The sequence below is a fragment of the Rosa rugosa genome, chromosome 2, assembly GCF_958449725.1.
Source record: "Rosa rugosa chromosome 2, drRosRugo1.1, whole genome shotgun sequence".
NCBI classification, from domain to species: Eukaryota; Viridiplantae; Streptophyta; class Magnoliopsida; order Rosales; family Rosaceae; genus Rosa; species Rosa rugosa.
This window is the reverse complement of record NC_084821.1, coordinates 34313311-34378258: the sequence shown is the minus strand read 5'-3', so window position 1 is coordinate 34378258 and position 64948 is coordinate 34313311. Positions and strand designations below refer to the sequence as shown.

Sequence of the window (64948 nt, the reverse complement as noted above, 5' to 3'; positions counted from 1 at the left end):
TCCGCCAACACCCTCTGATCCTCGCTACGCGGCACTGCTCCCCGCGCGTCAACGTAAAGCGCAGGCCCACTGCACAGACATAAGCGATGTCAGATAATAAAACAAAAAAGAAAGGGGGGTGTAATGTGGATCAGCGGGGACTACTGACAACCTCGGATAGGCTGGAACTCCGACTTATTCCTAAATGAGAGCGCCCCCTCGTTCGCCCGCGCGTCATACTCCCATCCCGCGGTGGCAATACAGAAGGTCGACCGCTAAGGGGACATCGAATCCTTCAAATTCTCGATCAACTTGGGCGCCCCCTGGCGGCGAGTGAGATTCACTTGTCCACTACAGCCCTGGCGCCTCACGTAAACCAGCTCGTAGAAGTGCAACACCTCCGCCACGGTCGGACCTTCGCAGCCAGATAGCCGCCAGAGTGAGTTGAGCGCCATCAGTAATCTCCACATATTAGGGCAAATCTGCCCAAAGGCAAGGTCAAATTTGCAAACCAAAATCTAGAGGTTTGGCAGTAGCGGAAATGTTACTCCCTGGTGGAAAATGGCCTCGTGAACGGCGGCGAACCCCGCCGGCAGAATTAACGCCTTCTCGTCACTCGTCGGCGGACGCATCTTTACTACCCCAGGAAGACGAAACATCCGCTTCAGCCGATTCACGGCCGACACAGTCATTGGACCCCCCGCTTCATCAACAAGGGTACCGTCACGGAGAACCCAAGCTGACTCAATCACTTCGCCAACAGCCTCCCCACCGTCAGCGGAACCGCTAGCCGCACTATTGCTAGCTAGCCTCTCCTCGCGCCGCTTGCGGGCTGCAGTTTCCTCCCTAGCAGTCGAACTCTCTGGACGCCCACCGCGAGCCATGGCTACTTCCCAGGGTATGGTTTGTAATGGCTCGATATCTAGCGGTTTGAGCAGTGAGGTTCCTGCAGGGGCAGACGGACGCAACGAGTCAATAAATATATCCTATCGGAACTACTGAGCGACACGTCAGACCCAGAATCCTCACTGCTCGAGATCTCTATGACGCTAGCCATCGCAAACACCCTAAAACCCAAGTCAGTCAGTTCCAAAACGATCTAAACTATCCCTATATCAGATTTTAGCCAAGAGCACCAAGAACAACTATACCCAGAAAATACCAAAACAAGAACACAATATATACACACTCAAAAACCCAGATTCGACCATCTAGCAAATTCATACACATCAACTCTCTGCCACAAACACCCAAACCCACCCCCAAACCCTTCTAGACCCTCAGACACACCACAACTTGGCAACAATTACTTCGAATAACAAAAGCATCAACTGACAAACAAGAGGCAACCAAATAAACGCAGGGCTCAGATAACCAACCTGAAATATGGGAACCCTGGTGCGCTTGAGAATGCTGTCTTCGCCTCAAGAGGTCTCCGTCCTCCAAGATCAATAACCTCACACGATTTGCAGAACCTTCTCCTCAACTCTCAGAGCAAAAGCTTGAAGACGACGATAATGGTTCAAAATGTAGAAAGTGTCAAACCTCTCGGTTTCCCTCTCTTTTATGTCAACATCAACCAGATCTAGGCCATCCGCTAAAAAATGACATCACACGATAGCCGTAAACGTGCCCCACGATCGCACCTACTCTTCGGATTAACCGAGGTGACGCCTCGGTTACAAAATCGATAATTACTCGCATTAATGGCGAAGATACGGGCGTGCTGAGGAGACGTTATCCCACACGCTAACCCAATGCATGATGACCACGTGTCAGGAACTGTCAGACGAAGCGTCCATCCGAAGTAACCGTCAATAACGGGCATACCAATCGATAAGCGAGACAGTCTCCGCTAAGCGCAACATCGCTAGCGGAATTTCTCCCTTTCATCTTGAAAGCGAGACAGTCTCCGCTTAACGCAAAACAGCTAGTGGAACTTCTCCCTTTCATCTTGCAATCGGCATTCTCCGCTAAGCGCAACACTGCTAGCGGAACTTCTCCATCTAACCAGCAAGAAGGTCCCCGCTGCACTTCTTACTGCTTAATATCAGCGGAGGGACTTCCGCCATTGATGATTCCGGAGGCAACGCCCCATACTGACAACGACCGCCACGCGGCGTTGTAGTCAAGCTATGCTCCTCCGGGACAAGTAAGGGGACATGTCAACAACCTTCGGCAGCCCTGATCAGGCACGTTGACCCCCGCCACTCGGGAATCAAAGATTGGGTTCGCTACCCAACACCCTCTGCTCAGCACAACTCCCCTCAACAACCAATATACCGGCCAAACGGAGGTCTATCTTAGCCGGAGAGTGGGGGACTCCCTGGAGGGCCTAGCAGGGGCCCACTCGAAAGGGTATAAAGCATTTTCTTAGAACAAATCCATGGTTGACAAAGTACAGACGCTAATTATGCCTGTGCAAGACTAGCAGAAGTAACGCTTCGAAACCGCTAGGCAACTCCCCAACCAAGATTGACCTCCTTGACTGGGGACTTGGGGGACTTGTAATTACATGAGCATTTTCCAAGAATAATTAGCTATAATGAGCCACGCTCATGCTACCGCCAACGGTACCAACAATCACCAACGGTGTGACCTACGGAAACACAGCCAAGCAGGCTATCACCTGAGCCCCTGCTCACCCCCAGATCACAGCTGACGCGGAGCACCATGATTGCCTCGCTGAAGCATCAGAAGCTGGGAACTGAAGCATATCAGTCCCACATCGAAAACGAGGAAGAGGTCAGCTTCTTCCCCACCTATAAAAGGTTCACTCCTCTCTCCTCATTAATTACGCATTTACTACTTACCTACTGCTATTCTGTCAACACAAATACATTGACTAACTTAGGCATCAGAGAAGAGAAGACCGCCAATCGCGGTCTCCCTCTGACGCCCTTTGTATTTCATTTGACAGATAGTGGGAGACACTAGAGCATCACCAGTAGCGGTCCGCCCATCGGACTAGCGTTAACCAAGATTTAGCTACCGCTGAATGTTAGGCATTAACAATGATATTGTAGGATATGAACTTGATGTTTTTGTTATGATAATTGTATATCGATTTTGTTAGGTTGAGATGGTTTAAGCATGTGTTATGTTGGTTGTTTGGAGTTTGGAGTTTGGAGTTTACTCACACGAGCTTTCATGAGCTTACCGGGTTTGTTGTTAGTAACCCCGTGGACTATTATGGTGTAGGTGTTTATCCTGCAGGTTAGGGTGAACGTGATTGGAGCTGAAAGACATCTTTATGTTGTAGTTATAGGTTTAGAAACTTGTTAGTCTTCCGCTGTGTAGTGAGTGTGGTGAGTTTGGTTACTTATTGAATTGTAGATTCATTTTAATTTGTAAACTTAGTGTAATGTAATATATGACTCTAAAGAATGAGTATGTATTAACATTGTGGGTTCAGGGCATCTTTGTTTACTCGTTCTTTAACCAAAAATTTTCAAATATTTTGTATTGATATTTGAACCATCACGCCCGGAGTATTTATGTTTGTTTATTTGTTTATTAATTGTGCTTGAAAATCGGGGCATGACAGATTATTTGTAAACCTAATGTCGTAGAGATTATGAGAATGGGTGGGGTGGGATAATTCTAAGACAATAAAATAAAATATCTTTAAGTTGGTTATGTAAGTCAATTTTTGAGGGAAAAAAAAATTGTTCTAAAAAAAGAATGAGAAATTTTATTTGCACATTGCTATATGTTGGATATATACCCCCAATATTTTTGTTTGTATTTTGTATGCATGCCTTGATACAAATTTACGCAAGCGTACGTATCATTGTCAAGATAGGGAAATATTATGCCCAAAGTTATCGTACCACGAGGATTAGTGGCTAACCCAAAATCTTTGGGTAATCGGAAATAAAGACACTTAGCAAACAAAAGAAAAAGAAAAAGAACATAAATAAAAAGTGCTACTCTAAGGTTTGGTGCCTCAGCAATGCTCGGCTTTGGTTTGCACCGAAGCCTAATCAAAGCTTTTAGCCTAATGATGACCATTTACAATGAAGTAGAAAGTGTCACTGAAAACGTAATTTGCATTTCTCAAAAATTAAAGTGCAAGAATTTAAATGAAAACTTTAATTAACAATTAAATTAAATAAAGGAAAGAAAAGTAAGAAATGGATATAAATATGGGATTGGTAGCTAGGGATGAATCATAACCCTAATTCAATGCTCTAGATGCTAATTTGATTTACATGCAATTTATTAAAGATGGCAGAAGCCGTACCCAAGGCTTTTCAAGACTTAAGGGCCAAAATTTTCTTTCATGGTATTCCTACTCCTGTTCAAGGGCCGTAGAAACTCACTTGACATGAATTAGACCCGGTTCAAGGGTCACTAATTCACATCAAGAGGCCTAGAGATCAAGGAATTAGGCAACCATGCTCACCATAACCGCGATCAAAATAATCATGTAGTGAACCATTGTGATACCCCAAAAATTTGTTATTAATGTTCGAGTAATTTCCGGAATTTATTAGGTTGGTTGTTTGTACGATTTGTTGTTTCGAGGGTAAAGTGAAAGTGTTTCGGACAAATAATTACTTGAAATGTTTTATTTTCGAGAGGTCAAAGGTTGACTTTTTATTCTTTGAGTTTCTCTAAAAAATTCCTTCACGAAATTCGTAGAGCGCCTCGGTAGGAGTTTGTGGATATACAACACGCAAAAATTGGAGATTGTATGAAGAAGTTATGGTCAGCAGAAGTTTTTACTATTTGGGGAAATTCCCTATAAATTGAAAGTTTCCAAAATCAGTTTTCTATTTTTAGCAAGTTTCTAGATTTTTCCGGAAACCATTCTCTCTCTCTCTCTCTCTCAAACCCTCGACCCGATCCATACTTGCAAACCCGACCCAGCTGGAACTCCTTCCAGCGACGCCACCAGCCCAGAATTGATCGCCGCTCCTTCCCGTTCCTCCCTCTGTCACTTTCCGGCGTCGATTTGCACTGAAAACGGCGAATCGAAGGCCGACAGCGAACTCGGCAGGAACTCTCACCTCCGACGACGGGTGGGCCCGATTTTGGTCTGGATTTGAAGCTCCTTGCTTCCTCTTTAGATCCTTGGTAGTCTTGTAGCTCGATTCAAAGTGTAGTGATCAGAATTGCGTGTGGAAACTAAACCGGACTTTGAGCGGAGATCTAGGCTGATCTGGCCCTAACTGCAGGTATAAATTGTTTCTCTTGGCTTGAACTTCATTTTGGACGGTTGGATTGCGTTGGAGTTGAGTTTAAGGAGGCGGCGCCTCCAGCCTCATTTGGGGCTGCTTCTTGCTCTGTTATCTTCCACTCATTGTTGCGAGCGTGTTAATATATGGGTTAAGCCTTATTTCGATCGTTTGAAGTGTGCTAGGTTTTCATAGTTTCGATTCGTGCGGTTTTTGATCCGTGAGGATCTAACCGTTGGATCGATTTGTCGTTTTGACATATCGATCCTAGAAGTGTTCTGGAGAATTTGGGTGGTCTCGGATGAAGTTTCATCTCTATTGACGTAATTTTCAGTTTTTAGATCAAATGCAGGTGCATGACAAGATTTGTTTCAGCAGAGTGTTTCAATATACTGAGTTGTGACCTTGTTACTTTGGTGCGTGACAAGATTAGTTGGAGCAGGGTGTTGTGCTATTTCTCACTTTTGTGAAGATGCACCGGGATTTCTAGGTGAGTAAATCTCAAAAGGTTCATTTATGAACGGATTTTTCTTATCGTTGGATTTATTTATTTAAATCTTCAACTATAGTTGGTATTATTGGCATTCCTAAGTGGATGACCACGACTATATATATATATATATATAATGATGGATTTATTGCGTGATGGAAACAATATTAGTGAAGTTCAATATGAACTGAGAAAATAGGGAACTTCCAAACCCACAAATCATAAATTAGTTAGACCCCTCAATATGTGGTGGGAAAGATCTCCGCTAATTGAATTGCCTTTGGGACGGGGCGGGGTCTCTATTGGAGGAAATGACCTTGTATTAAATTTTCCATTGACGCCAAAGTCTTTGAGACAGTGAAGTGTGTATTCATGCATGCATGTAGACTTCTCAATTACATTTTGGGGTCGTTGAGTAAGATCACGTTTGGCTGAAATTTCACGGAGAGTAAAGTTTATCATCAATGCAAACATTATCGGATCAGCTAAGTCCAAGTTAGCGTGCTGTGTTTGTTGATGATTTCTTGAAATGTCAATTTCTCTTAAAATGCTTGTGAGTCATGAGTTGTGGCTCGTTAAGATGTTGATTATTTGTAAACTTAATGTCGTAGAGATTATGAGTTCAAATATACAAATATATGAGAATGGGTAGGGTGGGATAAAAGTAAGAAAATAAAATAAAATTTCTTAAGGTAATTATTTTTTACAAAAAAAAAAAAAAAAGTTCTAAGAAAAAGAATTTCTAAAAAAAAAAAAAAATTCTAGACTTGTGGCCTAGTACCATTTGGTCTAATGGTATTAGATTTCCTTTCATAAATAAGAGATCGTGAGTTTGACTCACGGAAAACTAGTTGTTGTATTCTAGACTTGTGTTATAGGTTTAATTTAGATTGCTCACCTAATGGTTGTTTATATAAGTACGTGGGGGAAAAGATCTTTGCTAATTGAATTGGCTTTGGGAGGGGCGAGCCTCCATTGGAGGAAATGACCTTGTATTAAATTTTTAATTGACGCCAAAGTCATTGAAATAATGAAGCGCGTATTCATGTATGCATGTAGACTTCTCAATTACATTTTGGGGTCGTTGATTACGATCATGTTCGACTGAAATTTTGCGGAAAGTAAAGTTTATCATCAATGTAAACATTATCATATCAGCGGTTGAATTAAGTCGAAGTTGGCGTACTTAATGATTTTTTGAAATGTCAATTACTCGTAACATGCTTGTCAGTCGTGAGTTGCATGTGACTTGTTAAGATGTTGATTATTTGTAAACCTAATGTCGTAGAGATTATGAGTTTGAACACACACACATATATATATATATATATATATATATATATATATATGAGAATGGGTGGGGTGGGATAATTATAAGATAATAAAATAAAATATCTTAAGTTGGTTATGTAAGTGAATTTTTTTGGGAAAAAGAAATTGTTCTAAAAAAATGAGAAATTTTATTTGCACATTGCTATATGTTGGATACATACCCCCAATATTTTTGTTTGTATTTTGTATGCATGACTTGATACAAATTTTTGCAAGCGTACGTATCATTGTCAAGATAGGGAAATATTATGCCCAAAGTTATCGTACCACGGGGATTAGTGGCTAACCCACAATCTTTGGGTAATCGGAAATAAAGACACTTAGCAAACAAACAAATAAATAAATAAATAAATAAAAAGTGCTACTCTAAGGTTTGGTGGCTCAGCAATGCTCGGCTTTGATTTGCACCGAAGCCTAATCAAAGCTTTGGGCCTAGTGATGACTATTTACAATGATGTAGAAAGTGTCACCGAAAATGTAATTTGCATTTCTCAAAAACTAAAGTGCAAGAATTTAAATGAAAATTTAATTAACAACTAAATTAAATAAAGGAAAGAAAAGTAAGAAATGGATATAAATAAGGGATTGGTAGCTAGGGATGAATCATAACCCTAATTCAATGCTCTAGATGCTAATTTGATTTAAATGCAATTTATTAAAGATGGCAGAAGCCGTACCTAAGGCGTTTCAAGGCTCAAGGGCCGAAATTCTCTTTCATGGTATTCCTACTCCTGTTCAAGGGCCGTAGAAACTCAATTGACATGAATTAGACCCGGTTCAAGGGCAGTAATTCACATCAAGAGGCCTAGAAATCGAGGAATTAGGCAACCATGCTCACCATAACCGCGATCAAGCTAATCATGTAGTGAACCATTGTGATACCCCGAAAATTTGTTATTAATGTTCAAGTAATTTCCGGAATTTATTAGGTTGGTTGTCTGTACGATTTTTTGTTTCGAGGGTAAAATGAAAGTGTTTCGGATGAATAATTACTTGAAATGTTTTATTTTCGAGAGGTCAAGACTTGACTTTTTATTCATTGAGTTTCTCTGAAAAATTCATTCACGAAAGTCATAGAGCGCCTCGATACGAGTTCGTGGATATACGGCACGCAAAAATCGGAGATCGTATGAAGAAGTTATGGTCAGAAGAAGTTTTTACTATTTGTGGAAATTTCCTATAAACAGAAATTTTCCAAAATCAGTTTTCCATTTTTAGCAAGTTTCCAGATTTTTTCGGAAACCATTCTCTCTCTCTCTCTCAAACCCTCGATCCGACCCAAACTTGGAAACCTGACCCAGCTGGAACTCCCTCCAGCAACGCCGCCAGCCTAGAAGTGATTGTCGCTCCTACCTCTTCCTCCCTCTGTCACTCTCCAGCGTCGATTTGCACCAAAAAGGGCGAATCGAAGGCTGACAGCTTGGATGCGGCGGACCCAGCGGGAACTCTCACCTCCGAAGACGGCTGGGCAAGATTTTGGTCTTGTTTTGAAGCTCCTTGCTTCCTCTTTCGATCCTTGATAGTCTTGTAGCTCGATTCAAAGTGTGGTGATCAGAATCGCATGTGGAAACTAAACCAGACTTTCAGCTGAGATCTAGGCTGATTTGGCCCTAACTGCAGGTATAAAAGTTGTTTCCCTTGGCTTGAACTTCATTCTGGACGGTTGGATTGCATTGGAGTTGAGTTTGAGGCGGTGGCGCGTCCGGCCTCTTTTGGGGCTGCTTCTTGCTCTGTTATCTTCCACTCATTGTTGTGAGCGTATTGATATTTGGGTTGAACCTTATTTCGATCGTTTGAAGTGTGCTAGGTTTTCATAGTTTCGATTCGTGCTGTTTTTAATCCGTGAGGATCTGACTGTTGGATCGATTTGTTGTTTTGACATATCGATCCTAGAAGTGTTTTGGAGAACTTGGGTGGTCTCGGATGAAGTTTCATCTCGATTGGCGTAATTTTTGGTTTTTAGTTCAAATGCAGGTGCTTGACAAGATTTGTTTGAGCAGTATTTCGATATACTGAGTTGTGACCTTGGTACTTATGTGAGTGACAAGATTAGTTTGAGCAGAGTGTTGTGTTATTTCTCGCTTGTGGGATGACGCAGCAGGATTTCTAGGTGAGTAAATCTCATAAGGTTCCTTTATGAATGGATTTTCCTTATCGTCGGATTTATTTATTTAAATCTTGAACTAACTATAGTTTGTATTAGTGGCATTCCTGAGTGGATGACCACGAATATATATATATTGATGGATTTATTGCGTGATGGAAACAATATTAGTGAACTTCAATATGAACGGAGAAAATAGGGGAACTTCCAGACCCACAAATCATAAATTAGCTAGATCCTTCAATATGTGGTGGGAAAGATCTCCGCTAATTGAATTGCCATTGGGACGGCGCGGGGCCTCTATTGGAGGAAATGACCTTGTATTAAATTTTCCATTGACACCAAAGTCATTGAGACAATGAAGTGAATATTCATGCATGCATGTAGACTTCTCAATTACATTTTGGGATTGTTGAGTAAGATCATGTTTGGCTGAAATTTTGTAGAAAGTAAAGTTTATCATCAATGCAAACATTGTCGTATCAGCTAAGTCCAAGTTGGCGTGCTGTGTTTGTTGATGATTTCTTGAAATGTTTTAAAGTGATTATGTGAGTCAATTTTTTTACTCAAAAAAAAATATTGTAAGAAAAAATAAAAAAAGTAAAAAGTTCTTTAATCTAGACTTGTGGCCTAGTACCATTTGGGCTAGTCATATTAATTTTTTCTTTACAAATAGGAGGTCATGAGTTTAACTCACGGAAAACTAGGCTTCATTGCCTACTTTGTAAATGGGAGGTCACTTTTTCAGTTGTTTATCGGTGTTTCTACTTGAACAAAAATTGATACATTGTGAGATCTACGGTTAAGATTAGAGCGCAGGATGTACATGAGAATTATTATGATTGTTATTTTGATTATTATTTTAAATGCAAATTAGGATTTATGATGATAGAAAAAGAGAGAGGATGGTGGATGGAGGATGGAGGTTGGAGGAACTATGAAGCCTAGATTTGTGTACATATTGCAGGGTGTAAGAGCTAGGATTTGGCTGGTGTCTACGGTCAGTTACGTGGAGGTGCGACAATTCTGGGGTGGCAGTGGCAGTGATTGTTTTGTCGACAACGACATTCGGGTTCGGGACTCAATTTTTCCTTTCGCCTTAAGAAAGGTGCGAGAACAATTGATAGGGTTTCCCTTCCCATGCTGTAGATGGGGCATTTGCTTTAAGAGAGGTGCGGATCGAACGATTGATAGGGTTTCCCTACCAATGCTCTAGATGGGCTAGGTGTCGAGGTATATAACCTTAGGGGCTGAAAACACCAAGGGTCGCAAGGACTGTCAAGTTTGTCTCATCCAAGTCCCAAAAAGCTTAAGACTAATCGATCAGGCAGTTGGTAAGCCAAGAGTGGATGGTAATGCATTAGGCTTCCCGAAAGCATCTATAGAGATAGAAAGTTCAGTCCCAATGAATTGTGAGGTTGAAAGTCCTAATAAAGGGAGCGAAAAACTTTAACCCTCCAAAAATTAAAAAAGAAAAAGGAAAATGATTGTTGGCGTCAATGAGGGTTAAGATTTGTGGTCTCAATGCGATGTCACCCACATACATCACCTATTTGTTATACCATGTCATGTAATTCTTAAGAAAAAGACAATCCTATGATTCTTATCATTCTAAAATCTAATGGCTCTAAATTATTTTGACTTTCTTCTAAAAAAAAATTATCTTCATTTTTTTTCTTCAATCAAGAATAGAATAAATTTCATGTAATTCAATCAATAGATTTGCACATACATTCGATCAATAGAACTGCATAACACATGTATATATATCAGTTCGAACTTGTTGGGTTCCAGCAAATTTTGAAAATATAATGTAACAAACCAATAAATATTCATACTATTATATATATTCTTTTTGTTCATTTTTTTCTTTTTCTGTAACTAGGGGTTAATATTTCATCAATTGAATAAAATTCCTTTCGAATCAAAAAAAAAAAAAACTAGGGTTTAAACTTTAGATTTGAGTTTATTATTTTTTAATTTTTTTTCCTTATATTTAGATTGTAGATGATAAATTGATAGTTAATGGCTACTACTAATATGGAATATTTTCTTACCTCTTAATTTGAACCGTATTTTTTAAATTCAATTTATTAATGCTATTTTATCGGATGAAATTGATCAATATTTGGAAAGAAAAGTCAATACTATTCAAGTAAACCCTAATTTGTGTTTGGCCCAAACTCTAGGTTACTTGACCTAGTGGTAATAGGGTTTAATTAGAAGAATCTAGAGATTATCTTTCCTTGTATGATTGAGACTCTATGCATTGTAATCCTCTATATAAAGAGGCCCCTGTTATTAATGAGAATACACAGCAAATTTCTCTCAATTTCAGTTTCTCTACAACACGTTATCAGCACGAGCTCTAACCCTAGCCCTAAAAACCAAAAACAATAAATCCCTCGCAACTCCTACGCGCACCTGCGCTCGCTGCTCCCCGCAAGCGCACACTGCACCCTCGCGGTATCTCCTCAGTCCTTGCGGCATCTCCGCAGCGACCCCGCAGCAATCGCATCCCTGCAGCGGCCCCGCAACAGTCCTCGCGGCATCTCCGCAGCATCCTCGCGGCATCCTCGCAGCGACCCTGCAATATCCCTGCACTGCCCAGCCAACAACTTTTCCGGTTAAGATTTCCGGCTATTTTTCAAGGTAAACTTTTCTAAAAGTTCCCGTTTTTGAAGTTTTTCAATTTCTTCTTCTTTTCCTCGGGGACTTCCAACATCCCTTCTTCTACCCCCCTTTCTTCTTCATAGGGGAGACCAATAGCCGAACTGTGGGGCTTCGTGCTCACTCCAAGCTTAGAGCTTGTAGAGTCCTCCAAACTTAGAGTTTGTTGAGAAGAAAACGATCGACCACATACATCGTCGTTTCGATCTAATCCAAAACCCCTCTTGGAATCGGATTTTCTTGGAAGCGACTACGCTCAGAAAGTCCCTAATTTCTTGGAAGCGACTACGCTAAGAAATTTTATAGTTTTTCGTGGTAGCCTTTTTCGCTCCCAAACTAACCCTATTTTCTTGTTGTTTTTCAGGATGGGTAACCTGAACAAGTTGAGCTTCGCTCCACTAGAGACAACAGGCGCTGGATACCACAAGTGGGTCTGTGATGTGCGCCAGCATCTTAAGGCTGATGGGATCCTGAGTACGATCCAAGAGCCAAGTCAGGACGTGCGTACTCCTCAACAAGCTGCTGCTTTTGAAGCAAATAGAGCTACGAGAGAGGCGAATGAAGCTAAAGCCATCATTCTCATGACAAGGCACATGAATGACGCACTCCAAAATGAGTACCTCAATGAGGAAGACCCAAGAAGACTATGGGTAGAACTCGAGCAGCGTTTTGGCAACGTCCGTGATTCCCTGCTTCCAGACTTAGAAGTGAGATGGCATAGCCTCCGCTTCTGTGATTTCAAGTCTGTACTTGACTACAATTCAGAAGCACTTCGTATCAAGTCTATGATGGAATTCTGTGGACAGAACATCACTGATACGATGTTGATCGAGAAGACTCTCTCCACCTTCCCCGTCTCTGCATTGATGATAGCCAAAAACTATCGGATTGATGTCAATGCTAGACGTATCACAAAATTTCATGAGCTAATTGGTGCCTTGAACGTAGCTGAAAAGCACGACAACATACTTGTGAAGAACTATAACTCCAGACCCGTGGGAACCAAGTCAAATCCGGAGTCTAATTATAGTCGCGCCTCCAAGGGAGGACGCAAGGAGCGAAACCCTAAGAGTAGGGATAATTCTGGACGTTCTGGTCCATATTCTCGCCCTAAAGAGGAAGGAAATCGCCAAGATAGGCGTGCACGGAACCGTGGAGGTAAACGTGTGAAGAGAGAGAGAGGCCAAGCCTCCAGTTATGGTGGTAATAACCGTCTACAAAACGCTCCCAGAGCGCCTCGATCAAGGGAACCTGACCATAATGATGCTTGTCTCAGATGTGGATCAAGTGGACATTGGGCAAAGAAGTGTACTGCATCCCAGAACGTTGCAAACGCATACAAGATGTATCGTGAAGCAAGGGAGGCAAATTACATGGAACAAGAAGATCAAGATGGAGATCTCGATCTAAGGGTGGAAGACTACAAGGATCAAGACCCAGAAACTGGCGATTTTGATTAAGTCTTTTTATTTCCAAGAGATGTAGGCAATTGCCATATTATTTTTGTAGTAGATGCCAATGCTATTAGTCTTTTTTCAAAGTAGGCGTACTCAATGTGAGTGTGATGTCTAGGAAGGTTTTGAGATAAGTGGTACTTAAGTGAGCCTCACTCCACTGACATCTCTCTACTCACCTGGTCACATTTACATTGGAATTACCGAAAGGAGTTAGACGACTACCATTGTTTTGCATTAACTAGTTTATTGGATTAGATTTTCTTTGGTTAAAGAAACGATGATGTAATTCCGTTTGGCTTATTAATAAAAGTTGAGTTCTTTTCTTTATGACTCCTTTTTTAATTACGAGCTTTTCTTTTAGGAATGGATGAACTTCAATGTCTTGCGGATAGTGCGACTACGCACACCATCCTACGACATAGGCAATTATTCTTGGAGATGTTGCCTACATATTCATCTGTGACTACGATGGCTGGGCCATCAGGTTTAGTTCAAGGACATGGAATGGCCCAATTCCTTTTGCCTAATGGCACCTTGATTAAAGTCACTGAAGCTCTCTACGCTCCTAAGGCAAATCGAACCTTATTGAGCTTTAAAGATATTAGAGCCAACGGATTCCATGCGGAAACGCATAGTGAGAACGGAATAGAATTCCTTTGCATTACCTCTAATGATTGCGGAAGAAAACACATCTTAGAGAAGCTTATGTGTCAATCTAGTGGACTTTATGTCACTACAATTCGACCTATTGAATCCATTTCTTGGATTCAGACACATATTGGCTTTGGCATGACCGACTAGGACATCCTGGTCGTGATATGATGCTCCGTATACTAAAGACTTCACACGGACATCCATTCTTCAGAGTGAGAAGAAGCAAGAATCGAAAATTGATTCCAGGACTTAGCAAGACCGCAACAATTGCAGCATCTGGAGCTGCAGCCGTCTTGGGGCGCCATAGGGCCGCCCAAGTCCCATGTGATGACGCCATTAATGGCGCCAACCATGAGCATGACGCCATGGTTGTTCCTCCTAGTGGCCATGACGCCACACACACCAATTTCCATGGCTCTAACGCCATAATGGGAGATGTAGTCACACACTTTGCTTCTAATAGCGCTACAGACGCTCAGGCCCAACCAAAATCCTCATTGGTTGCTTCTAAGGCCCCTCGCTCTTTCTGCAAAGCCTGTTCCTTCGGGAAATTAGGACCGAGCCCGTTCTACGCAAAGGATCCCAAAATACTCATTCCGTTCTTACAGAGAATCCAAGGGGATATCTGTGGACCAATTCAACCATCATGCGGACCTTTTAAATACTTTATGGTATTGGTTGATGCGTCAACACGCTGGTCACATGTCGCGCTATTGTCCACTCGAAATGCTGCTTATGCTAAACTCCTCTCCCAGATTATCCGTCTACGGGCTCACTACCCTGACCATCCTATTAAGTCAATTCGACTTGATAATGCTGGGGAGTTTACATCGAAAACGTTCGATGACTATTGTATGTCACTGGGGATTGATGTAGAGCATCCAGTTCCCCATGTTCATACCCAAAATGGTCTCGCAGAAGCCGCTATCAAACGACTACAGATGATAGCACGGACATTGGTTATGCGCACCAATCTCCCTGTTTCTGCTTGGGGATATGCAATATTGCATGCAGCGACGCTATTTCGTCTACGACCCACTGCCACCCAATCTTACTCTGCGTTACAGCTAGTGACTGGGTACGAGCCTGATATCTCGCACTTACGCATTTTTGGGTGTGCCATTTATGTGCCTATTACGCCGCCACAGCGTACTAAGATGGGTCCACAACGACGAATGAGCATTTATGTTGGATATGAATCTCCAACGATCGTCCGCTACCTTGAACCCTTGACAGGCGATCTCTTTACCGCTAGATTTGCGGATTGTCACTTTGATGAGACAGTCTTCCCATCGTTAGGGGGAGATAAGAACACAGATGTTCAACAGGAACGACAGGAATTGTCGTGGTCTATCCCCACTATGTCTCATCTCGATCCCCGTACCGCACAGTCCGAACTTGAAGTGCGAAGAATAATCGAGCTCCAGAACGTAGCAGACACTCTGCCGGATGCGTTTTCTGATGTTGCCAAAGTGACGAGATCACACATACCTGCTGCAAACGTGCCTGCAAGGATCGATGTCCCAAATACTGGACACCACGCCACTCCTGTGACACCAGGAGATGGCGCCATTGCCCAACATGGCAATGATGTGGCATCTATGGCCGCAGGTCCCGCAAGAAAGCGCGGTAGACCGATTGGTTCGAAGGATACTCGCCCTAGAGAGCGAATGAGGCACAAACAAATCCTTTGATCATCGATACTCAAAATCCGTCCCATGAGAATGTTCCGGATTATGGTTATGTCCAAGAGACATCATTGGGGGACGCCTCAATGTCAGAACCTATCCCTGAGAACGTAGAGATCTCTGTTAATTACACTAGTGTACATGGGACGTGGGAAAGAAACTCCATCATCATTGATGATGTATTCGCGTATTCAGTGGCGCGTGAGATTATTGAGACCGATGACATCGAACCACGCTCCGTTGATGAATGCCAACGTAGAGCTGATTGGCCAAAGTGGAAAGATGCGATCCAGGCAGAACTTGATTCTCTAGCGAAAAGAAAGGTATTCGGACCAGTTGTGCCACTACCGCCCAACACCAAACCAGTTGGTCACAAATGGGTATTCGTTAGAAAGCGTAATGAGAAAAACGAGATTGTAAGGTACAAAGCTCGCCTTGTGGCGCAAGGTTTCTCACAACGCCCTGGAATCGACTACGAGGAGACCTATTCTCCCGTAATGGACGTCATAACGTTCCGCTACCTTGTCAGTTTGGTAGTTTCCGAAAAACTGAACATGCAGCTTATGGATGTGGTTACTGCGTATCTATATGGGGATCTAGATACATAGATATACATGAAGATTCCAGACGGAATTCAGTTACCCAAATCAAGTGGCTCTAAACCACGGAGCGCGTTTGCGATTAGATTGAAACGCTCACTATATGGATTGAAACAATCCGGACGGATGTGGTATAACCGTCTAAGTGACTACTTGATTGGAAAGGGATATGTCAACAATGAACTATGCCCATGTGTGTTCATAAAAAGGACAAGTTCTGGATTTGCAATAGTAGCGGTTTATGTCGATGACATGAACATAATTGGCACCCTTAAAGAGTTAAGGGAAACGGCTGAACACTTGAAATCCGAGTTTGAGATGAAAGAACTTGGGAAAACACGGTTTTGTCTCGGTTTAGAACTTGAGCACCGTAGAGATGGTATCCTGATTCATCAATCAGCTTATACCCAAAAGATGCTTAGGCGTTTCAACACTGACAAGATTAAGCCTTCAAGCACCCCAATGGTCGTCCGTAGTCTTGATCCCAGGAATGATCAATTTCGTCCAAAAGATGATGATGAAGAAGTGCTAGAGGCAGAAGTGCCATACCTAAGTGCAATAGGCGCATTATTGTACTTAGCACAATGCACAAGACCGGATATCTCATTCGCTGTGAACTTGCTAGCTAGATATAGCTCTGCGCCTACACGACGGCATTGGACTGGTGTTAAAGATATCTTTCGATACCTAAGTGGTACGATCGATATAGGCTTGTTCTATCCCTACAGAGAGAAGATGTATTCGGACTCATCAAGTACCAGGGACGCCACACATGGTGGACTGTGTTCCCTCTCCCCATCCCAAAACGATATAAGTGTTTTGGAAGGTTTTGCTGATGCTGGGTACCTCTCTGACCCACACAAAGGTCGCTCCCAAACTGGTTATGTTTTCACCATGGGAAAGACCGCGATATCTTGGAGGTCTACAAAACAGACCTTAGTCGCTACTTCTTCGAACCATGCAGAGATTATTGCTCTTCACGAAGCAGTTCGTGAATGTATATGGCTTCGATCCATAGTTACGCATGTTCGAAGCAATTGTGATTTGAAGTCTACCACAGATGAGCCAACAAGCATTTATGAGGATAATGCTGCATGCATTGAACAAATGAAGCAAGGCTACATCAAAGGCGACAACACCAAGCACATATCGCCTAAATTCTTCTACAATCAGCAACAACAGAAGCTCCTCAAGATCAAAGTGAACCAGGTTCGATCTGAGGACAATGTGGCAGACTTGTTTACTAAGTCATTGCCCAAATCCACGTTCGAGAAACATGTGGCAAGAATTGGCTTGCGGAAATTATCTGAACTCCCATGATCGTAGTCATCAGGGGGAGGCGCAGACATCAGGGGGAGATGTCTACATGTTCGTCTCGAAACGTGAAGGGTATGTTGTGCTCTTTTTCCCCTTCGACCGAGGTTATTTTTGTCCCACTGGGTTTTTGTTACTCGGCAAGGTTTTTAACGAGGCAACGAGAGAAGCACCGCGTTTGGGCAACACAAGGGGGAGTGTTCAAGTAAACCCTAATTTGTGTTTGGCCCAAACTCTAGGTTACTTGACCTAGTGGTAATAGGGTTTAATTAGAAGAATCTAGAGATTATCTTTCCTTGTATGATTGAGACTCTATGCATTGTAATCCTCTATATAAAGAGGCCCCTGTTATCAATGAGAATACACAGCAAATTTCTCTCAATTTCAGTTTCTCTACAACAAATACATATTTCTTGTCACCTACTTCAATATATTAATGCTATCAGGAAAGAAAAACTATAGGAAAGAATTTAATTGAATGAATAAAAATATTGGTCAAATGTCGATCCCTTAAATTAGTACATATTTAATAGCTGATATTTGTTTTGTCACCTAGTCAAATTCATCAATGTCATTGGTTCACCCCTTAATATTTAAAAGGAAATATAAAATGGTAAAATTGGTGTTGCAAGAGTATGATGTGGCAAAATATAGTATGTGAAATTGAAAATAAAATATATACAACACATGACACCTAAGATTTGAGGACACAAATCTTAGGCTCCATTGAGACCCCCTATCATTGCCAATATATAAATAGTCTGCAATACTGGGTGGGAAATCATTCTAAACTTAACGCAGAGTTTATAAGTACACATGGTGATGGCTCATGGCTGCTTTTTTCTCTTTCTGATCTTCTTCTCTTCCTTTATATCTACAAATAGTATTCTTCATGCATACGCATCCAACCAAGAACTTGGTCGTCTGTCATCTCCTCCTTCCTCAAACCGGATTTCTATTAATTGTCGCCCTAGTCGGAAGGGCATTACTAAGTGTAATCACAACGATTTGGCCGCCCTTACTGTAGTCAGTGTCAGCGGCAGGCCTACCAAAGGCACCGTAAACGGCAAAGGCCGCAACCTGATCGGCACCCCCATTGGAGGAGGTATATATTTATTTTTCCTCAATGATTGGTTCCTTTCTCACTCACAACAATTCAGGTGATATATCACATAACTAGTTGGTTGAAGTGATCCCATTCTCATTTTCAGGGGTTGAACTAAAGTGGTTCGAGTATTAAATTCACTAAACTAATACCATACCTTGTCCATTTTTTTCACTTTGCAGGGATCATCGGATCACAGCCACCACAAGCAATATCTCCATAGTACGTACCGCCAAACCATCTCCTTATTCTAAGGTGGTTTGAAACGCTATATATATATATATATATATGGGATCATCGGATCACATCCACCACAAGCAATCTCTCCATAGTACCGCCAAAACATCTCCTTATTCTAAGGTGGTTTGAAACGCTATATATATATATATATATATATATATATATAGTCAGGCTACGGTGCGGACGTCATTTCCCGTTTTCCCCCACTTTCCGATCACATTTTTACATCTTAACCGTTCAGTTTTTAGGTCCTAATGTATAGATCACCTCTGCAAAATTTCAGCCAATTTGGTGATCGTTAAGGCATCCAAAACTGCAATTTACCATTATAAATACGAACGGTTCCGGTTCGATAGATTCGGTCCATTCGTGTAAATTGCAGTTTTGGATGCCTTAACGATCACCAAATTGGCTGAAATTTTGTAGAGGTGATCTATACATTAGAACCTAAAAACTGAACGGTTAAGATGTAAAAATGTGGCCGGAAAGTGGTTGAAAACAGGAAATCCGTACCGAAATTTCGGTACGGACGTCCGCACCTGAGAAAAATCCTATATATATATAAATGTGTGTGTTTGTGTGTGTGTGGAGTCTAATGAATTTGCACAAAATTTATAGTTTGTAGAATGAACTAGGAAGATGCGATAATTTCCCATCTTCTTAATTGCAGAGAAAAGGTTCCTTAATGATTTTTGTGTAAACTCCTAGTCTCCACATGTCATAGAATTATTGGTGCATCAAATTTTTAAGATGAAACCTACGGTACCATGAAAAAAGATCTCTTCGAATTTAGGATTATTACATAATGCGTGCATGACTCACTTGACAGCTTATCTATCAAGAGTTGATTTGAATTATATTTTCGAAAGCTTTGATTGACCTCAAGAGTGTTCATGCATGGTATATCAACCTGGTACAACTCTTTACGGAATAAATAAAATCATTTATAGATTGGGTTCTACATAGTTTATGTAAGTTAAACATATTTGTCAAAGTACTTTATGTAATCTTCGATCTCAACAATGACTAGTAGCATGTAACATTTGTTTGCCTTGGAGATCCTCTTTCCTTAGTTTAACTTGTTTGTACAATGGTTTGTTTTTTAGAAGAAAAAAAAAAAAGAGAGAGGCATAATTCGATTTCACTATGGCCAGAACATTGATGATTGATCTATGCTTGATATCAAAATCTCTAGTCCAGGTACCATAAAAACAAAGATGAGCAAAGTTTGTTATACACCAATAATACTCGACTTATTAAAGCGAGTTTTTTTTTTTTTTTTGACTTTGTCAAGGAGAACCCAAAGGCTTCCTAGGCCCAAGATAAACCCTTTCGGCGCATGTGAAATGCTCCAACTGTGCATTGCAGCACAGTGTCTGGCCACTTTGACAGCTTCGGGGTTCGAACCTAGATTGGGGAGCACACCCAACTAGGCAAGAACCACTAGGCCACTTGCAGTGGTTTTATTAAAGCGAGCCTATAAATGAAGTAAATTTCTAACTATCTAGAATAAATAAATGACAATCTCATCACTTCAACACTCAAGTGGCACGACAAAATAATCTTTTCTATCAGATACACTGATACACTAAATCGATCCGACAATAATTAGAACAAAAATAAGGTGACATTTCGCAAACGGATCACACATGCAAAAAGGCCAGTATGCTACTAATATGAATATTCAGTATAAAATGTTACCAAATAACCTCAGCGGAGTTTCTATTAGAGCTATATTGTCCAGTACTGTAGTTGCATTGCCACCAGTCCCAACTCCCGACTATGCATGGTCGCATCTTATCATCTAAATCCATCACAATACAGAGATCATACAAACTCACAGAAAACAATAAGCAAGAAAATCCACGAATTTCCTGAACCTGAATATCTTCGGATAAACAAATACGTGAACAAAATAAACATATTTCACTTTCCTTTCCCTTTCCTTTCCTTCTTCAGTTTTTGGTTCTGGTGGTTTGGCTGGTAAAGAAGTGTAAAGACTATGGCCCCCAAGCACAGGAGATATAGTGAAAAACTATTACAAGCAACTGGCAATATTAATTTTGCAGAGCAAGCTGAGCAAATGGTAAAAGGCTATATCAAATAACTATTCGAACTTAACAGGACCTGTGTTTACTGGTTTCTGAGAGACTCTTGCTACCGGCATTCCATCACCACCATCATTCCCTACCCTCCATGTGCGATCTTTTTTCCTCTGAGGCTTCTTGTGTTGTTTATGAGGTGCATTGAGCTTCTTGACAGTTGCTTTCTTATTGGCAGCGAGCCCATTGGCTATGTCAAATGAATTGAGGTCATCCAGGACATGATCAATCTCTGGCACATTTTCACCATCAGAATCTGGAGAGGTTTCCGTATCAGATGAATCTGATTCATGCTGTTCGGACAAGACGTGTCTGTGTCCCACATCATCTTCTTCATCTGTCATTCCAGGGGGCATTTCATAATGGGGCAGCTTCCCATCAATGTAGTCCCTCAACAATTGACGGGCAGCTCTAGTTTCATCAGGCAGCCCACTTGAGGCAACATACCCACGGGAGGCACAGTAGGCTCTCATAAGCTCAGCTGCCAGAGGTGGCCGCGATTGCAATTCGTAGGATTTCGGTTTTGGCAGATCAATATTGTACACTTTTTCAATAACATGTCTTGGAACTCGATCAGCCACTACCTGCACAGCCTCCCTCTTTTCAGTCATTCGATCAATTGGCAATACACCACAAGCAATCATCTCATGTCTTGAGCTTGAAAAGGATGGAAACACTAATCCAGGGCAGTCACAAAGTGTCAACGCATCAGATATAATCAATGTTTGGAAATGCTTCGTCTTCCCTGGAGTGGAGGTAACGCCTGTCTTCTTCTGGCCTACCAAGGCATTTATTGTTGAGCTTTTCCCAACATTTGGATAACCAACAAACCCCACAACAACACTAGTTGAAGGTGATACACTTCCAATTTGCGAACGAATGTTGGATGAGCCTGTGCCACTGGATCCCGAGTTCCTTCTAAGTTTGACTATCTCTTCAGCCTCAGACTGTAAACGAGCCAAAAGCTCATCTCTCCCATATATTTTTGTATCAGGGTCCTCCGAATTCTGCTGGCAATTTTCTGTACTCCACGGAGAACTGAGTTGTTTCCCTTCTATGGCTGCTGAAGCAGCTTTGGCCGACCAAAAGACAAAAAGAATCTCTTGGGAACGGAAATATTTTGCCCACTTCTCTCTGAAGAAAAAGCCAAGCAGTAAAAGAATTTAGGAGGATAAATAATTGGCAAATGGATTGGCTGCTCATGATTATATTTCTTGATAAGAAATAGAACTTTTTATTGGAATATAAAAGAAAGTTCAATAAGAATCAACATGACCTCTGGCAATCACAAATTCATGTTTATGAAAATACCAACCTAACAGATACAGGTAACAGATCTGCTTTATTAACAAGAAGCATTGTCCTTTTGTGCTTGTCAACCTCTCGTGCATATACCTGCATCAAAGAAAAACCAACATCATGTATGTTCTTATCCAAGGTTTCTGAAGAGTTATAACACATCTTATCATTGTGATCATTTCTTCATTTCAAAATATCTTGAAATTTTCCATGACTATAAACAATTAATCACTAGAAAATTCATGGAGTGAACTGTGCCATCAAACATTAACAGAGAAAAGAACATCCAACATATTTAGCTTTTTGAACACAAGGAAACCAAATTCATATCGTCATTTTCTATATAGACCTTAAAGAGTAGGGACCAAACCAGAATACCAAAATGGGGTGAGCAAAACATCAAAATTCTTTTTTTCTTAAGAGATAAAAGTTTGTGGAAACACTCTCGCTCGTCTCCTTGACATTTAACAAATGTAAATAAACTGTCGAAAAGATACAATGAACCAAGAAACAATACAGTGTAACTAAACACTTCCAATAGTTAGTATGAACCACAGAACCACTATCATTATCTGCATCAAGAAATCACTATAATAAGACTCTAACTGTTATTTTATTCAATTAACCAGATGCTTGCATTGCACTAGTGCTTACAAGACAATGCTTTGAACTAGATTTTGCTGTTCATGGTTAACTGATGAGGCAACACACCTCAATAATTTTTAAGTAACTTAACATGTAATAACATCAGTTAAGTGCCACTTCAGGTGTATATAGCAATCCGTAACAATTTGCTCCAAACTTTATGTCATTGCAATAACAATAAATCATCAATATTAAGAAGCACCACAAACCAATAGCATTCGGAAGTTGTAAAAATGTGTTGTATTTGCTCAAACAAGGATCAACTGCATTACCTCAAGATCAGGGCAGCGGTAGAACAGAGGATCCCGGGCATCAACAACCATCACAAGCTGCAAACACAACAACACCAATGTTATCCCTAGCAATGAATTAATCGACAGAGACAAGGAAGCAATGCCTATCGAATGTTACCAAATCGCTACGCTCAACGACACGCCACAGCTGCCTCCAGATATCCAAGTTCTTCTCAAAGGGAGTAAGAACAAGCTTGTCATTCTCCTCAAGCCTGGCGAGGCTTCTGCGCCAGACCAAGAAGGCCTGCCTCTCATTGTCATCGAGCTCTTCCACCGACATCTCCGGAGTCCACGGCGGCCTACGTGGCACCTGGAGACTACCGGCGTGCAAGGCCTCCTCCTTCCTCTGCTGCTCCCTCCTTTGCTCCGGCGGGGTTATCTCACTCCCGTCCCTTCGAAACAATCCCAATTCAATTCAATAACCTGAGCATGTAATTTGATAGAAAATAAGAGAAGAGAGAGGGCGGAGAACTCACAGGTTGATGAGAAGATTGGGGTTAGGGTTGTTGAGGGAGAAGAGGCGGTCGGCCTCGTCGGCCTGTTCGATTACGGCGTCGATGTCGCTGACCTCCGTGACGGATTCTAGAACCTTCTTCTGCATCTTTCTGTACATGATGCCTTTCTCTTTGGTCTGCTGAATCAACTGGTTGTGCTGCCGCACCAGGGCTCTCCCCAGCTTCGTCTTCTCGTTCTTCGGCGGCATTTTTGCTTGCTTTCTCTTTCGCTCTTCTCTGCTATCAGGCTCTCTCTCTCTCTCTCTCTCTCTCTCTCTCTCTCTCTCTGGTTTCGAAGCGGCTCGAAGACGACGGGGGCTTTCGGTGTACAAATTGAACACGTTGGGAGGAGGGTTAGGCTGTTCGTTTGCCCTATAAAACACTCGCTCTTTTTTCACAAAGAAATTCCATTTTTTTTTTTTTGGCCAATGAAAGAAGTTCCATTTACTACCTATTACTAGCATGTGCCCAGTGCCCACTCTGTGTGTGGGTGTGTTTTTTTTTTTTTCTTTGATTTCCTTGTTTCTTAATCAAAGCAATTTTTTATAACAATAACTATTATGTTTAAGGAAATCTCTCTTTTATGTGTTTGGTCCAAACTCTAGGTTACTTGACCTAGTGGTAATAGGATTTAATTAGAAGGATCTAGAATCCTAATCAATGTAGAATTCCTTTCCTTGTATGATTGAGATTCTATGCATTGTAATCCTCTATATAAAGAGGCCCCTATTATCAATGAGAATACACAGCAAATTCCTCTCAATTTCAGTTTCTCTAAAACACGTTATCAGCACGAGCCCTAACCCTAGCTTTAGAAACCAAAACCCCAGAAATTGATCAAGCTCCACCGGATTAGCCTTGCCTGCGCTACTACTGCCCCCGCAGCCCCCGCGTCGCAACTCAATGCTAACCCTACCAGGTTAGCCTCGCTGCCCATGCAGCGCCCGCAAGCCCTACTTGCCTTCTGCCCTCGCGCGCTCGCCTGCCCTAGCGACCGCGACTCACCAGCGACCTCGCGACATCCCCGCAGCATCCTCGCGGCATCGCGGCATCCCTGCAGCGACCTCGCGGCATCCCTGCAGCATCCTCGCGGCCCTGCATTCTCGCAACACCGCGACCCTGCGACACAGTCCACATTCGCAACCCCGCGACACGCCCACGATACCGCGACCCCCGCGACACCGCGACCTCGTGCCCTCGCGACTCCGCGATTCCGCGACCCTCGCGTCTTCGCTACCACGCTGCAATCCTACAAGTCTGCTTACTTGCACTAGGACTGAAGCTCGTCTCCAATCCTACGACAAGGACCATATGTGTTCTGCAATCCTAAGAGGTAAACTTTTCTAAAAGTTCCTGTTTTTGAAGTTTTTCATTCTTTTCTTCTTTTCTCGGGGACTTGCAACCTCCCCTCTTCTACCCCCCTTTCTTCTTCATAGGGGAGACCGAATTAAGCCGAACTGTGGGGGTTCGTGCTCACTCCAAGCTTGGAGCTTGTAGAGTCCTCCAAACTTAGAGTTTGTAGAGAATTTATGATCGACCACTTGCATCATTGTTTCGATCTAATCCAATCCCTCTTGGAATCGAATTTCTTGGAAGCGACTACGCTCGGAAATTCCTAATTTCTTGGAAGCGATTACGCTCAGAAATTTTATATGTTTTCGTGGTAGCCTATTTCGCTCCGAAACTAACCCTAATTTCTTGTTCTCTTTCAGGATGAGTAACCTGAACAAATTGGACTTTGCTCCATTGGGAACAACTGGCTCTGGATATCACAGGTGGGTTAGTGATGTCCGCCAGCATCTCAAGGCCGATGGAATCCTGGATATGATTCTCGAGCCTAGCCAGGACGTGCTAACTGTTGAGCAAGCTCAAGCTTTGGAAGCAAATAGAGCAGCCTTCGAGGCAAATAAGGCGAAAGCCATCATCCTAATGACTCGTCATATGGATGATTCGCTCCAGTACGAGTGTATGAATGAAGAAGACCCCAGAAAGCTGTGGGCCTCACTCGAAGAAAGATTTGGCAACGTCCGTGACTCCCTGCTTCCTGACCTAGAAGTGAGATGGCATAGCCTCCACTTCTGTGATTTCAAGTCAGTTCTTGACTACAACTCGGAAGCACTTCGCATTAAATCCTTAATGGAATTCTGTGGTAAAGAGATCACAAATGCGATGTTGATTGAGAAGACTCTCTCTACTTTCCCCGTCTCTGCATTGATGGTTGCTAAGAACTATCGAATCGATGTTAATGCAAGACGAATCACAAGGTTTCATGAGCTCATTGGAGCTATGAATGTCGCTGAAAAGCATGACAACATCCTTGTGAAGAACTATAATTCGAGATCCGTGGGAACAGAGCATATTCCGGAATCCAATTATAGTCGCGCCCTAAAGAGAGGGCGCCAAGAGCGAAACCCTAATATTAGGGATACTTCTGGACGTTCTGGTCCATATAATCGCTCTACTTGGGACCAACCGCCAAAATAGGCGAACACGAAACCGAAGAGGTAAACGTGGAAAGAGAGAGGGAGGCAACGCCTCTGGCCATGTTGGTGGCGCCACCAACACTAAGAGCCATCTAAATGACGCTTTCAAAGCGCCTCAATCAATGGAGTTTGAGCAAAGAGATGTATGTTCCCGATGTGGAGTGTCTGATCATTGGGCACACATTTGTAGAGCTCGTGAAGAAATTGTCACCGCCTACAAAGCATATTGTGAAGCAAGAGAAGCTCACTATGTGGAATAAGAAGATCAAGAAGATGATCTAGAGTAAAGGGTTGAAGACTACAAATTTGGCTGGGATCAATAGATCGCCAATTCTGTTTAAGCCTTTATTTTCCAAGAGATGTAGGCAATTGCCATATCATTTTTGTAGTAGATGCCAATGTTTTTATCTTTCTTCAAAGTAGGCGTACTCAACGTAAATGTGATGTCTAGGAAGGTTTTGAGATTAGTGGTACTTAAGCGAGCCTTGCTCCACCGACATCTCTCTACTCACCTGGTCACATTTATTTTGGAATTACCGAAAGAAGTTAGACGACTACCATTGTTTTGCATTAGCTAGCATTTGGATTAGATTCTCCTAATGATTAAGGGACAATGATGTACTCCGTTGGCTTATGAATAAAATTTTGAGTTCTTTTCATTATGACTCCATTTTGATTCATGAGCATGTTACCTTGTGACTACGATGGCTGGGCCATCAGTATTAATTCAAGGACATGGAATAGCCCAAGTCTCTTTGCCAAATGGCACCTTGATTAATGTCACAGAAACTCTCTACGCTCCTAGGGCAACTCGCACCTAAGGATAGCCAACGGATTCCATGCGAAAATGCATATAGAGAACGGAAATGAGTTCCTTTGCAATACCTCTAATGATTGCGAACAAAGACGCATCTTAGAGAAGTTTATGTGTCTCTCTAGTGGACTCTATGTCACTATTCGAGCTATTAAATCCAATAAAGTTATGAGAGAAGATCTCTTGGATTTAGACACATATTGGCTTTGTCTCGACAGGATAAGTCACCCTGGTCATGATATGGTGATCCGTCTACTAAAGACTTCATATGGACACCCTCGAGCGAAATGAAGCAAGAATCAAAAATTGGTTCCTGGACTTAGCAAGACCGCAACAATTGCAGCATCTGGCGCTGCAGCTGTCTTGGGGCGCCATATGGCCGCCCAAGTCCCTTGTGACAACGCCATATATGGCGCTACCCATGGCCATGACGCCATGGATGTCGATCCCTATGGTTATAACGCCATGGATGCCACTTCCCATGGTCATGACACCATGATGGGTGATGTAGTCACAAACTTTGCTTCAATATGCGTTTCAAACGCTCAGGCCCAACCAAAACTCTCCTTGGTTGCTTCTAAGGCCTCTCGCTCATTTTACAAAGCCACTTCCTTAGGAAAATTAGGACTGAGACCGTCCTATGCAAAGGATATGAAAATACTCATTATGTTCTTACATAGAATCCGTAGGGATTCTGTGGACTGATTCCACCAACTTGCGGACGTTTAAATATCTCATGATGTTGGTTGATATGCAAACACGCTGGTCACGTGTTGTGCCATTGTCCACTTGTAATGCTGCTTATGAAACACTCCTAGCACACATCATATGACAACGGGCTCACTCCCCGAATCATCCTATTCAGTCAATTGGATTTGACTATGCTAGTGAGTTTACATCGAAGACTTTCGATAGTTATTGCATTTGGGACTGATGTTGGACATCATATTCCCATGAGCACACCCAAATGGTCTCGCGGAAACGACTACGATGGTAGTCCGGACATTGGTAATGCGCACCAATATCCGCCTGGGGTGATGCAATATCGCATGCAGCTATGCTAATTCGTCTACGACCCACCGCCACTCAATGTACCTCTGCGTTACAGCTAGTGACTGGGTACAAGTATCGTACTTACGCGTATTTGAGTGAGCCATTTATGTGCCAATTGCGCAGCCACAGCGCTTTATAATAGGTCCTTACAGACGAATGAGCAACTCAGTTGGATTTGAGACTCCAACAATCGTCCGCCACTTAATGCCCTTGCATGGCGATCTCATTACCGCTAGATTTGCGGATGTCACTTTGATGAGACAGTCTTCCCGTCGTTAGGGGGAGATACGAACACGAATGTTCAACATGAACGACAGGAATTGTCGTAGTCTGTCCCCACTATGTCTCATCTCGATCCCTGTTAAAGTGACGAGATCACACAAATATGCTGCAAACATGCCTGCAAGGATGGACGTCCCTACGAGAGGACGTAGCGCCACCCTACACAGAGGTAGGCATGGCGCCAACGCCATAGAGAGTGGCACTCTGGCGTTACAGGCCATGGCCCCAGCTAGGATGCATGGGAGGCCCGTGGGTTCGAAGGATACTTTGGCACATTCCAATCCTTTGATCATCGACACTCAAAATCCGTCTCATGAGAATCTTCCGGGTTATGGTTATCGTTGGGGGACGCCTCAACGTTAGAACCCTATTCCTGAGAATATAGAGCTCTATGAAACTTACACTAGTGTACATGAGATGTGGGATAAAAACTCCATCATAATTGATGATGTAGTCACGCATTTCGTTGCTCATGAGTTTGTTGAGTCCGATGATATCGAACCACGCTCCGTTGATGAATGAATGCCAACGTAGAGAGATTTGGCCCAAATGGAAAGATGCGATCCAGGTTAAGATGGATTCTCTAACGAAGAGGAAGGTTTTCGGAGCTAGTGATGCCAACACCTCCTGACATAAAACCTATTGACTAATGGGTCTTCGTTAGAAAGCGTGATGAGAAAAAGAGATGGCAATCCCGCCTTATGGCGCAAGGCTTCTCACAAAACGCCCTGGAATCGACTACGATGAGACATATTCTCTCGTAATGGATGTCATTGCACTCCACTACCTTGTTAGTTTGGTAGTTTTCGAATAACTGAACATGCAGCTTACAAATGTGGTCACTACGTATCTCTATGGGGATCTAGATACGGAATATACATGAAGGTTCATGGTGAACTTCATTTACCCAAGTCAAGTGGCTCTAGACCACGGAGCGCGTTACAAAGAGGTTGAAACGCTCACTAAAGTGACTACTTGATTGGGAAGGGATATGCCCACGCGTTTCCATAACAAGTTTCGGATTCTATCGCGGTTCATGTTGGACATGATCTTCATTAGAAGCCCTTAAAGAGTTAAGGGAAACCGCTGAACACTAGAAATCCGAGTTTGAGATGAAGGATTTTGGGAGAACACGATTATGTCTCGGTTTGGAACTTGAGCATCGTGTTGATAGATGCTTAGGCATTTTGACAAGGTCAAACCTTCAAGCACCCCCATGATCGTCCGTAGTCTTGATCCTGAAAAGGATCCTCTTCGTCGAAAGGATGATGACGAAGATGTGCTAGAGGCAGAAGTGCCTTACTTAGTACAATTGGCGCATTATTGTACTTATCCCAATGCACAAGACCAGACATCTCATATATTGTGAACTTGTTAGCTAGATATAGCTCTGCGCCAACGCGACGCCATTGGATTGGTGTAAGAGATATCTTTCGGTACTTGAGATGTACGATTGATATGGGCTTGTTCTATCCCTACAGAGAGATGATGGATTCGGACCCATCACACACCAGGAACGCCGCCAACACTGGCCTGCGTCCCCTCTCCCCATCCCAAAACGAAGTTAGCGTTTTGGAAGGTTTTGCTGATGCTGGGTATCTCTCTGACCCACACAAAGGTCATTCCCAAACTGGTTAAGTGTTCACTATAGGTAAAGACTGCGATATCTTGGAGGTCTACAGAATAGACCCTAGTCGCTATATCTTCGGACCATGCAGAGACTATTGCTCTTCACGAAGAGATTCGTGAATGTATATGGATTGGATCCATAATTACGCATGTTCGAACAATTGTGGTTTGAAGTCTACCATAGATGAGCCTACGAGCATTTAAGATAATGCAGCTTGTTTTGAACAAATGAAGTAAGGCTACATCAAAGCGACAACACCAAGCTTAATCAGCAACAACAGACTCTCCTCAAGATCAAAATGAACTAGGTTCGATCTGAGGACAGTGTGGCAGACTTGCTCACTAAGTCATTGCCTAAATTCCACTTTCGAGAAACATGTTGGTAGCATCGTTTACAGAAGTTATCCGAACTCCCATGACCGTAGTCATCAGGGGGAGATGCAGACATCAGGGGGAGATGTCTACATGTATGGTCTCGAAACGTGAAGGGTGTGTTGTGCTCTTTTTCCCCTTCGACCGAGGTTATTTTTGTCCCACTGGGTTTTTGTTACTCGGCAAGGTTTTTAACGAGGCAACGAGAGAAGCACCGCGTTTGGGCAACACAAGGGGGAGTGTTTAAGGAAATCTCTCTTTTATGTGTTTGGCCCAAACTCTAGGTTACTTGACCTAGTGGTAATAAGATTTAATTAGAAGGATCTAGAATCCTAATCAATGTAGAATTCCTTTCCTTGTATGATTGAGATTCTATGCATTGTAATCCTCTATATAAAGAGGCCCCTATTATCAATGAGAATACACAGCAAATTCCTCTCAATTTCAGTTTCTCTAAAACATATTATTGATTTTATTTTAAAGAATTTAATTTCTTTTTATTTTTTTAAATTGACATTATTGTTCCGGTTGGTTATTTCAATTTTTAAAGTTTTTTAATATTAGAGGGTTATATTCGTCAAATTTTTCAGTTTTGGAGAGCAATCTCTCTTCTTTTAATAATAGTATAGGTCCTTTAAAAAAATAATAATAATAGTATAGGTTTAAAATGTGAACTATTCGAGGTTACTGTTCACATCTTAATTAAACACCAAACACATCCTATTGAGGGTGGATAACTGCGTGGTTTCACATAATGTGGTGGATAACTACTCCACATTTTTTTTTTCAATTTCTTTTTTTCTTTTATTTTGTGAACTGGCTTTTTTGTCCTTCTCGAATATTTCAATTTAAAGGTTTTTTAATAATTGAGAGATATTTTGGTAAAAAAATTCTGTTTTAGTTGACAAACTCTCTTCGATTAATAATAGTATAGATTCTGTTTTTTCTTTGGACTCAAAAAAAAGAAAAGGGTGGTTTTTTTTTTAATCAAAGAAATAATTTTATAAAATAAACTCAATAGAATTGATTATAATCATATCATAACACATTTAGAAAACATTCCGAGTGGGAGGCTCAAGATTAATGTTGATGGGGCTTTCGTGAGTGATAAGGGAGTGGGTGGTATCAGAGTAGTTGCCAGGGATGAATATGGATGTTGCGCAGCTGCTTTCGCTAGACATGTGCCTTATGCACAATCTGCATTACACATGGAGCTAGAGGCACTGAGGGCCGGCTATACATCAAGGTTGGAATAAGGTGGAGATTGAAAGTGATTGTGCCATGCTACTGAGTTCCCTGGCAAAGGAAGATGAAAACTTGTCTGAGGTTTGTATTATCTTAAATGATTGTCTGTCACGCCCCGAATTTTGAATAATTAAATTCAAATCCGAAACGCGATAACTTAACAAGAACAATAAAAACACATAGAAAAATTTTCAAATAAATTAAGCAACTACACAAATCGAATTCACAATGTCAATACCAACTCGTTCTTTAGAGTCACATATTACATTACAGATAGTTTACAAATCAAACTGAATGACAATTCAATAAGTAAACACACCCACCACAACTCACTACATAGCAGAAGACTAAAACCAAAGCACCATACTACGTCCAAGCTACAGTAGCAACATCACCTCAGCTTCGACGACGATCACCCGATATTCTAACCTACACAATAACCCCTACACCATAGAAGTGCATCGGGAATGTAAACAACAAACCCGGTAAGCTGACGAAGTGATGTTAGCTCAGTGGTTAGAGCACCCACTACCTATGTATGAAGTCATGGGTTTGAGTCACCATGGGGGCATGAGTGAAACCCTTTGATCCTCTTTTTACAAAAAAAAACGTAAAAAAAAAAAGAAAAAAAAGAAAAAAAACAAACCCGGTAAGCTTTTCAGCCCGTATGAGTAAACTCAAATAAAGTGACTCACGTCACGCATGCTTATAATTTCTCAATTCGTGAGATGAATTAAAGCAACATTAATTAATTTCACAAAACTCAACCAAACATCATGTTCATATCATATCATATCATCTCAACGACAAATCACACTCACTTCCCCTCAACATAAAGCATTTGTCAAAACGATAACCTCACAACTCATTCACAACTCACTACAAGTCTCAAACCACAACCGCACTTACAATTGAATTAAGTAAAATCAGTAATCCCTGCATAAAAACTTAGTTCAGGAGATCACATTAAAAACAAACAATAGAAATCGTATAAATCCCTGCATAGAGTTTAGTTCAGGAATTTACATTAAAACAAACAATACAAAAAGCGGTAATCCTTGCATATAACTTAGTTCAGGAGATTACATTAAAACAAACAATTCAAAAGACAGTAATCCCTGCATATAACTTAGTTCAGGAGATTACATAAAATTCAACAATTAGAAGGAAAAGGAAAATAAATGAAAAAGTCAATCAACTCACACTAGAGTCGATGATCACCCATCAACACTAAAGCCGATGATCACCCATCAACTCCAAATAAATCATATTAACACAACTCGCCCATGATATGAAAATCAAGTCCCTCTTGGACAATAAAAGAAAGAACCCACCCGAACTCTCTTTTAAAAACACGTGTACTCATGGGCCTCAAGTGACCCAACGCGTCATTCCCATGCAGTACGTACTCATGGGCCTCAAGTAACCCAACGCGTCACTCCCATGCAGTACAAGGCAGACAGACTAGAGCTCTAACTGAATCGTAACCACTCACCCGGCCAAAGGCGTGGTTCCCGATATAATTGCCTCAGTCACCACTGTGACACTAGATCCGTAGATCCTAAAACAGTCACCACTGTGACACCAGATCCGTAGATCCGAAAACATTTAAAAAGTCCCACACGACTCAAAATGTTACACCAACACTCGATTACTCTTTCAACACAATATAATCAACCATTCCATGATATAATGTATTGCCACGAAGAGTAAATACTTGAAATGACAATCCAATCAACTCTCAATCATTTCTTCACCAATGTCACAACACATTTTCAATTCACTCTTTCAACAATATAACCATCAAACATATACATATCACAAAGCCACTCCATCCATATATATATTCCACGTAAATATATATATATATATATATATATATATATATATATATATATATATATATATATATACGTAGTCATTCACGCAGGAATGACCACTAATACCAACTATAGTTTTATAAATTAACTACTCAAAAATCATTTTATATCAAAACCATGTTTTAACTTACCCATGAACCGTTGTCGATCAAGTTCATATATTTTAAAACAAAAATTGGTTTCGAAAATGATTTAACAATTAAACAAGTAATTCCGAGTAATAAATAAATCCGTTTGTAAATGAACCACGTGAGATTTACTCACCTCTAAATCCCGCTGCGTCTTCTCTTACACCCGAGATAAAGTACAGAACACACTCCATCAATCACCTAAGTAAAATGCATCACAACTTAGTATACGGATCGAAAACGATTAAAGTTCAAACCCCCTTTGAACTAAAATCCCAAAAAGTAATGCCAATCGAGGCGACACTTCATCCGAGACCACCCGAGGCCTCCGGAATACTTATACGATCAATATAACAAAACTACAAGTCAATTGGACGGCCGAATCCTCACGGATCGAAAACCGATCGAACCGAAAACCCTAAAACTTGGAAATTTCATAACATGCTCATACGATTTCCAAAAATTACAAACTATATATCGAAATGCTCGTATCGACGAGTAGATCGCACTGAGGAGCAGAAACTGCCCCAGAGGTGGCCGGAAGCCGCTGGAAACCACCACCAAACCAAAGTCAAAATTTGACAAAACTTCCAACATCAAAGTCTTCATCTCAACTCCAATTGAAACATTCATAACTAGCACAAAGTCAGAATCAAAGCCATTTGGCCGGAATTTACCTCGCAAGTTCAGAAATTCGAAGAACCCTAGATTCCCAATCTTCCAAATTCGAGCTCCACAGGTTGAATCGTTGCAAGCCGCTTGGAGGGAAGCATCTACGTCCTCTGGGCTTCAAAAGCCCCCAAGGATCATCGGCTATGGTGGCCAGAAACGTGATCTCCGATCTGGGCGATTTGCAGTTCGGGTGCCAAACTTCCCGGAGTTACTGCGTCGTGCACAGGTCTACCCACACAGTGAAACTTCATAGGGTGCAAGATGGGAGTGAGACGAAGAGATAGGAACAAACGGCTCGTCGATTGGTGGCCGGACGAGAGAGAAATCGCCGGTCGAAGTCGGCTGCTCGGGAATGGCTCGGGAGAGAGGAGAGAGAAAAAGTTTCCCCTTTTGGAAATTCTGATTTTCTGATATTTTTTCGGATTTTTCCTATATATCCCAAAATGGAAACTTTTTCCGAAGGCCATAACTTCTTCATACGAACTCCGATTTTCGCGTTCCACATGTCCACGAACTCGTATCGACGCGCTCTACGACTTTCGTGAAGGAAGTTCTCACATAATTTAAACGTATAAAAAGTCAAACTTTGTAACCCCCTAAAACGTGCACTTCGAATAATTATTCGTCCGAAAATAATTCCACTCCACCCTCGAACCACGAAATCGTACAAACGAACACTTTATTAATCCCAGGAAACATTTAGGAATTAATAACAAATTTCCGAGGTCTTACAATTACTCTTTGGAGGCATTCCATTTTTCTCTTCTTAGACATATTTTTCGTGAAGCAAAATGGTGTTGCAAATAAGCTTGCACATCTTGCTAGGTCATCCAATTTGGATGTGTTTTGGGTTGATGAAACTCCTGATATCCTTTAGGATGTTCTTCTAGAGGATGGTTGTAATCTTTCATGAGGTTTAGGCTCTATGTCCCCCTCATTGTCCTATCATATTCTAAATAATAGTAATATGGGTGGGAGAATCACAACTCCAACTTAATGGGTGCCTTTGCCCGTCTTCCAAAAAAAAAAAAAAAAACATTTTAGAGCATTATCAAACCAAAAGGAACTAGTCATAGCCTTGAACTAGAATGACCATTACATACCCTTCCCCTACGATCCATACAGACAGACAATAAGTTGTGGTGGTACCATGGTGGGTACATAGAAATAAGTCCACTCATTGAACATCCAACGCTCACTTATTCCTAGCAAGCCTATTACACTATGACCTAGTACAATATGAAACATCAACATAGTACATAGACACTACAAACATAAATAACATAATTGTGATTGGCTGGGTTAATCCTCCTGGATCCTATATACGAAGCCCCAGAAAACCAAAGTTCATTAGCTTGGTCCATAAAAGTGCCCGACCAAAACCAAAAGACACTCCAAAGGCCCAAGGTTGAATCAAGCTCCTTCCAAAGCCCAAAAGGCTTGGCCTCCATTTGTTTTGGACACCCAAACCTTGGTTCTAGCTTAGAAGAAGCGCGCTGTCGGTCATCCAGATGCGCCTCCGTCTTTTCGGTTTTTCTTCGTCGCCTGTAGCATGTCCACCAGCTGCATCATTGACGGTCGCCAGCTTCCCAAAAAATATGCCTAAACTGAAACTGATGAGCTGAGAGACGAATGTGCTTAATTCTCCAAGGAGTTGAACTCTTGTTGAGCACACAGTCAATGAGTAATTTTGAGTCGACCTCAACCTAAACACGAGTAAAATGATTTTTTTTTTTTTTGATGAAGTGGTGTTAGCTCAGTGGTTAGAGCACCCACTACCTAAGATCCAGGTCATGGGTTCGAGTTACCATGGGGGTAGGAGTGAAATCTTTTAATCCTCTTTAAAAGAAGAAAAAAAAAACACGAGTAAAATGATTCAAAAAGCAGAACTTAAACCATCTCGGAGAGTAGTTGCTTCAGCAACAAGGATTCCTGCTTGACCAATTTTCTTTGAAGGAGCAATGATTGGATTACCATCTTCATATCTAATCACAAAGTAAGTAGAAGCCATACATCGTTTAGGTAATTGATTATGTAAATCGTTTAGGTATAGTAAGAATCTTTTGAACAATATCATTAGGTAATTGATTATGTAAATCGTTTGTTTTCCAAGAAAAATTGTCAATGAAATCAACAATGAGATACCAATTTAAAGTAGACCTTGACAATGAGTTGAGACTGAAATAAGTGTATTAATCAATATTTTCTCAAATTCTCATTCATCAAATTTCCAAATATAAAATTGGATAATGAAATTGGGCTGAAACTGCATAACGTACCAATTTGATTTGGTATCAGTTCATCATTTTGGCTAATCGACCATTTTTTGTTAGGTTACAAAATTTATGAGTGAGTAAGTTGGCCCGAGTGATAAACAAAATTTAGAACCCTACAGCTCATAGGGAGGCCATAAGCTCCATCTTGCAATAATAATCACCTTAACGCTATCAGGCAAGAGTGATCATAAGACTAGCACCATCATCATTCGCAAATCTAAATGCGTATCTGGAACCAAATTAGAACAGATCCAACTGCCTAACCTCAACTATAGTAACAACACCCTTGCCGTAATCACCATCGATCACGGAAGTTGAGTTCAAGCCTCATATACATGAACAACAGTGCGAACAGTTAACTCATCTTTCATATACAGTATAATGTTGGCAAAGTTGAAATAAAAACTAGGGCTGGGCGTCCGGACCCGAAAGACCGAGGACCCGACCCGAACCGAGTGAAAAAGCCCGAATCGGTTCGGTTTTAGAATTGAAATTCTCGGTTCGGTCTAAAGCCCGACCCGAATTGAAATTTTCGGTTCGGTCTCGGGTTCCATATTTTTAGGGCCCGAAAGCCCGAACCGACCCGAAATACTGTAGCACATGCCACATGTCAGTCTATGATTGGGTGTTAAAATAATAAGTTAAATATTAAAAAAAAAAATAATACACAACCCTAAACCTAAAGGCCTCCGTGTCCTCCAGTGAGTCCAGTCCACTAACTCGAGTACTCGACACTCGACAGCCTCCTCTCTTTGCTTGCCCAGTTGCCCCAAATTTCAGATCTGAATCATCTGATGAAATCTCCCTCAGTCCCTCTCACTCTCTCAGTCCCTCCTCTCTTTCTCTCTCTCTCTCTAGTTTCTCTCCAGTTTCTCTCTCTCTCTCTCTCTAGATCGAAAGGGCGGCTCGCAAGTTGGAGACGTTGGTATTGGATCTGAGCTTGAATTGGATCGGCGGAAGGAAGACCCAGCCAGCCATCCGGTGTGTGGAATTAGGGTTTCGATTTCATTTTCGGTGGAGAAAATTTTGATGGGCGATCTAGGTTTTCGCGATTGATAAGGGAATTGGAAGGGTGTGGATTGATGGTAATGGTTGGAATTGAAGGCGCGATCGGGATTGGGGAAAATGCAAGGCTATGCATGGGAGGGGAGGTGAGGAGAGGAAACGGAGTCGGCACATGTTGACAATTAAGTATGAGTTCTTAGCTCCGGCCTGCTCTCTCTCTCTCTCGCTGTGATCAAAGCTTCTTCTTCTTCTTCTCTGCTATACCCAGGTATTCGGTTCTTCTTCTTCTTCTCTCGCTATGACTAATCTGTGTTCTGCAGTTCATTTGGTAGAATAGTCTTACGGTACCAAAGCTGGGTTCTTTTTTTTTTTTTTTTTTTTAATCTGGGTTCTGCAGCACAAAAGGGTGCGTTTATGCATTTAAAACTGTGCGTTTATGCTTTTTTGTTCTAGGCTGAAATTAGTTTAATGGAACTGTTCTAGGCTGAAACTGTTGGTTAGTGATGATATTGGATTCATGGATTGTTGGTTAGTGATGATATTGGAACTGTTCTAATGGAACTGTTGGTTAGTGATGATTCATGCGTTTAATGGAACTGTTCTAGGCTTTTTCAGTTAATGGAACTGGGTTTCTCAGTTACTTTTTCTGTTTCTCTCTTCAACTTTGTAAATTGATCAGCTTTCAAATGTGAATGCAGAGCTGCAAGTTGGAGTTGTCATGGAGTTCTAGACCTGTTGAGCATGGGAGCCGGCCTAGCAGCAATTTGTGATTTTGTGCAAAACGGGAGGATTGTGTTCATGTTTCTGTTGCAGTTGTAGTACCATTCAAACTTTGAATTTCAAATGATTGAACACATGGTTGAAATGATTGAATAAGTTGGATTGTTTTCTGTTGGACAATGGACAATGTATTTGTGAGTTTGTGACTTTGAGTTGTAAACTATATAAATTTGTAATAATGCATGATTACTGTTATGTTAATGAGATAATTGGATATGCATTCTAGTCTTCCAGGTGCCAAAATGAGTGGCAAATGACAGGGTGCAGAATTGTATTTGGAAAACAGGGAAAACTGGCAAACATTCTTGAACTGGAAATTGGGCCCGAAAAAAGCCCGAAAAGCCCGAAAGCCCGAACCGGCCCGAACCGGTTCGGTCCCTGTCGGTTTTCATTTCAAAAAAAGTCCGAACCGGCCCGAACCGAAATTCTCAGTCTCGGTCTCGGTTTTACTGATTTTCGGGCCCGGCCCGACCCGAGCCCAGGCCTAATAAAAACAATAAGGAAAAATATTTAAAAATAAGGGGAAAAGAAAAAAAAAACATGGGAATGGCTCCAAAAGATGGAACCCACGTGCCACAAAAAGCAATGAAGAAGCCAAAGGCAAAGGGGATAACAAACATTGGAAGCTAGGAACAAAGAGAGCTACTTCCCCGTTAGGAGACGCCACCGAAATACCTCCCCTTCACTCCTCACTCTTCCTTCCTTCCTTCCTTCGCCCATTACAAAAGGCCACGTACACTCTCATCTCCCTTCACTCATTCACTCATGCAATTGCAATTGCAATTTGCAAATGCACAGGATCCCTCAACTCTCCTTTGAATTTTGATGTTTGACGAGGCCCAGTTTATGCTAACTGGATGGGAGCTCAGAAGAGCATCCATGCTGGCAAAGGTGAGATGTTCACTGAAACCCAGTTCGGTCTTTCTTGGTTGGGATTTATGGGTTGTCTCTGGATTCTAACATCATTCTTGTTATTGATGTTGGGTAACAGCCAAGATTGATGTTAACGTTGATTTCACTCACAAGCTTTGTGCCTCTTTGATGCTTCCTCCTTTGAGGTTCTTGTTCCATTTTCATTTTCATTCCTATGCACTTTTCCTGACAAGTTACACTGCTTCATTCATTGATTGGTTTTCTTTCCCTTTCTTGCAGTAATGGCAGTGGCAGTCCTCTCTCTCTCATCATCGGGAGGTAACACTTTTTTGCTTTCACTGATTAGTTTCTGTGTGATGGGTACTTGGTGTTTTTGCCCCTGCTTTGGGTCTCTATCATCATCTGGTTTATTAGGAAATGTAGTTGGGGAAAAGAAAAGGATATCTTTTGCACTGTTGGAACCAAATTATTCTGGTTTTTTATTGGTTATTTTTGTTGTTGCAGTCTTTGCATCAAACATCCAAACTTGTTTGGTGGAAGTGAGAAGCTTGATGTGTCATTGGATAAGGGCCTGTATGATTCGAATGTCTTATTGGCTTATAGAAGGCCAAGACCTCAATGGCTAGCTCAACAGTCTTTTGTACTACAGGTTGGTCATCTGCTTCATCTTTCTTCAATATGATTGATTTGGTGCTTGTGAAATAAGAGACTGTATTTCAAATTAAGTCGGATCTTATGGCTACTTTTCTGACCTAACCAAACTGAAAGTTTGATGCAAAGTTTTTGTTTGAGTCATGGCATAATTTTGCAACTTTTTGCTTCTCAGCATTCTATTTCACCCGAGATAGGGGTCCATGGCATTCCCATGGACAATTTCTCCCGGTCAGCTAGTGGAGGTGTAAATTTGTCTCGATTATCAGTAGGCATGGATCTCAATGAGCCTGCAAGTTCCAAGTGGAGTAGCACAACTAGCCTAAAGTTTGAGGTACCTACCTTATTAGATATCTAGTTCTCATTTCATCCTCAAAGTAACAAGCAGTGACCTTTTACACCAATTGAGTGCCACATGAGATGTAGCCTGAGATTGTCTTTTGCTGACTGGGACAACTGAAAGAAATAGGTCAGGACATATCAGTGAGGGCATTGTGGTCAAATTTGTTCTTGCCAGAACACTCACATCGGTGTAAAAGGTTACTTTTCATTACTTTGAGGATCAAATTGGGACAGTTTGAATAACTGGGTGCAATATGAAAAAACGCACAATACTTGTAGGGTGGAAAGTGTAATTAGTCCTAAATTTGTTACATGCGATGCAGCATGTCCGGCCAATGGATGATAATGGCCGCTCAATGAGCCGAGATCTTGATGGGTTTCCTGTCACATGCAGGTAATCTAGGTTTTTGATTCTTTATTTTCTCGACTACTTTTTAATCTGAATCTTCACACAGTGTATTGATTATTATGCAGTGGAAGTCCTCATGATAGTATGGTAGTTCTAAAGCAAGAATCTCGGTATGCAAAGGCAAATGATCGCAGTTTTTTTCAGGTATGACTTCTTCAAATCCTGGTCTATGATATGAGGTGTTAAATACATGCTTGTAAGTGATACTATGTGAAACACTGAAACTTACTGGCAGTTTATCTTTAATGCAGTTCAGTCTGCAAATAGAACAAGGGATACCAGTTCTATCAAAGTGGCTAATATTTAACAAGTTTAAATTCATTGCATCAAAGGGAGTCAAACTTGGGCCAGCATTCCTCTTGACAAGGTGAGCTAGGTATTGTTTTATTGTACAGATGCTTGAGTAAGGGAATAGAGTGTAAATGGGAAGCAGAAACTATTACAATGGGAAGTGGGGGAAGCCAATGTGAAGGAAGTGTAGTTTTAGCATTGACATGACTTTTCAGAGCAGTGTAACAGTACGTGTATCGAGTGTCAAAAAGACTTTAAAAATTGTACCATCAAGTGTTAGTTAAATTGAATGATTCTCAAGGTATCAAAACTAGGAACTGTTCATCAAGAAGGAAAAGAAAACAGTTTTCCCCATACAATATGAACCCTGAAGCATATATTGGGATTGAGGAATAAGTCAAATAAGTAAACTACCTGCATCAGAAGCTATGTAAGTCTAGCTTTGTGAGTTAAATGCAGAATCCATCTTAGTTTATGCTTTCTGTAGACTAAAGTTGATTGAAACTGGCTTTATCTGTGTTACTCATGCTTTCTCTAACAGAATGACAGGCGGTTCCATTGTGGGGGACATGGCTCCTTACCAAGCATTTGCAATTGGCGGTCTTGGCAGTGTGCGAGGGTATGGTGAGGGTGCAGTGGGATCGGGGAGGACATGCCTGGTTGCAAATAGCGAATTGACATTACCTTTTGTATGTAATACCCCTTTTTGTTTCTGCGTTGCCTCAATTGCTAAGAATTATATGCCATTTATTGCATTATTTTATTAGACTGGGAAGCCATTCTGTAATCTGCTGAGCAGTCTTCCATAGAGGATCATTTATCAATTATAATAACAGTTTCAATTCGAAAATAAAGCAGTTTCAGCAATGCATAGTTAAGCTAGAGATTTTACAGCCATTAGGTTTTTTGGATATAATATGGATTTGAACTTATCACATGCCAATATGCCATATTGTTCAAATCTGTTGACATATTTCTCAATTCTTTTGTAGTAAATAACCTATAAAACTTTTAAAACTCATTATGCTGTTTATAATAGAATGGTTTACCTATCTATGTAAGATACTTCTGTTTAAGTTTTTCCTACTCTTTATCTGAGAGGAACTCAAACAAGCATTGCTTACAATTTTGCTTATTTATATGTAGACCAAGATGCTGGAAGGTGCTGTTTTCTTGGATTGTGGAACTGATTTGGGTTCTGCTCATCATGTGCCAGGTGAGTCTCACTCTTTCATTTGGGTACATGATATGCCTAGCTGCATCTTAGGTTTGTGAGTTGTGCTCTGGACAAATAAAGTCTGCCTTTACGAGTTTCAGTAGAGCAAAAGAAATATAACTGATTACATGTCCTCTTTGGAGCTCAACACCGAGTCCAACAGGCCAAACCTGAATAGGCCTTCTTGGTCTAAAATAAAATGCCCATGGCAGTAAAACAATAATTAAATAAAATCATATTAAACAAATAGGCAAATAAGTTGAAGACTGTACCAGTTAATGTCAAGTATCATTAAAAGGCACAAACTATTTTACTTAGAAGACTCAGTGTCTTTAAATTTCCAGAAATCTCCCAGTATTCATCTGGTCTTATAATACTGTTCTAGTTTATGATGAGCGTTCTAGCAATTCTAAGAGTTGTCAGGAGTTCTTTTTGAAGCCTATAGTAAGGCTGTTTCTTGTAAAGCAAATCAGATGTAGAAGAATTTTCGCAAGTGTTGTTGAAGGCTTGGCGTCTTGATTTGTTATCTCCTACTTACTTTTTTCTTCCTTCTTCTCTATGTTCTTCTCCATTTATTTAATTTCTTCAGATTTACAGAAATTATTTGTCTTCTAAAACCTAGCATAATCATGAAAAGGACCACTTTTGCGCTGTAATTTGTACTAATCAATAACATAGCCCTTTTCTCTGCTGCGCTTTATCCTTCAATATATCAATAGCTTATTGGGAGTTAGTGTAGTTGGTTAGGGTACTTCTTACTGTTATTGATTTTGCACTTACCCTTGTTACTATCACCTTGAGCTTAAAACCGTTGCTGGTATTTTGTGGAACCTTTAGGCTCCTATATGGCTTCATGTTACAAAAGCCCTGTTAGGATTTGATTTGATATCAGTCAGCAGAGCTAGGACCTCACTCAACTGTGACAGCAAAATCTTTGGCAATTATTTTAAAGAATCTACCTCCTTTGGAATGTGATAAGTATTAGTAGGTGCATTGAGAAACCCAATACTGTGAAAAGTCCCATAACTTCCATCAGTTCATCCTTTACTGCTTCCCATCACTTTTGAAATAAGCCATCAGTTGCCAGTTTTTATTGACTTCGTATTTGAGAATAATTAAGTTGTGCAGCTTGTGCATTGCTGTTTCCGACATTGAACAACCCAACCCCACCTGCAAACTACCTCATACAAGTGAAAGTTCTTCGACTTTGCCAAAGCTCATACATGATTAATGTGCAACTCCTTTAGTTATTTTGCGTACCCAACCAAAGCTTGCATATTTGTTACTAGTTTCCTTATCCACTCCTGTGGTTTCTATTATCGTGTTGATCACTTAATGTTGTCTCTTTTCTTGATTTGTCTTGTCAATTTTATTTGGGGTTTCAGGAAACCCAGCCCTGAGGCTAGGGAAACCAGGATCTGGAGTAGGGCTTGGATATGGTCTTCGTTTGAAATCACAGTTTGGTCATTTTGTGGTTGATTACGCCATTAATGCCTTCCAACAAAAAACAGTCTATTTTGGCATCAGCAACCTTGCTTCATGATCCAAAGTCCAAGAAGTTGCAGATTTCACACCTTTTCCATTTCCATGTCTTGCCCCAGCCACAGGTCACGTCACAGACGTAGCATATCATCATATTTATTGCTGATGACCGTTGAGGATTCTGCAAAATGTTCGAGCTGCAGCTATCAAGTTCTTCAGTTCCCCTTATTTGGGAGTCAAATTACAAATTCAAGAGCAGCGGAAATAATTAAGGTTTTATTTCCTGTTTCTGCATCAGAGGTTTTAACTTTTTTTATGAAGTTAATTGATAGATAAGTTTTACAAGATAGCTTTTAGTTAAAGCATATACCAGATTTGGACTGGGAAAAGGAATTGTAATGTACAAATTATTCTTGCCCATTACAGAAGATATGCATATTAATTTTCTTGTAATCTCTTTCTTGAAGTTTTGTGGGGAAGGAATATCTCTGAATAGACAGGTGACATTCTTTCCCATTTGATTTTTTTGTTCTTTGAATTTCGAGTTATAACGATGTGGATTTAGGAATTGCCTGACTACTCAAGAACAAAATGGGTTTTGAAAATTCTTTTCCAGCTTTTGGAATGTCACTGTAACTTTATATGAAGAACAATAAAATAATGTAACACCTACGTTGAACAAAAGGGGAAAAAATATCTCTTGGTCGAATGCACTGAGCTAGTATTCAGTATTCACTACATATTCAACTACATCATGGTTGGATACATTCAGCTAGCATCTACTGTTCACGACCAGTTCGTCAAACTACTCAAACATTTGGTTCATGTAAGCGATCACTATCTGGCCTATGGTACTCTTCATTACGCGCGTACTGCATGTCCGAAAGTTCAGTGGTACTGCAAGAAACTGAGTTTTATCAACATTTAACTAAAGTATATAGACATGTGCTTCATTGAGAGGACAAAGATAAGAAAGAACCCAACCAAAGCTAATACCAAATAAGTAACCGAAAAGAAATATTATATAGAAACATTTTTCTATTCAATAAAAAAATAAATAGGATAGAAGAACTTTGTCGAAACTATTGCCAAATAGCTGTACTACCAATTTTTTCTTATTGACAAAGAAGAGAGAAAAAGAGGTTAACAATAATAAGAAGTGTTGTGAAAGTAAAGCTAATTTTGTTGCTTCTCTTTTTGTACTGGGAGAAATAATATTTTAGGGAAAAAAATATAAAACATGTTGTATGGTATGAGTTATTTTTGAATCAAATAAATAAACTTCATAACAAAGTGCCCTTAACTGGGCATATTACAATCAAGAGCAAGGACATCCAGAATGCATTCTGGAGCCCTGTCATACCAGACCGATTCAGGCCGGTCTTCATAAGCCACATTGGCCAGTCTATGAGCCACTTTATTGCATGATCTAGGAGCATAAGAAATTGATACAGTTGGATACTACTTAAACATACTTTGATGTTGTCGATCAGTCCTCCTTCAGCCATGAAAGTATGGTTTGACTCACGGATATCCTTTGTAGCCTCTAAACGGTATGTTTCCAAGACTACATTTTGTATCTGTAGATGCTGCAGTAGCGCCTTCATACCCTCTCTTAGCGCCAAGAGTTCAACTTGCTTGGCTGTTGCTGCATGCGGGACTTGCAGCGCAAAAGCTGCCTTGAAACGCCTAGCGTCATCTCGGAGGACTCCTCCCAATCGTCCAATCGTCCTATTAGGTAAGAAACTTCCATCCACATTGAGTTTCCACATACCTTGAGGCGCAAGGCTCCATGTTTGTTTCTGCGGGGCTTGCTTTGACTTTGAATCGATCTGCCTAGCACTCTTAAACTCTTCTAACCAAGTCATCGAGCTCAAGAAAATGTCATTTGCAGTTTAACAAGAGTCATTCCACAACTTATTGTTTCTGTTCTTCCAGAGAACCCACAACACCATAAGAAGACGCTCAAAACGATCTTGTTGGAGATGTATAGCATGATCATTGATCAAGCATCCATTCCTTAAAATTGATAGATGGAAGCAGACTTCTCTCCAAGTTGAAAGGTGCAGCACATAAAATATCTTTAGCAACTGGGCATTGGCAGAATACATGAGCATTGTCCTCAGAAGGGCAATGACATAGAAGGCAATTTAGCTCCCCCGGCCCGTTCAACCTTTAGTACTGAGTTTGGCCCTATGTAGGCAATAAGTTATTACATGCCCGCCACACGCAGATTTGCACTTTGCCTAGCACCTGCATCTTCCAAAGAAGCCTCCACAACTCCTTGTAGGGATCTCCTGTCGAGGTGGAAACCAAGACATTTTCGAGCACTCTAGCTCTAGCTACCCAGTATATATGCTGATTTAACCGAGCACATACCCCTTTTCTCGGGCTCCCAACAAACTGTATCTTGAAAAACACGGTCACTGAGCGGGATACATAGAATCTGTGAAGCCACCGAAGGCTGAAATATATATATCATGAATAAGTGAAGCTTTCCATTGTCTTGTTTCTGCATCGATAAGGTCTGAAACATGAATTAGGGACACGTTGCAGGCTTTTGAATCAGGTATTGAGGACAGTTGGGGACCCAATGATCCCGCCATATGTGAACCTGCCTTTCATCACCAATGCGCCATTTAACCCCTGCTTGAAGAGTGGATCTGCATGCCTTGTACTATATATACTCCTCAAAAAAGGGAAGTAAAACAGAAAGAACCCAACAAAAAACAAGGAACCCAAACAGTAAAAAAGAAGTAAAACTGAAAAGAAATTAAGAAAAAAAACATAATGCGAGTCCAATGTAAGGCACCAAGTTTTGAACTTGGGTTACCAGGATTCAAACCAAGGCCCTCAGCCAACAGCGCGTATTATTAATATATATACAAATATTTTGGGTTGGGCAGCACACTGAGTATATACGCCACTGCCTGCTGCTAAAGAATTTGGAGATGAATATGTTTCCAATATTGTGATTGAATCAGAGTGGGTTACAAGTTTATATACAACTCTATGCTAATCTCTCCTACGTACGTGAAAGTAGGGATAACACTATTGTTATCAGAAACTAACTATACATATCTTTACAGCTAGCTATTCAATCATATCCTAGAGTATCAGCTCTGATTCCTTTCCTTAATACTCCGATCCCCCTCAAGTTGGTGTGTATGTTAAGAACACCCAACTTGCCTAATAGAGCTGTAAGCTGCTTCAAACCAAGAGGCTTTGTGAACAAATCTGCCGTCTGCTCATTAGTCCGAACATGAATGGTCTTCACAAGCCCTCTTTGAACCTTCTCGCGCACAACATGACAATCAATGTGAATGTTCTTTGTCCTCTCGTGAAAAACAGGGTTTGAAGCAATGTGGATTGCTGCCGTATTGTCGCAAAAGAGCTGAACTGCTTCTCTGTGATCAACATGTAAATCACGCAACAATGCCAATACCCAGGTGATCTCACAACAAGTAGTAGCCATCGACCTATACTCTGCCTCTGCACTCGATCTAGAGACTGTTCCTTGCTTCTTACTCTTCCAAGAAATCGGTGCCTTCCCTAGAAACAAGCAGTATACAGTTGTAGAACGTCTAGTGTCTCTACATCTCGCCCAATCAGCATCACAATATGCTGTAAGTTCTATGCGTCCATGAGAAGGTAGTAAAATTCCCTGACCTGGTGTGTGCTTGACATACCTCAAAACTCTATAAGCAGCTTCAAGATGTGGTTGTCGAGGCTTGTCCATGTATTGACTCAAAATGTGTACTGCATAAACCAAGTCAGGCCTTGTAATCGTTAGGTAAATGAGCCTACCAACGAGTCTTCGATACTGAGAGGCATCTTGTAACAAAACTCCATCATCTTTAGTTAAGACCAAGTTCTGATCAATAGGGTATTTGGATGGCTTGGCACCCAAGAATCCGGCATCTTCAAGCACCTCCAGTGCATATTTGCACTGTGAAAGTACTATACCTTGCCGTGAACGTGCCACTTCAATCCCAAGGAAATAATGCAGTGCTCCCATGTCCTTGAGCTTGAAACGTGTTGCTAAAAATTGCTTTGTAGCTTCTATGTCTTGTAGATTATTCCCTGCAACAATTACATCATCTACATATACAAGTAGCACTGTGATCTTGTCTTGAAACTTTCGAACGAACATAGAATAATCTGACCAAGATTGAGTGAAACCACCAGCTTGTAATGCACTTGAGAGTTTCAAAAACCACTGCCTCGAAGCTTGCTTGAGGCCATACAACGATTTATGGAGCTTGCAAACATGCTGATTCTCCCCCTTACCTCCAAAACCAGGAGGTAGCTTCATGTACACGTCTTCAATGAGGTCTCCATTCAAAAAGGCGTTGTTAACATCAAGCTGGTGAAGGTGCCACCCTTTCAATGCTGCAAGGCTTAACAAAACACGCACAATAGTAAGTTTAGCTACAGACGCAAATATCTCACCGTAATCAACTCCGGCAACTTGACTAAATCCCTTTGCCACCAATCGAGCTTTGTAACGCTCTACGGTTCCATCTGGTTTATACTTCACCTTATAAACCCACTTGCAGCCAATTGGTTGTTTGTTGGGAGGCAAAGGAATGATGCTCCATGTCTTGTTGTTCTGCAAAGCTTGGATTTCTTCATTCATGGCTACACGCCACTTAGAGTCAAGAATGGCTTAAGAGAAGGACTTAGGTTCTCGTGTGAGAGAGAGATTGACAGTGAATGCTCTATGTTTGGGAGATAGTCTGTCATATGAAAGAACCTCAAAGATAGAGTATGGCGTACCTGACACTGCATTGCTCGTGGAAGATGAAGACGCAGAGCGTGAAGGCAGGGCTGTCTCAACTTGGAAGTCTTGCAATGCGGCAGGAGGCTTTGTTGCATGTGTGGAGCATCGTAGCAAAGGTTGGGAAGTAGAGTCTGCCATGGAATAGGAATGGTATCTGGAGGAGAATATCCGGATTTGGTGGTGGTATAGTTGATGAAGGGAATATCTCGACAGCTGATGAGTCGGAATTAGGAGATGTGGTAGAATCCGAGAGATTTGGTGACGGATTAGAAGATATGGTAGAGTCAGAGAGATTTGGTGCACTCACATGATCATCTTCGATATGAGAAGATAGAGTTGGGGTAGGAAACAATGTGTTTTGTGGTGGTGTGGAGTTATGACTCAAAGAAACCCTATTTTGAAAAGGAAATTCAGTTTCAAAGAACACTACGTCTCTAGAGACCAAAATCTTTTCATCATGTAAACGATATACCTTGTAGCCCTTTTGTCCGTTTGGATAGCCTAAGAACACACACTCAGAAGAACGAGGATCAAACTTTGTAGGGCGTAAGGGATGAGTTGAAACAAAACATTTACATCCAAAAACTAGTAAATGGGAGTAGTTTGGAACTTTGTTGAAGAGCATTTCAAAAGGTGTTTTGTTTTGCAAAAGAGGTGTTGGTGTTCAGTTGCTCAAATATGCAGTGGAAAGTATTGCATCACCCCAAAAAGGTTTTGTCAAGTGAGATTGAAACAAGAGTGCACAAGCCATATTTAGCAAATGTCTATGCTTGCCCTCAGCTACGCCATTCTGTTGTGGCGTATTGATGCAGCTAGTTTGATGCAAGATACATTTCCAGGAATAAAATTGAAAACACTTGAACTCAGGGCCATTGTCACTGCGGACTGTCTTAACCCTACTATCAAACTGATTTTCAACAAGTATGATGAATTGCATAAGGAGGTTTCGTGCTTCAGACTTATTGTGCATGAGATAAATCCAAGTGAAACGAGAAAAATCATCTACGATATATAGTAAGGAAATATTGTGCTCCTGAAATGGATGGAACATGGTATCCTCCCCATATGTCAACATGGATCAATTCAAAACAACGATTACTCAAAGAAGTACTTAAAGAAAATGGCTTTCGAGTTTGTTTGGCCAAAGGACAAATAGAACAATGGCTTGTGTCACATGACTTATTGCGCAGAAAGGGAAAAATGGAGATACTTTGCTTGACGAGTGCCCTAGCCTCCAATGCCATAAGTCATCGGTTTTGCTTCTCATCGCATTGCACGCTCCTTCCTTAAGCATGTTGAGGCAGTATAGTCCCTCACTCTCAGCTCCCGTCCCAATCATCCTCCCCGAACACAGGTCCTGAATGAAACAAACATGCTTGGGAAATATGGTAATGTAAAATGAATCCAAAGTAAGTTTGCTTATTGAAATGAGGTTTAGGTAGAATGTGGGAACACATAGAACATTATGAAGGATGAAATGAGATGAAAAAGTCACTGTCCCAATGTGAGACACTGGAAGTCTCTTTCCACCTGGTAATCTCACAGTCCTATTGTGCACAGGATAACAAGAAGAAAGAAAGGTTGCACTTCATACAATGTGGTCGCTAGCCCCGCTATCCAAAATCCATACTACATCCTTGTTATCACGATAAAGTGCACAAATTTTACCTGGAATTTCTTCAAGGTTTGGTACATTACCCACGAAGTTGGTCGTGGATGGTTTGTTGGTATTTAGCATCTCTAGCAATTGATTTCCATCTTTCACCTTGTTCCATGCTGCTTGTATACGGTTTAGCAGCCCCAACATCTGATTGGAGAGTGGAAAGTTCACTGCATCCTCCTTTCCTTCACTCATGGTACCAACATGGTTGGCTTTTGAATTGCTTGATCCTTCTCCCATCATTCTCTTCCTTCTTTTGCAATAGTTGTAGGTGTGACCATTGCTGTCACAATAGGTGCACTTGAGATGTGCCCTACAATTCCTTGTGTAATGATTTGTCATATTACACTTCTCACAATACTTATTCTCTCCTCCCATGAACTATGAATCACGAGAAAAGGATTGAGCACTCTTCTCTTGTTTCTCAAACTTTTCTAGCCTCTTGACCGCAAAAGCAGAAGCTTCTGTCATCGATCCACTCTTGCCTGCAGTTGCTTCCACTTGTTTCTCTTGACGAAGCACCATGGCATATGCCTTGTTCAGTGTTGGTAGAGGATCAAGACTGATGATATTGCTCTTGATTTGTGCGAATCCTTCATTCAATCCCATCAAAAACTTCATTGTCTTCTGAGCTTCGATGAAAGACTTGACTTTTGGAGCGGCATCACAGCTACAAGGAGGGAAAGAGCAAAGAGAGTCATTCTCATCCCATAATGCCTTCAGTTTGGTGAAGAATGAAGTCACCGATGTACCTCCTTGCTCACAACCATGAATAGCGCTCTCAACTTGAAATAACGCAACTGTGTCTACCTGTGAAAACCTCTCCTTCAACTCCAGCCATATGCTTCGTGAATCTTTACAGTGTATCACACTGTTGGAGATGTCTTTCGACATGGCTCCCAACAGCCACGTTTTCACTAAAGTATTACATCTCTCCCACTGCAATTGCTCGAAAGGATTATGAGTTGTTTTCACTAGAGTCCCATCGACGAAGCCCTTCTTATTCTTGATTGTTAGTGCCATAAGCATCGATTGTTCCCATGTAGTATAGTTGTCTTCCACCAAAGCCTGCGCAACAAGCATGGCGCCTGGCTGGTCTGAGTGGTGGAGAAATAGCGGATGGTTGGAATTTTCCCATGGTGCAGCACTCTTGGAGGTCTGTTGATCGATAGGCTTTGTGTCACGGGCCGAACTTTGCAATGCGCAAAGCGGACCGTGCGGCACTTGCTAGCAAGCAAGTCAGCCAAGTGAGTACCTTGCAAGGAACAATGAAAGCCACACGATATTAAAATAGTGCTAGTGACAAGCAAGAACACAATTATATGAATGTTGGGGCAACCACGAAGAACAATGAATAATCGAAAGGAAAGATCAAAGAGAAATCTCACGGGGCACAGATGATTGAATGATTCCTCTTTTATTGATGGTAAGAAGGTAAGGGAGGCAAAAGTACATGTGCTTACCTATACTAGTTCCGTAGTCCAAACTATGCCGACTAGGAACCCCTCCCTATAGAGCATATCGGCCTTACATGAACTTGGCAGGAGGAAACATGAAAAAGGCCGAGGAGACTAATTGCTAAATAAAATAAATTACATAATTTGTAAATTACCAAAACAACCCTAGCACGCAAGCAAACCAACCAAAGGCTTAACTAATGACCCTGGACAAGGTTGCTTGCGGCATTACAAGTGCGGCCCCTAACATCCTCCCCCACTTAAGCTGTCGGCGCTCTCGATGACTGCCTTGATCTTGAAGTCTTCAATCTTCTGCTGGAACTTCTTCTTCAGGACGTCAGCATTCTCCCAACTGGTTTCTTCATCTCCCAGACCCTTCCACTTGACCAGGAACTGCTGGCATGGGCGCCTTGACACTCGGATCACTCTCTCTGCTAGGATCTCCTCCACTTCTTTCGGCTTTGGTGGTCTGATGTCGACGTGCTCCCGAACAGGCTGGTTGCGTGCTTGATCTTCACAGTCTGGCTGGTGCGGCTTGAGGTTGCTGACATGGAAGACGGGGTGAACTCTCATCCAGGCGGGAATATCGACTTTGTAGGAGCACTTCCCCACTTTAGCAATGATGGGGAGCGGTCCTTCATACTTCCTGAATAGTCGTTTGTCTCTGGAGCGCAGGAACCTGAGTTGTTCCGGAAGCAGCTTGACAAGGACCATGTCCCCTGCCTGAAACTCCCTGGGCTTGCGGCCTTGATCTGCCCACTTCTTCATTCTCCCCGCCGCTTTCTCTAGATAGGCTTGAGCGATCTCGGCATTAGTCTTCCACTCTTTTGTGAAGTTGAAAGCACGCGGATTCGCCCTTTTGTAGACTTCTTGCACCGTATGCGGCAAGAGAGGCTGTTGGCCAGTGACAATTTCAAAAGCACTCTTGTTGGTGGATGAGCTCTTCTTCGAGTTGAAACAAAATTGTGCAACATCGAGCAATTGCGCCCAATTCTGTTGGTTGGCATGAACGAAATGGCGCAAGTACTCCTCTAACATCCCGTTGAACCTTTCTGTTTGCCCATCAGTCTGTGGGTGATAACTTGAAGATATGTTGAGCTCAGACCCGAGCAACTTGAATAGCTCGGTCCAGAATGTTCCAGTGAACCTAGTGTCTCGATCGCTGACTATGTTCTGAGGCACACCCCAATACTTTACAACATGCTTGAAGAAGAGGCTTGCTGTGTCTTCCGCCGAACAGTACTTTGGGGTTGGCACAAAGGTGGCATACTTTGAAAACCTGTCAACCACAACCAGGATGCCTGATTAGTCTCCCACCTTCGGGAGGTTAGTAATAAAGTCAAGGGAGACACTCTCCCACGGGCGAGTAGGAATAGACAGTGGTTCCAACAGCCCTGGAGTCTTTTGGCGCTCAATCTTGTCTTGCTGGCATGTCAGGCAAGTCTTGGTGTATTCCGTAACATCGTCTCGCATCTGGGGCCAGTAGTACCCCTGCTTGAGGAGTGCATGGGTCCTCTGCCATCCAGGGTGACCTGCCCACAGGGTGTCGTGACACTCCCTCATAAGCATTCTTCGCAGTCCGTCAGCTCGCGGAACAAACACTCGTCCTCCTTTGGCCATCAATATGCCATCCTCCATCCAAAACCGACGGCTCTTCCCTTCCTTCACCATTTTCATGAGGGATTGCGCCACGGAATCCTTCTCCAGACTCTCCTTGATACGTTGCTTGATGTCTGTGGCAATGATGCTACTCGACAAAGTGGCCAACACCTTGAGGGTGGCAAGGTCAGCCTTGTGGCTTAGAGCATCGATCAGCAACTTGGTTTGTGTGCCCAGCCTTGTGTTCGAAATGGAAGTCGAACTCAGTGAGAAACTCTTGCCATCGAGCTTGCTTTGGAGTTAACTTCGGCTGGGTCAGGAAGTGGCTGACGGCTGAATTGTCTGTCTTCACAAGGAACTTTGACCCCAGCAAATAGTGTCGCCACGTCCTCAAACAGTGAATTACGGCTAGCAACTCCTTCTCTTGAGCCGCGTACCTCCTCTCAGCTTCCGAGAGTTTATGACTTTCATACGCAACAGGGTGCCCTTGTTGCAGCAAGACTCCTCCTAAGGCGAAGTCAGAAGCATCTGTCTGGACTTCAAATGGCTGGTTCAGGTCGGGTAAGGCAAGGACCGGATCTTCCATCACGGCCTTCTTCAAATCTTGAAAGGCCTTCTCACAATTACTACTCTAGTCCCATGTCACTCCTTTCTTCAAGAGTTCAGTTAAGGGGGTCGTCTTCTTTGAGTAATTCTCAATGAAACGTCTGTAGTAATTGGCCAGCCCAAGAAAAGAACGTAGCTCTTTCACATTCTTGGGGTTTCTCCACTCCTTTATGGCTTCTACTTTCTCCATATCCATCCTGATTTGACCCCTTTCAATAATGTGACCTAAAAACTTGATGGTCACTTGCGCGAAGGAGCACTTTTCGCGCTTGACATACAACTGGTTGTCCCGCAACCGTTGGAACACCAACTTCAAGTGCTCTACGTGTTCTTCTAGGGTAGAGCTGTACACCACTATGTCATCCAGGTACACTACCACGAACTTATCTAAGTACTCGTGGAAGACTTGGTTCATCAAAGTGCAGAATGTGGCTGGCGCATTGGTCAACCCGAACGGCATCACCAGGAACTCAAAGGCGCCATAACGGGTGACGCACGTTGTCTTGGGTTCATCTCCTTCTGCAATGCGAACTTGATAGTATCCCGAGCGGAGGTCTAGCTTTGTGAAATATTTGGCACCACTGAGTTGGTTAAACAGATCTGCAATCAGAGGGATCGGGTACTTGTTGCGCACCGTAACTTTGTTGAGAGCCCGATAGTCCACACACAGTCTCCAACTTCCATCGTGCTTCCTTTGAAACAGCACAGGTGCACCAAAGGGGGCTTTAGATGGCCTAATGAATCCCGCCTTGAGCAGGTCTTCGAGCTGCTTTCGAAGTTCCGCCAGTTCTGGGGGCGCCATTCTGTAAGGTGCCTTTGCAGGTGGTTTGGCCCTCGGAAGCAGTTCGATCTCATGGTCCACACTCCTCCTTGGAGGCAATTCTTTGGGAAGTTCAGGAGGCATCACATCTACAAAGCTCTCCAATACCCCTTCAATCTCCTTAGGAATCACTTCTCCTTTAGTCTCATCCTTTATCAAATGGACTGCTACATAGGTAGGCTCATGACGCTTCACGCCTTTCTTGAACTGGAGGGCGGACAAGAGACGGGGTTCACTTGGTTGCTCGATTCTTGCCGGAACCACACACGGCCTTTCTCCCATAATAAGTAAGTGTTGGGCACTAGGAATGGGAATAGCTTTGTTCGCCAACAAGAACTCCATCCCCAATATGACATCAAAGTCGTCCATCTGGACAACTACGAGGTCAGTCTTCCCTTGCCAGTGACCCAACTTGAGTGATACCCCTCGAGATAGTCCAGTTGTAGGTGAGGCCTTAGAGTTCACAGCTTTCATGCGGCCAACATCCTTCTCCAACTTCAGCCCCAACCTCCGTGCTTCAGGTTCTGACACAAAGTTGTGAGTGGCCCCTGTGTCAACCATCACGCTCTTGGCTACCTTTCCATTAATACTACCATCTATGAACATCAAGCCTTTAGCCTGGGACTTCTTAGGTGATTGTGGTCGCTTCTCCACCGCACCCAAGAATCTTAGAGCTCCCATGTGACCAGGTTCCTCCTCTGGCTCTTGCTGATCTTCCATTTCTTTCGAGTGAATATGAGCCTGTAGGGCAGAGAGGGCGGTCTTATGAGGGCACTCATTCACTCTATGCGGTCCTCTGCATAAGAAGCATGCTAGTGGCTTTGGAGCATAGCCTGAGGGATTAAAGGGTCGAGGGGTGAAGACCCCTGTCGAGGCAACAGGCTTGGACGTTGCCGTGTCCCTGGTATTCACTACTCTCCTGTCCCCTCCTCCTGAGTTGGAAAACTTGGACTCCGCTCCCCCACTTCTACTCGGTCTAGGCCTTACATTTCTGTTGACATTCACATTCGAAAACGGCTGAGTCTTCTTAGTAGAGTTCTCTTCGAATGTGTAGTCCGTCAACCTTTCAGCAGCAGCCTGTGAGGAGGCCAAATCTTGGACTCTCTGCCGCTGAAGTTCGGTCCTCGCCCATGGCTTTAAGCCTTCCAGGAAATAAAACAGCCGATCCTTCTCTGACATGTCCGGGATGTCAAGCATGAGCACCGAGAACTTGTTTACAAAGTCTCGGATGTTGTTGGTGTGCTTGAGCTCCCTTAGCTGCCTTCTAGCAATGTACTCTACATTCTCGGGGAAGAATTGAGCTTTGAGCTCCTTCTTAAGATCCTCCCAGGTGTCAATGGTGCATACCCCTCTTTGTATGTCATTATACTTGGTCCTCCACCATAGTTTAGCATCTCCTGACAAATACATTGTCGCCATGTTCACCTTCACCTCTTCCGAGTCTGGCTTCACTGCTCGGAAGTATTGCTCCATATCAAATAAGTAATTCTCAAGCTCCTTGGTTTCCCATCGCACGGATGGTTAGGTTGAGCTTGGTATTCATCTCCACCAGCTCGTTTCTAAAAGCATCAATGGTGACTCGGACATCTTCTGCCATATTGTCCACGGCCACCTGGAGTGTGTCAAGGGCATCACTCATCGCCTCCATTTGCTCGTTCGGAACAGGAGCTTCTTCCTCATTTCTCTCCCTTCCGCTACCTCGAGCTTTCCAATTTTCAAGGGCCACAACTCGGTCCTTCAGGCTCTCCACCTCTATCATCCGCGCCGCCAACTCATCTAGGTCGACGCGGTCCAACACATTTGTGATATCAATCAACCTATCCGGCACTCCCGCAAGTTCTCCGAGTTGTTGGTCATACCAATCGAATCTTTGTTGGTTTGTCATCTTCCCCGACATCGTAGTGAGCTTCTTGAGCCGAGTTGGCTCTGATACCAATTGTCACGGGCCGAACTTTGCAATGCGCAAAGCGGACCGTGCGGCACTTGCTAGCAAGCAAGTCAGCCAAGTGAGTACCTTGCAAGGAACAATGAAAGCCACACGATATTAAAATAGTGCTAGTGACAAGCAAGAACACAATTATATGAATGTTGGGGCAACCACGAAGAACAATGAATAATCGAAAGGAAAGATCAAAGAGAAATCTCACGGGGCACAGATGATTGAATGATTCCTCTTTTATTGATGGTAAGACGGTAAGGGAGGCAAAAGTACATGTGCTTACCTATACTAGTTCCGTAGTCCAAACTATGCCGACTAGGAACCCCTCCCTATAGAGCATATCGGCCTTACATGAACTTGGCAGGAGGAAACATGAAAAAGGCCGAGGAGACTAATTGCTAAATAAAATAAATTACATAATTTGTAAATTACCAAAACAACCCTAGCACGCAAGCAAACCAACCAAAGGCTTAACTAATGACCCTGGACAAGGTTGCTTGCGGCATTACAAGTGCGGCCCCTAACACTTTGGAACGACAACCTTCTCTTCGTCTCCGGCCATGAGGTAAAGGTTGTAAGTGTGTTTGTTGGATTGGTAGGGTTTCTAGGTCCTTAGAAGCGTTGATGCTCTGAAACCATAAAGAATTTGGAGATGAATATGTTTCCAATATTGTGATTGAATCAGAGTGGGTTACATGTTTATATACAACTCTATGCTAATCTCTCCTACGTGAAAGTAGGGATAACTATAGTAAAGTATTAAAAACTAACTATACATATCTTTACAGCTATTCAATCATATCCTAGAGTATCAGCTCTGATTCCTTTCCTTAATAGCTGCCATGGTTGAAGTCAGAATGCGGGGTGCGAAGGGTCCTGGATGCTCTTCGAATCCCACTATCAAAGGTCGCAGGGCACTTCTGGTCTCTGTCGATCGACTTGGACCTGAGATGGTGATGGTGGCATGCCATGCCTGAATTCCAGGACGAGGATGATTGGTATGTGGATCATGGGTGTTGTTGAGAGGGTACCCAAAACGATGGCTCCCGTGATGGTGATCGTGTAACTGTTGCTTTTTTGAGGTTTACTCAAGTATACTATTGCTTAGTATGCCTGAAGGCCTGGTCTAGTGCCTCATTGCTTCCAATTCTTGACACGGTGACATCGGTGCTAATAAGTTGCCAAAGTTGCTTCATGGTAGCTCTGTTCTCGCTCGAACAGCTGAGCGATGTTTTTTACTTGATTAGTTCGAGCATGGCTACCAGGTCTAAGGCATGGCTGGACTTGCCTTTTGCTAGAGCCTAATAACAAGACTGTACTCGAACAAGTTCTATGAAGGGTAGGTCTTCTATATGCTCGAGCATTAAGAGATATATTTTTGACGGATTCCTACAGACGATGCTAAATGGGCAAACGAGTTCTATTAAGGGTAGGTCTTCTATACGCTCGAGCATGGTTTTAAGAGTATGAAATATATTTTTGCAGGATTCCAGCATACGACGTTAAATGGGTGTCAAATGTTTGTGTCTATATTCGGACGAGTAAGACGGAACCTAGGGCTAGTTTGTTGGACTGGATGTATGTTGACTCGATACCTGACAAGAGTAATATACTCGGCGTCAAGAGGTAGACTGGGGGATTGGCCTTCACTTCTCTGATACTTAAGAGCATCTTTAGCAATACTAGCCATTTTTGAGTTAAATTTTAGCCAAAGTAGCTAAAAAAGTCATTTTGGCTAACCACTTTAGAAATACGTCTGTATCAGTGCTCTCTATTTTAGCTAGTTTTGAATTTATATTATTTTCTAAATGAAGATTAAATAGTTTAAATATATTTATAAGGGCTAAATACTGTTTAGTCCCTGATGTATGCCTTTGTCCTTGTTTCAGTCCCTATCTTTCTAATTTAATCTGAAAACTTCCTGAGGTCACAATTTCCGTCTAATAGGTCATCGCCGTCAAAATGCTCTGTTAACTTGCTGACGTGGCAAATAAGTAGACGCCAACTCAGCGCCACGTAAGTGCCATATAAGCGTGGTGGATGTTAAAATGTCGAAAATAACCCTAGCCTCCCTTTTAATTTTTTTCTATTTCTTCTCTTTTTTGTTCTTGCTGCAATCTCTTATTCCTTTACCCAAACACCGGCCTCATCATCCTAGCTCTTCTTCTTCCTCTCATCAGATCCAACCTCAAAATTGAAGAAGACACTGCTATTTGGAATCCGAAACAAAGCCACTCCATGAGCCCAAAATCGAGGAGAACCCAGTGAAGGAAGCAAAGGAAATAGCCAAGGAAACATCACAATTCGCGATCTCTCCAGATCGAGGAGGTTTCAATTGGGGTGTTCCACTGCTCAAGGATGACATGAGTGATGTGATTCTTCTCAAGTTTCTGAGGGCTCGGGACTTCAAGGTGAAAGATGCTTTTGTTATGCTTCGAAACACGATCCACTGGAGGAAGCAGTTTAAGATTGATGCTCTTGCGGAGGAAGATCTCGGTGATGATCTAGAAAAAGTGGTGTTTATGCACGGGTATGACAGAGAGGTTATGGAGAGGCCTCTACTCGAGGCGGTGGAGGAGTCATTTGCAGCGGAGATGGTGAAGTACACCATAAGAATGGTTTTCTCTGCTTAATTTTCATTTGTGGAATCTAGGTTTTCAAATTCGGTGTTTTCAATGCTTGAGTCTTTTATTTTTGTTTTTGGATAGTTAGATTTCGTTGAGATTTTGAAATTTTTGAGATTGAATTGAAGGTAAGGAGGAAGAAGAAGGTGAATAGGCGGCAACAAGTGTCGCCCTACTGGTTTTAGGGCTTCGATTCGGGAAAGAAAGGCGTTCAGTTTTTGTTCTTGCTGTTCTTGAATGTGGAATCACTATTTTGGGTGTTGGGATTTGCGGGTTTTGTGTGGTGGTGAAGGTAGGGATCTGGGGGATTAGAAATGAGGAGTTGAGTGGTAGTGGCTTGGAGAAGATGAATAGGTATGGTTGTGGTGGAGAGCTCGGTGGTGGTTATGGGTGTAGTGTGATAGGCGGAGTAGGAGGTGGTGCAGCAGCGAGGGTGGTGAGAGGGTGGTTTTGGCGGTGGTGACATGGAAATTGCTCTCAGTGAGTCCTTGAATATCAAAGAAGTTGGAGAAGAGTCATTGAATGACAAATCCGAGGAGGTTTTCGGATGGTAAGCTTCAAGGTGGCAGTAGAGAGCTTGGTGGTGGTTATGGTGGTAGTGGCGGTGGATTTTAGTGTGCAGAAAAGAAAAAAAGAGAGAATAAAAGAAATTAAAAAGGAAGAAAGGAGAAAGGACAGGGTTATATTGGACATTTCACAGTTATCGAGCTGAGTTGGCGTGGAAGGAACTGCCACGTCAATGACTTAACGGAGCATTTGGACGGAGATTTAACGGAATTGACCTAATTGAACGAAAATTGTGACCTCAGGGATTTTTCGGATTAAATTAGAATGTCAAGGACTGAAACAATGACAAACTCATAGTACAGGGACTAAACATAATTTTTCCCTATTTATAAATTCATAAAATTATTCAAAATGAATCTTTTAAATTATAGAGAGCCTCATCTCTCTTTCTATATTTAACAACGAAATAACTAAAAGTTATAATGAAGAGCCACTTAGGAGTCTGATGCAGTAGCTAAATTATATAAAAAACTAAACATGCTCTCCAAAATAGCTAAGGAGCAAAAATAGAGAGTCTGCTGTGTTGAGAATATATACATCCCACATGAAAAAAATGGGACCTTGCCTATGAGTTTATAAGGGTTTGGGCCACTCCATCCATTGCCAATTGATTTTGGATGTGAACCCCAGATTACTTTATCATGTTATCAAAGCGGGTTACCCACGTGTGCATGCCTAACGGCCACACGGGCTCCACGTCATCCAAAGTTGTCCATGTGTATGGCTTGAAAATTCGCCACACGTGCGGGGCCGTGTTGAGAATATATGTCATGCCACATGGGAAAAATGGGACCTTGCCTATGGGTTTATAAGGGTTTGGTCCACTCCATCAATTGCCAATTGGTTTTGGATGTGAACCCCAGATTACTTTATCATTGTTGAGAATATATGTCATCCCACATGGGAAAAATGGGACCTTGCCTATGGGTTTATAAGGGTTTGGGCCACTCCATCAATTGCCAATTGGTTTTGGATGTGAACCCCAGATTACTTTATCATGGTATCAGAGCGGGTTATCCCACGTGTGCATGCCTTGCGGCCACACGATCTCCATGTCACCCAAAGTTGTCCACGTGTATGGCTTGAAAATTTGCCACACGTGCGGGGGCGTGTTGAGAATATATACATCCCACATGGAAAAAATGGGACCTTGCCTATGAGTTTATAAGGGTTTGGGCCACTCCATCCATTGCCAATTGGTTTTGGGTGTGAACCCCAGATTACTTTATCATGCTGAAGATGTTCTAAGTTAATATCCTTGTATGGAGCAACCAATTTTTTTTTTTTTTTTTTTTTCTGAAAGATATTGAAAGGAGTAAATTTAGGTGGTGAGTAAATGCTTACCAATAATGATGAGAGAGGAGACATCTTATAAGGGAACTCTTGATAATATTGCCACTATTCTTCCATGTGGGAAAGAATGGTTTTTGCAAGTTTGAGGGGTTTAATCGAAAGCCTTTTGGTGACATGTTCTAGCGTCTACTGATCAATGTCCAGAGGGGACATCGTCTATGTTGGATAGTGCTAGTCCTGATCTTTGTGTTGAGTTGATATGGTCAGTGAGGACCCTGTTTCACTGATTTGGTCACTACATGAATGTTGTTTATGCTTGGCTCATTTGGTATGTACATCATCTTATACAAGTACTCCGGAACATAAGCCAATTTACTAACCCACAAAAAAAAAAAATGAAGAGCTAAAATCATTTTACCACCCTGAACTTTACACATAAAATCATTTGTGCCCATAAACTTCCAATATGATCGCTTGTGCCCTTGTACTCTCCAATATAATTGATTATAGACAATTCGTAACTAATCAATCAATTTCTTCATATAGTGTTGCCCACTCAAACTAGATTTTGGCCTTCAATCATGCAAGAAACACACCATTTGCATGTTCAAAGGTAAAAACTGACCCTAAGTGGACTCTCATCATCACCAATTTATGAAGAAATTGATGAATTAGTTTACTAATGCCTTTGGTTGATCATATTGGAGAGTACAAGAGCATATGTGATCAAATTAGAAGTTTGGGGACACAAATGATTTTAGGTGTAAAGTTCAGGGTAGTAAAATGATTTTAGCTCAAAATTGAAAGAGCAAGTGACTACCACTAGAATTTTCAAAAGACACAAGTGTCTATCACCAGTAATTCTCAAGACATAAACAATTTTTTACATATAAAACTTTTGTATAAATTTTTTCTAGAAATTCTTCAAAAGATATACTTTACCATGCCATAGTAAAATAGAAATAAAAATATTAAATAAAAATAAAAATATTAAAGTAAACATCTACCGAGAAACTCTTTCCCTAATAGTATATCTGCAACGAGTATTTTACCCTCTCTTGTTCAACTAATGTATTCTTCAAGTTCTCAAATAAAAAATTGCACTTCGCATCTGTTTAAGAATTACAAATAATGAGATTTTTTTTTGTTTTTGTTTTTTGTTTTTTTTTGTTGTTTGTTTGTTTGTTTGTTTTTTTTTGTTAATGGTGTTCTCTGTTTCCTTTCATCCTTAACATGTTTTGGCAAAAGGTTGAAAAATATGTTCAGAAAATATGCATTGAGGAGACAAGCGGGTCTTCATTGAACCTTTATTTCCTGAGCTTCCCTTGTCATCAGAAGCTCAATGTCTCCTCTGTTCCATATCTCATGGTTTTGAGAAAGGGTATATGCCACTGCTGGCTTCTAATGGTTGCAGTTGTACATATTTCCTAAGAGACAGATTTGGAGATGTTGCTGGTGTCTTAAACCCAGAGATGAGGAGTATGGAGCAATAAATAACCCTAGGGGAAAGTATACGCTACCGGATGATCTGAAGAAAGTGGTGGAGGAGGGGCTGAAAGGGAAGTGGCATCTCTTAGATCATGGGTTTGCTAATGTTCCTTTGACACTGATGGTTAAGTGTTTTCAGAAGCCTGTTGATGATGCTTCACAAGCCAATGAGAAGGTTGGTTCCACTATGCCAAAAAAACGAATCAGACGAGAGTTTTCACTGTCGTCTGATAGGGTTAAAATATGTTAATACTCCTACCGTCTGATGCGGGTATCAGACGACATCGCCAAACTGTTGTCTGAATTCGGTTTGGACAAGCGCTAGCATTAATATGCGTGTTGTCTGAATACTAGAAAGGACAACAACATATAATGTTGTTTCTGTTGTGCAAAGCAAAATAAGTCAACAACATTCTCATGGAAAGAAACTTGTGAAGAAAAGTCAGAAAACATGTTTTGACCAAAAACTGTTGTCTCTATCAATCTTCTACATCAAGACTTAGCTTACTTCTGTTGAGTGAATTTAAGCAAGACAATATAAAATTGAAGATAGCATTGTTAGTTTATATTTCAGACTACAGAACATGCTACTTTATCGTTGTGTCTTTTCTAGTTGGGCAATTGAAAGTGTTTGAAAAGTATTGTAGTTAAATTGTTCATACAACAGTTTTTTGCATTCCATTTTATGATGTTCCATTGTTAGACAACAGTTTCTATTTGGAATGAAATGGTTTGAGAGAGAGTTAGAGCATCTCCAACAATGGAGTCAAAAGCCAAAGTCATTTGCAAAAATTGACTCCCCTAATGTCATTACTATTCATTCATATTTTGCATCTACAACCTTCTTTAGTCAAAAGCCAAAGTCATTTCATAAATTAATTATTTTAAACAATTATTTAACTACAATATGAATTTATATATCATACATAATTATTTTATATAATATATCGTTATTAATTTATTATTAGAAAATTTTTCTTATTTTTTAGAAAATTTTCTTTTATTTTTTCAAGTTTTTTTTTGTTTAAAATACAATTACTTTATATTAACCGTTGATTTTAATCCATGATATTTTTTCCACCGTTAGATTAGAAATTAGTAAATATATATTTACTTTTTTATTTTTAGAACTTTAGAACTAATTAATCTGGGCCTTTCATTTTAAATAGAATAATTGAAGACTGAATCTAGGCCGTTGGTTTTATGACCTTTGGTTTTAATGCCATGTGCAGCTGGGGCCCACGTCTCCTTCATCTGAAGCCAAAATGGCTTTCGTTCTTCATTCTTTAGTCATTTTGGCTAAAGTTTTTCCGATGAAAACACATTTTTCCGATAAAAACAATCGAGACAGAACAAAAAGCAAAGATCTTTCCAATCAAAAGGAGCTGAATTACACGAAATTGAATACAAACAGAGAAAGAGCTCAACAACAGAGCCAAAGCATTAGGATTCGGCAATTGACACAAGAAAAGGTTCGAAATTTACCTCTGGATTTGGATTCGCGGTCGATGGGTTGGGCGGTGGGAACTAGGGTTTTAGGAGACGCTGGCTAGAGAGAGGGAAAGAGCGGATGCAGTTGGGTGCGGGGGTGTCAGTCGAAGTGGAGCGGAGAGAGGAGATAGAGATCTCATTGCGGAAAATGGAGTAGGGTTCGAGGTGATTGGACGGCGATGGAGATTAGTCTGGTGTGGAAAGATAGAGAGGGAATAGGGTTTTGTAGAGAATCCTTTGGGGGGTTTCAAGAGTCTGCTCTATTGGTGCAGTTCTTGATCTTGGATTGGGTGCAAGGTTCGGCCCGGTCCGCGATGTTTGTGTGTGTGTGAGAGTGAGAGAGAGAGAGAGTTGGGGAGCTGGTCGGGCCTCCAAGCTCGAGAAGAGAGAGAAAGAGGTTGAATATGAACCCTTTTTTCCCTTTCCCAAAATAAAACGAGGAGTTCTGTGAAAAGCAGGAGTTTAAATTTTGGCCAAAAAATGGGCGGGCAGAGTCGATAGAGGGAGTTTTTGACGCAGTCGGATTGATAACTAGGTTTACCAGCAATAAACCTAACAAAAGGGTTCTGGAGTCCACCAGAGATAAAAGAGAAAATTCTCTATTTTTATTGATAAAAGATGAAAGATAGGTTCTGCAGCCGCTTGCGGCTGCATAAATAAGAGAAAAGTAACCCTAGGGCAACTAACAATGAAACCCTAAAGCCCATGGGTAAAAACGAAAACAACCCAAAAATAACTAGGAAAACCAAAACTCCGAAAAATAGAAAAATGCAGTTTTGAGGCCCTCAGCAGCAACACTAACACCAGGAACCTTAGGAAGCTTCACCAGATCAACCACATGTCGAGGAACAGCAGTATAAACTAAGGAGAATGGTGACTTCCCTGTTGCACTATGCACAACACTGTTGTTGATATCACTTATACCTCATACCGCCAAGCATAAGCAACGACCTCTTAGGTGGGCCCTGCGGCATGACTAGTCCCGCCTACGACATGCATCCGGTAGTCCGACACCCGAGCTACCTCGCTATGGTGGAGGTCGGCCGGTACCTTGCTAGGAGGCCACCCTCCCATGCTCTCCAAGATGCTT

At 41.7% G+C, this 64948-nt stretch overlaps 2 protein-coding genes and 1 pseudogene across 3 annotated transcripts; 1 reads left to right on the top strand and 2 right to left on the bottom strand.

Moving 5' to 3' along the window:
• Window positions 1-20702: 20702 nt before the first annotated feature.
• On the bottom strand, window positions 20703-23914 carry LOC133732270 (GTPase LSG1-2). Its single transcript, XM_062159782.1, has 5 exons — window positions 23631-23914; window positions 23273-23546; window positions 23134-23190; window positions 22233-22312; window positions 20703-22051 (listed from the first exon to the last, which is right to left on the bottom strand). Exons 1-5 carry the CDS (start codon window positions 23855-23857, stop codon window positions 20923-20925), a joined length of 1767 nt encoding a protein of 588 aa, XP_062015766.1. The 5' UTR covers window positions 23858-23914; the 3' UTR covers window positions 20703-20922.
• A 14957-nt stretch (window positions 23915-38871) lies between these two features.
• LOC133733900 (outer envelope protein 39, chloroplastic) lies at window positions 38872-44110 on the top strand. 2 transcript variants are annotated; one of them, XM_062161546.1, is made up of 11 exons: window positions 38872-39158; window positions 39259-39325; window positions 39420-39458; window positions 39645-39789; window positions 39967-40125; window positions 40457-40527; window positions 40608-40686; window positions 40794-40909; window positions 41375-41526; window positions 41980-42049; window positions 43435-43572. In XM_062161546.1, exons 1-10 carry the CDS (start codon window positions 39125-39127, stop codon window positions 42021-42023), a joined length of 906 nt encoding a protein of 301 aa, XP_062017530.1. In that variant the 5' UTR covers window positions 38872-39124; the 3' UTR covers window positions 42024-42049; window positions 43435-43572. The 2 variants fall into 2 exon arrangements, with proteins under 2 accessions (XP_062017530.1, XP_062017529.1); XM_062161545.1 differs by having other exon boundaries at window positions 38873-39158; window positions 41375-41522; window positions 43435-44110.
• A 9107-nt stretch (window positions 44111-53217) lies between these two features.
• Window positions 53218-56353, bottom strand: LOC133730668 (uncharacterized; annotated as a pseudogene).
• Window positions 56354-64948: the final 8595 nt, after the last annotated feature.

What these genes read in the sequence shown, in the direction of transcription:
- LOC133732270 (XM_062159782.1), bottom strand. Translation starts at nt 23,857, where the DNA reads ATGCCGCCGAAGAACGAGAAGACGAAGCTGGGGAGAGCCCTGGTGCGG. An exon ending in CCCAATCTTCTCATCAACCT is followed by an intron (nt 23,547 to 23,630) that starts GTGAGTTCTCCG and finishes ATTGTTTCGAAG; the next exon opens with GGACGGGAGTGAGATAACCC. An exon ending in CTGTTACCTGTATCTGTTAG is followed by an intron (nt 22,052 to 22,232) that starts GTTGGTATTTTC and finishes CTTTTTCTTCAG; the next exon opens with AGAGAAGTGGGCAAAATATT.
- LOC133733900 (XM_062161545.1), top strand. Translation starts at nt 39,125, where the DNA reads ATGGGAGCTCAGAAGAGCATCCATGCTGGCAAAG. An exon ending in ATGATCGCAGTTTTTTTCAG is followed by an intron (nt 40,687 to 40,793) that starts GTATGACTTCTT and finishes TCTTTAATGCAG; the next exon opens with TTCAGTCTGCAAATAGAACA. An exon ending in TTCTGCTCATCATGTGCCAG is followed by an intron (nt 42,050 to 43,434) that starts GTGAGTCTCACT and finishes TTGGGGTTTCAG; the next exon opens with GAAACCCAGCCCTGAGGCTA.